Here is a 72,089-nt window from a genome sequence, read left to right as displayed (position 1 = left end):
CCTTGTAATCAAATTATTTTACAAATAACAAGACCAATTATCGATGGATTGTCTATCATTAACTAATAAAGAGTTAGAGTCTCTTAATACTTTTGTTGCTATTGGATAAACGTTGCTAGTTTGATCTTATATCGGATGGTATGTTAGAGTGGTTGATAGTTGATGGTGTTATCATGATACATTTTTTCTTTTTCTAGTAGTCAACATCCGTTTTTTGTTCTATATATTTTGATAAAATGGTATGTGAGAGTGGTTGATGGTTGATGGTGTCAGAATGATCTGTCGTGATAGATTAATATATTAGGTAGAATATATTAAATCAAAGCCTCACCTTATAAATACTTCTACATTTAAGTTATGAATATATTTGGTTTTCAAAGTTTGACATTTGCTATTACAAATATCTTGCGACAAAAATAATATGAAAAATGCATCTCAAAACTTATAATAGATAAGAAATAGTTATCCAAGTTACTGACTTCAATATATTACGATAAAATAGCTAAATGATTATATATATATATATATATATATATATATATATATATATATATATATATATATATATATATATATATATATATATATATATATATATATATATATATATATATATATATATATATGGGAAAAGTGAATATACCCTTAAGGGTATATAAGGTTAGGTACCCAAACTCACCATACTACGTCGTTTTATATCATATAATACATTCTAATTGTACAATGTTATTGTAATTTAACTTTTAAATTGATTTACGTCCATGATTTTTATAAATTACATATTTATCTTCCTCTACATAATTTTCATTTTCAACTACAATATATAAAGCGCAGTAGGTGTTCGACAAAAAGATGTGGTGTAGGAGAAAGATAATAATGAAATTTCGAAAATCTTGAAAGTAAATCAAGTTAGAGGTTGAAGTTTAAGAACATTATAATGAATATATCAAACAAAACGATGTATTATGGTGTGTTTGGGTACCTAAATTTATATACCCTTAAGGGTATATTCACTTTACCCTATATATATATATATATATATATATATATATATATATATATATATATATATATATATATATATATATATATATATATATATATGTATATATATATATATTACTATATTATTATACAAACCTTACTATTTCTAAGAATAGATTTAAGACCTCCAAATCTATCCAAAGCTTTAAGCTGAATATACAATAAACTAATGCACATCTTAACCTCTCGCATACCTTTTTTTTTTTTTTTACCAAATACCCTTTAAATTCCCTTGATTAGTCAATACTTTTAGCCAAAATATCGGACGTTTTTATCTTTTTCGGTATCTCCACGTTCCCCAATATCTCGGCTTCTGGGAGTTAGAAATTTGAATCGCCAATAAGGCCATCCGTTATACCCACTACATACCACATATGTGGTGGGTGCCACATCATCACCACATTCCACTACCACATACATGGGGTACTTACCACTAAACACACCACTCCACCTCATTTTTTAATTTAAATTTAATTCAAAAATACATTAAAACACCACTCCACCTTATTTTTTATTTAAATTTAATTCAAAAATACATTAAAAACATTTTTTTAATACTATTTTTCCATTAAATTAAAATACCAAATTACATTAAATAAAAACTAAATTAATTGAAATTAAAAAATAAAATAAAAATAACAATCAAAATAAAAATTACATTAGTTAATTTAAAAAAAATAAAAAAAAAACATTAAAAAACTAAAAATTCCAACCATACATAAAATAAACTACCCCCTACGCCTACGTCGGGCTCGAACCGACTCTTTCATTGCTAGAAAAAGTTCCAAGTCTTCGCCCTCAAGGTCGTCCGCTTTCATTTTCAAGATTTCCATATCGGTTTTTGTTTGGAGTGTCTCTTGTGCCTCTTGAAATGATGTTTGTGCTTCGATCATTTTTTGTTCCATCCGAGTCATCACCTCGGCCTTCGTTTCCTGAAGCTGCACATATCGATCAAATTTATCGCCGAACATATCCATAACACTAGAATTCGAAGATGTTGACGCCGCTTTTTTTGCTTTATTTCTTCCAACAGGCCGAGGAAGAGGTTGGTCGGTTTCAAGATCTATCGGATCGTCGTTGATGTCGATGTGTGTTCGGCCGTCCGATTGTTGAGAAGCTCCATCGGGGTTTCTCGAACGCTTTGAACCGGAAGATTGGGAACTTCCTTCCGTTTGCTCTTTCCATTTTGGGGAGTCTTTCAATTTTAGCCACGGCTTCATATACGGAAAAACTTTGCGTGTAGGCGTTGTTTTTTCATATTGGTCCATGGCCGCCTTGAAAACATCAAAATCGTTCGAGCCGCTTTTGCGTATGTTTAGGAGATTGTTGTAGATTCTTCCAAAATCGGTGCATTTTAATCGAATATCTCGCCATTTCGACGTAATTTGATCGGCATTTCGAGCTTCACTTTCCATTAACTCGTAAAAAATGGCTCGGACTTTTTCCCAAAAACTTCCGTACGTCTGGCTATCTCCTACAATTGGATCTTCGGAAGCCGCCACCCATGCCTCCGCTAACTTTTCTTCTTCTTCTTTTGTCCATGGGACCCTTTCTTGGTTGGTAGTGGGTCGGGCCGGTTTTTTTCCTTTTTTCTTTTTTGGTTGAGGTGGTGGTGAAGGTTGCATTTCCGGAACAAAATCCGGCGAAAGTGGTGGTTGTGAGCTTGGTGGTTGTTGTTGTGACGATTGTTGTTGTAGTTGTTGGAATTGTTGAAATTGTTGGTATTGTTGTTGCATTTGTTGTTGTTGGAAAGCCGGAAAAGGTTGATATTGTTATTGGAAAAGTGGTGTTTGTTGGATAGGAGAACCACTTTGAAGTAGATTGATAAAACCGCCTTGAGGTGACTCCATCGTCGGGAATTGTCGAGGTGTTGTGTCTAACGCAAAAGCGTTATCGGGTTTGCGATTTCGGTAGTTTGGAGGGGTATTTTGGTTGGGATCCATGATTTTTGGTTGTGAAGATGTAGTGTGTAGTTTGTGTATAGAGAAAGAAAAGAATGGTGTAAAAAATAAGGAGTAAAAGTATGGTATTTATAGGTAAATAAATTATTTATTTATTTATTTTTTATAAATTTAGCCGTTTAACAACGGCTACACAACGGATACAAATCAACGGCTACACAAGAAACGAATTCGATTGGTCGTTTGCATTCGTTGTCCGGGCCACGGAAGGCCACGACCACGAGCCACCACGAACCACCGGGGTGGTGTGCACGGCCGTGGGTCGTGGCCAAGTAGACCACGGACGCGTTCGTGCAATGTACACCGGATGCTCTAACCATTACCCCATTGTTTCATGCTTATTCCGCTCCCCAAAATGCTAATTCTTTTCTCTAGAATAACCCTAAAGATCATCAGCCTCCACCATACCTCATCTCCTTCAGCATAACCATCGAACTACACTAAACCACCGACACAAATGCTTTAAAACCCTAATACATTTTTCTCCTTGCCGAGAAGGGATTCTGAAGTGGAGATGAATACCTCCACTATAGCAAGTGATTCTGAAGTGGAGATGAGCACCTCTACCATAGCTGTTACATCGCATTCTCTCATCTTTCTCTATAGAAAATGCAGTGCATTCGTTTGGTATATGTCTTGCTTCCTTTCGGACAATATAATGACCCACTACCATCGTATTTAGCAACGACGAAGATTATCATCACCATCGTCTTTCTCACCAGCACTCGCGACCTTTTTTCCTTCCAGATGTCGTTTAGTGCACACACAGACGATAGAGGTATGTTCCTTTTGTTTTTTTTTTCCTAAAGTACTGCTTCGTTTATTTGTGTTAATATGTGATTGTATTCTACATATTTACGTGTATATTTGTGTATGTATTTGTGTGTTTTTCTGAATTATAGGTGGAGAGAGCAGACATGACCGATGGAGACGATGTCCACAGTTCACTGTTTTTCTTAATCGTAAGAATATTTCATCATCTTTTTCTCTTCTTAAGTTTTTTTTTTCTTGCTTTCCATTCAATACACGGCCGATAGTGGTCTTGGTCGGTCAAGAAGATGAATTAGCAACATTGATCTCATGTTTTCAAAAAAAAATTGGATTTTAATGACAAATATTACGATGATACGCTCCTTATTTTTATAAGTACAAACCTAATTTCACGTCAACGCCATCAATGCCCTACAATCACTTTCTCCGAGTTGGTATCATGTTAGAGATGCTACTCCTTTACTTCTTATTTCTCAGTCTGCTAAGAAATCCATGATCATTATTACTGTTACACTCCCTCTCTAGATCTTGACTGCTTTCCATTTTTGGTGTTCAGGTTAATCAACTATTGTAAATCGGGATACTTTCTGGTTGATTTAAAAATTGGGCTTGAGCCAATCGAATCCATCTACATTTATTAGATTTTGATTTGTATACTTTTTGGTAAAAGATTTGATCCATGTTCAATTTCAGGTTATCTTGTTTGATTTGAATGAGATGACAAATATAGAACTTGAGCTGACAGAAACATGCCACAGACCTGCTCTTCCCTCCCTCATCGATCTCCCCTTCTTCATCAAAACCCTCAACATTGATGGAACACTCACATAGAAATTGATCTACACCCTTGGATTTTGAATTAGGTTCAAAAAATCACACATGGAAAAATTTCCAAGGTAATGACCATTTAGTCAGAATTGTTGTGTTATTCTTTTCTTTATCAAGTTTTTATGTGCATGTTTTTGTGATTTTTTGGTATTTTCTGGATCTATGGTTTCACTTTTGGCAATATTGAGTTCCTAGGCATTATTCCAATGCATTATAGCGAATAGAGTGGATGAAAGTTTGAGAATGGTTTTTAATCTCATTATGACTTGGTCGTTCAGAAGAGATTTTTGGCCTGCATCTCAAATTATATAATGTATACAAGGGTGATATCTTCAGGTTCTCTACCTGAAGATAGTACCTTAAAGGTAATTTTCCCCAAAAATTCTATTTATAAAGGTAATGATGTGAAGTTTTTACAAAGTTACCGCTTATGATGTTAATATTCTTTGAATTGCAAGGGTGATATCTTCTTTGCTCCATGTTTCCCTCTGCTTCCATGGCTCCGAGCATGATAACATTCACCTCCCTAATTGGGTTTTTTAAAATTGGGGAATCTGAACCGGATATCTTCTTTACTGAGTATTTTTTTGGATTGTATGGAGAAGGAAGCTGCAGAAGATGGTAAAGTTGGTTGAAGAAGTGGAAGGTGAATATTAAAAATAAAATCCAATCTTCATGTTCAGTCTTACTTTCATTTTTGTAGTAGTTTCTAACTATTAATTTATATCTTTCAGTTAATCTAAAGTAAGCACTTGAGGACGTCTATTTACAAGCTGTAGAAAAAAAGTTGGTCTTCTTATTTTTATAGAGGTATTCTTTTATAGGTAAAATGGTGAAAATATGTTTTTGCATATTTTAGTTTTAATTCTTTCTTTGTGTTGTAGAAATGGAGGTTAAAGGGACAAAAGTGACTAAAAGATCCTTTACCTATTTGACCTTATGAAAGTGTTAGTATGTAAAAATTTATGCAGGGTGTATATGTATAATCATGTTTTGGGTTGTTTTAGTTGAGGATTGAGCTGCTATGAATGAAAAATGTAGGCTCAAATTCCTTACAAAACGAGCTAATATGATTGAAATCCTCTTAAATGGATTGTTGTAATGTGGCCTTTTAGCTTCATTTATGGAAATGTGTAATGAATTCTTGTGTTTTTAATGTTATATATCTTAAAACTTAAACTGTGCTTGTTTCTTTGAACCGGGTTATAACGAACTTCCATGCTGAAGATGGAACTGACTTTTATGCATTTTTATGCAAAATCAAGTCAACTGAAGCATGTATAAAAATCCTCTGGTGTATATCATTTGGTACTAAACAAAGATTAGACAAATGATTTGTAGTCTAACGCCTAGGTAATATGAGAACATATTGTGTATGTCTTACATTGAATCTGCTTATTTTTTTTCACACAATTGTTTTACCTTTATAGACAACTTAAGAAGAAAATTATAGATAAAGTTGTGATTTCGGATTATGAAGGGGAGGTCTTCTGATGCCTTGATATATACAACAAAACCCAAATAAATATTTGATTAACGTTGGGTGTAGTTTGGTAATTTTACTATATTAATTATCGTATACAGCAGCAGAATCATTGGTTTTGCAAACATTTAGATGTATGACTTTGTTACTAACATCTAGGTATCACCCATGGCTTGAGCAAGTTTGTTGAACTCTAACAAGGTGAGCCAACAATGGATCTGGATCTCTTCTTTCTCTTTTTGCTGAAGTTTATTCTTCTTGCATTACACCATAATAGCTTATGTGAAAAATAATGTAGAAGAAGACGACACCGATCTGGTCTTCCATTTCTTATGCCCTTTGACTAATTCAAAGTTGAGTGAATCTAAAAGATGATCAAGGACTAGTCTCTTTGTAGCTTCCATTTTCTTCCAGGCTCTCTCTCCCTCTGTCAAAACCATTGTACTATCAAGATCTATATGAAATTAAAATCTTTTAAAGATCATTTGTAGATATGTTTATGCTTACCGGGTGCTGCATAAATCCTTGGTATATGGTTTTAGCCAAATATATTTGTTATGTTAAATTGATTGTATGTAGTATATTTGCTTATATATTTTGACATTATACGATTTAAAATATTGTCAATATTGAATATTATTTATTGCATTTTTAACCTTATAACAATAAAACAAAAAAGTTGCTTGATTGAAATTTTTTTAATATAAAAGGAGTAGTAAGAAAAATGTTATATTATGTTGTCAATAATGTGAACTATTTAAAAAATTAGTATTTGTTAATCTACTAGGTGTGAGACCCGTGTATTACACGAGTTTATAAAAAAAAAATCTTTAATATAAAATTATAAGCATTACATATTTTTTAAAATAATAATTTTACATAAATACAAAGAATATAATAAATTAAATAAGTAATAAAGGTTGTAGAGCATATATTATGAAATTTAATAGAATAATCTACTTTACATATATAAATCTCATTAAAATGTGGATTTTAAATTTAAAAAAAATAAAAAATTTAAGAAAATGACAAGTGGAAAAGAAATAATCCAAAAACTCTTAGAAAATGACATGTGTCAAATTCAATGAGAACATGACATTTGGCAAAATTGATTTTCATTTATTAGGTTAGATTATTGTTAGATGTAAGCATTGTTATTTTGTAAGTGTTTCATTTTTAAGTCTTGTTATTTTTTATTTTCTAAAAAATGATAAGAGTTCATTTGTATTAACTAGAGTCAAATTAATAGAAATTTTTGGATAAGTGATACTTTATGCAAATCAACCCAACCCAAATTGTTTTTTATAGTTAAGTTTGAAATTATCAACAATTTAAGTTAAACACTTTGTCTGTGGTTGAACTAAAGTAATTGAGTAGAGATTAGTGATTTCCTTTGCAGATGAAATAATCAAAAGTTTTATGGTTTATCCATTATATCTAATTATACTGCTTAAACCCGATTAAACCGAACAATTGAAAATATGTTCTTTTTATAGAGTACGTTGCCATATGAACAAAATGAAAGTGGTCAAATGGTTCAAAAAATATCCAAATAAAATCAAATGTTTACAACCTCTTGAATTGTTACTTATCCAAAAATAGCAAATTACTTATATTTTTTTATTCAAAACCCAAAAATTAAACAACAGAATTATTTTAAACCGAAACAACAATATAGTTTTATTTTTAGTTCAAACTAATTTATTTCTACTTTTTAACCCTTATAATATACAAATATTTGTTTTCGGTTAATCGTTCGCAACAAAAAACATGAATAATAACTGAAAAAAGTCAAAATAATTGAAACGGCACTATTTTTTCGAATTTAACTATCCGTCAATGCTTCATGGCGTGTTTTTATCATTAGGATATACATAATTAATTGTAAAAAGGAAACCATTCATAAAAAGAAAATGATTCAACATCTACTAATTTGGAGGTTCCGTATATTGCTTTAACACTATTGGAGGTTTGATTTTCGGAGAGAATTAACAAGCCAAAGGTAAATGATATTTTCCAATATATTGTGTATTCCTTGGACGTAATATTTTCCAAAAAAACTAATCCACGAAATAAACTATTCGCCGCCGCCGCTTTGTGCGGCTATATATATATATATATATATATATATATATATATATATATATATATATATATATATATATATATATATATATATATATATATATATATATAAAGGTTCAAATGAGAACCAAAAAAGATTAAGAACCTAAGAACCAACTAATTAAGGGAAATTCTTGTCAAAACATGGAATGACATAAGCTGTAATTAAGAACCAACTCCTATTCCTCTGTCACAACCTCCGATCACCTGCGAAAACACCTACATTCTTCGTCGGAACTTCAGATCTCGAATCGCCTTTCCGTCGCCGCTGAAGACGCTAACAACCACCAACAACGTCGACCTCCTCTGATGTCGAACCACCACCTCAACGTCTCAGATTAGTGCATTTTTGTGCTTCGTGCTCATGATTCTAGGTCTGAGTTCTTCAGATCTGGTTTTCTCTTCTTCTTGTCTAGATCTGGAACTAATTTCTTCTGATTGGGTTTCGTCTTCTTCTTTTCTAGATCTAGATCTATGAAATTTGTTTGTTGTTTTCATCTCTAGATCTAGATCTATATGATTTCTGGTGAACAACCACATCTTTCTGTCGCGTATGGTGGCATGTTGACAGATTCGTGATTTTGATGCCTTTTTTGGCGCTTCTTGTTCAGATCTGGTTAAATATGATAGTCTGATGGTTTTTTCTTGTTTCTCATGGTGTTCATAGTTTAGATATGTCCAGATCTGGTTAAATCTAAGTGAATCTGAGTTTTAATAACTATAATCTCTTGTCACTAGTGTTAGTTTTGTGGTTTCGATCTGTCGATGGTGATTCCTTACGGGACTGACAAGCTTCATGTGTTTTTTGTTCCAGATCAGGCGGATATTATAGATAAAATCATTGTATTTCTTTTGTGTACATGCTTTTAGTATTTTCATTCATTTCTGTTCTTCCAAAGCTTGTCAAAATGATTTTTTTGTTGTTATTTTGAGCAAATTCTTCCCAGATCATGCTCTAATGTGTTGGGTTACTTCATATCTTCATTAATGTTGTTTTAGATCTCTATTAGATATGATAGTTTACTCTTAATTTGTCTAGTTTTTTGTGGAGGTCTTAAAGTTTTAAGTTGTTGTTAGGTGCATTTCATGTACCCATTTTGTAGCTTTATTTTATAAAAGTACATTGCATATAGGCTTAAACTCATGCATTTTGCATGTTTTCGGGATTTTTCATGAGGCAATTTCATTCAAATACTTTTGTGATATTTCAGGGACTTTTGGAGGAAGGATATTGTTGGAGGAGGTAAATAAAAGTTGCGGACAAAATTTCAGGACTTACGGAGCACCGAGGAGCAATATATCAAAGAAACGAAGATTTTGGCTTTACAGACGTTTACACGGCCGTGTAAATGGAAGCCTTGCGTTTACGCGGGCCGTGTAAACGTAGATTTCTGCGCAGTATATTTTTGCGTTTACGCGGGCCGTGTAAATGACAGTGTTAATTTACACGGGCCGTGTAAACGTAAATGCGGGTTTTAAAGTAGTTTTTCACCATTCTTAAAGGGGGGAACCGACTTTTTACTTTAGGGGGTCGACTTTTGGAGTAGAGAAGACGATTTCTTGAGGATTTTGGAGTTGATTAACACTTGGGAACATTTGATTTCATTTTGTAAGAACTTTAATTTCATTTTCTAGATTTGTGATCTTGTTCTAGTCATGAGTGGCTAGAACCCTAGTTTCTCCAACTTTATGTCTTGACTTTTTAGTTGTGATTTTAATCATGTGATTTGATGTTTACTTCCAATTCCTACCTAGTGAATTTGATTTTGTTTTAATTGAATGTTTGATGCTAATTGTAATTCTTATTGGCCATTTGAATTAGGGTTAGGTCATTCAAGTTATCTAATTGCAAAATCCGTAATTGTTTTGTGAATTGGACTAAGTAACAAACACTATATTGATTTCCATTGAATGAATTTAGTGTAAATCGTATTCACACATTCTTATGCTCTCGAGCTTATGAGGAGTATTGGGTGTTGTTGGGAACATTCACATAAATCTTATTGCAACCTTTTGATTTCTATCTAAGAGCTTGTTTAGACTTAAATTAGAAGGTTAGGTTATTTTCAAAGAGCTTATTTTGAATTTGACAACTTGGTGAATGGGAAGTGTTAAAACTTGTTAACACTTTCAAGTACCAACTTAGGTGGAATTGAGTAGATATTATTTCATCATTGGAATCACATTGTTAAATTGTCTTGCATAGAGTTGGAGTTATCACAAATCCTGAATTTGTTTCATTTAATTGATCATTTACTTATTTCTTTATCCACTTGTTTAAATCATTGCATACCAACCCCCCATTTATGTGAACATTATTGTACCTTCCGCAAAAAGGTATAAACACTTGTCCCGTGTCTCTGTGGATCGATCCTACTTATCTTGTACTACATTATTAGTTCATAGTAGTAGTGTTTAAGGAGTCATTTGTACCCTTTATTTGTTGGGTTTGACACGCCTAACAGTTGTGATCTGATGTGTTTCTCCATTTTCAGGTTAGCTCTGGTGTGTATGGTGTTTACAAAAGGAAGTTCTGAAAAAAAGATGTAGACAAGGTGTTTGATGAAATGCCTCAATGAAATTTGGTAAGTTATTAAGCTGTGAATTTAGTTGTGAATGCATATTTTTTGTATATTAGACTATGAAGTTTGTGTAATTAGCTGTGATATTTGTGTTTAAAATTGTGAATTAAATGCATTAAGCTGTGATTTTGTTGTTTAAACTGTAAATTGACTATATTAAGCTGTGAGCTTTGTATATTTAACTAGGAGTTAATTGTATTAAACTGTGAATTGATTGTACTAAATTTTTAAGTTGATAATATGCTTTTTAATACATACTTTTTTTTTTGTATAAAACAATGATTTTTCTATATTTAACTATGAATTAAAAGTTTTAAGTTGATAATATGCTTTTCTACTGGCATTTGTTGTGGATCTCTATGATATAGTTCTTTTTTTTTTCCCGTTAATGTGTGAATTTGATGTTTTAATCTCTCATTTGTCGTATAATTTTGGTAATCTTAGTTTTAACTGCTATTAAGTTGTGAATGTATAATTTTTTTTGAATTAAACATTAAATTTATTATACTAGTTTGTGAATTTTCTATATTAAATTGTGTATTAATTGTAATAAATATTTTAAGCTGATAATATGGATGTGAATACTACTTTTTGAGTATTAAAATGTGAATTTAGTGTACTAAGCTGTCATTTTTGTGTTTTAAACTGTGAATTGACTGCATTAAGCTTTGAATTTTCTTTTTAAACTACGAATTGACTGTATTAAGCTGTGAATTTCCTGTTTGAACTGTAAATTGACTAGATTAAGTTGTGAATTATGTGTATAAAACTATGAAGTTACTTGTATCAAGATATGAATTTTGTGTATAAATTTTGAATTGACTATATAAAGAGTGTGAAGTTGAAAATATGGTTATGGATGCATACTTTTTGTATATTAAACTTTGAATTTTGTGTATTAAACTATGATTTTTATGTTTTAAACTGTGAATTGACTGCATTAAACTGTGTATTTTCTTCTTAGACTATGAATTGACTATATTAAGCTGTGAACTTTGTGTATTAAATTATGAGTTGATTGTATTAAGCTGTGAATGAATTGACATTAAGTTGTGATTATTTTATAATTTTTTTTGTTTGCTTTTGAAATAATGTAAATTTTATTCACGGCTTAATATATTAAATTCATAATTTTAAAATATGAATGGTTTATGTATAAATTTTTTTGTTAATTTTTTTCTGAATATATTTATTTTTTGTGATGTATAACTATATAAGAATACATTAGTTTTAATTAATTTTGCATTTAATTCAAAATGAGTGAAATAAATGGTTTTATTAGACTGTGAATGTAGTAGATATGTTATTAATGCATTATTTTGTTTACAGATCTGATTTAGAAGAAAATAATGGTTGCGATGCTGGTACAGGTGGTTGGTGGCAGCGTGTGGTGGTGGTGGTAGTAGAGTTTGAATTTTTTTTATTTCTGTAAGTTTGTGAATTATTATAAAATGATTTGTATTAAGTTGTGAATTAAACTATCAATGTACTGTATAAACTTGTAATTTATATAAGCTTTGTATTCAAATATGAAAACATATAAGAATGAAAATATCATACTGCAAAAATTACAATTTTGCCATTTTTGTATCAAAAAGAGAAAAAAAAAGGATTTTCACATGTTCAATAAGAATATCATGTAAATATTTACTAACTAATGGGGGTTCTTAGGGTTCTTAATCTTTTATGGTTCTCATTTGAACCACTCCCTATATATATATATATATATATATATATATATATATATATATATATATATATATATATATATATATATATATATATATATAGTGAAGAGTTATATAGAAAATAAAAAACCTTAAAAAAAACCCTAAAAGTCATAAAAAAAATATTTAGAGATCACAAAACTTTTTTTGACTTTATGTATGAAAAAATCACAGATTCTTACTAAATTCGTTGAAAAAAAAAAAAGACGAATTTTTTTATGTTTTTTTTTTCAAAAAAAATTTCAGCAAAGTTTAGTAAAACCCTACGATTTTTTCGTTTATAAAGTCAAAAAAAAGTTTGTAATCTCTAAGTATTTTCTTATGCATTTTTATGATTTTTTTGGGTTTTTTTAGGTTTTTTGTTTTCCAAAGAACTTTTATATATATATATATATATATATATATATATATATATATATATATATATATATATATATATATATATATATATATATATATATATATATATATATATATATATATATATATCCCATAAGATACATGGACATTGGACAAGTTATATTTTTCTTTTAACTGCCATATCAATGTAAACTTTGTTACATATCAACTTTCTACAACTTACAAGAAATAAATTGAATTGGTATTTGCAATATATGCATTTCACCTGGAATATTCTCTTTCTTTTATGCATAACTACACATAGCATAAACGCAAGAATTCCCTTTCTTGCATGTATTGTTGCATCCTCCACAATTACGCTTGTCCGCCAGGGGGTTCACGCATTTTCCCTTGCAGCAGATTTCTTGGTTCTTGCATTTCTTCCCACAAAGTCCACAATTTTGTTTATCAGTCTTAACATTTACACATTTCTTCTTGCAACAATCTGGACCCGCGCTTCCTTTCACCCTGCAGAGTCTTGGATTCTTGTTGCATTTCAGCAGGCCCCTCGATTGTTGTGCAAGGAACCGATTAGCTCCTCTTAGCGACCCATAAGTAGGAAAAGCATCTTTTTCCTCATCTTCTACTAGTGTGGCATCTACTAGTGTGGCAGATAGATTGATGACTAAAGCCAAGAGAATTATCAGGATTATCAAGATTTTCATGGTGTTGCAAGCAGATCTAGAGAGAAATTAAGATAAAGATAAGTATGGATGTATATTTAGGGTGGTAGTGTAAATGATTTTATATATTCGGAAGTCTAGGGTTGAAAATATGTTAGGTTTTGAGGATGGTATTTTTGTAGCAAAGACTCCACTAAAAAGATTCGACTTTGAATTTTTATGGTATTTTCTTGTTTATAAATTCTCCAAACTACATAGTTATATTATGGTATCTGTTTCACTATTTGTATAATATTGTTCTAAACTCATACTGGTATTTGTTTGAAAACATGTAGTGTTTCTTTAGAGAAAATTTATGGTTACATAATTAAATATTAAATAACTTATTAAATGCCAATATTACAGAATTAATTAAAAAATAAAGTACGTATGAAATCAACATTACACGGTTTCATAATTAATTATCTTGCCGCAAGAATTCATGTTTGACTAGAAATATTGTTATTGGAGCACTTGCCACTTGGAATATATATATATTTATTTTGACTTCTAATGACTTTCGAAAACGTAGAACAAAAGGGTTCACAAATATATACACTCGGATCGTAGAATTTGGGACAAAATTCTACCAACAGGAAAATGTTAGAAATATGGTGTAGTGGCATTTGAAATCTGAGAATTGTGATAATCATTTTCTAATCGAAGTATTTGAGTGGTATTCTCAAATCCTGAATTGGATAAGACTCATATTAAATCAGAGAAAAAAAAAAAAGAGGATATGATTTCGTGAGTACCAGAAAAGAGACTAAAAAACTGAATTTAGATCTTTGTCTGAAAACTGTCACAAAACCACCAAAACGGTCATAAAAGGGGTCAACTGAATAAAAGTAAAAAATGGGTCAATTATTTAAAAAACCGGATTTCTAATGCATTTTTATATAGTAACATAACCTTCGATCCCAGCCAGGGGCTTTGCCCCTTGGACCCCACCAGCGGCTGCCGCCCCTTGGACCCCGCTCCCAGGGGCGCTGCCCCCGGACCCCCGTTTGTTCAGGGGCTTCGCCCCTAAATGACAGTGTATTTTGATACTTGATCAAACATAAACAAGTGTGTATTCCACACCTTCCTTACTTGTTTAATATTTATCAAGATCATTTTTGGTCAACAAAGTAATCTCATTATACTTAAATAACATTAATGATAACACATCACCAGCAAAAAATAAACAAATAAAAAATCCTTTGCAATAGCAACGGACTCGATGGAAGGTGAAGCCCAAATTTTATAACTACCGACGGTTTTGCTACAAGTATACAAATTTGGGTAATTCATTTGAAATTTAGAGTTAAATGTTTTTATAAAAAAATCAAATAATTTATCTGTGGATTAGCGTCGGGATTAAAACGTTAAAAAAACGTATAAAGATCAACGTATGTTAATTACAACTAGAAAATTAAGGACGTGCGGCTTTGCAGCTTTTGGACTATGTCATAGAAGTTAAAAATTGGTAAAATTTAAAAAGATGTGTTGAAAGTGTAAATCACCACAAATAAGGAAGAAAGCCGAAAACCCCTAAAATTAAATGTCAAAATGTATAACCAAAAGAAAAAACACTGATGGAGAAAAACCAAAAATATTGTGGCTATAGTGTGAAAATTGTCAAAGTTGGGAAAATATATTAACAAAAGTCTAAAGGAGGTTTTATGTGTTTTTTATGTCAAAATTTAAAAGTTTTGATTGGAATGTTGAAAAGTGTCAATGTCAGTAAAAATTTGTGGCAAAAACATCAAAATATAAAAGTTTTAATTGTAAGGACAAACAGTGTCAAAGTCACTAAAGATTTGTGGCAAAAACTTAAAGGCACAAAAACTTAATCAAAACTTAAAAATGTAAAAGTTTTCACTTCGAGGACGAAAATTGTAAATCATCATAAATAGGGGAGAGAGTCCATAACCCTTAAAATTAGATGTCAAAAGTGTACAACCAAAAGAACGAACATTGGTAGAGAAAATCCAAAAATGTTGTGACAATAATGTAAAAGTTGTCAAAGTTAGGTAAATATAGTGACAAAATTCTAAAAGAGGTTTTTTGTGTTTTTTAATCAAAATGTAAAAGTGACTACAAGGACGAAAAGTGTCCAATTCATTAAAGCTTTGTGGCAAAAACACAAAAATGTAAAAATTTTGACTGTAAAGATTAAAAGTGTCAAAGTCACTAAAGATTTGTGGCAAAAACCTAAAGTAGTAAAAACTTAATCAAAACATAAAAATGTAAAAGTTTTGATTTTAGGGACAAAAAATATCAAATGAACCAAACATTTGTGGCAAAAACCTAAATCAAAAAATTTAGTGTTCCTAAGGTCCTTTGGATTATATATATATATATATATATATATATATATATATATATATATATATATATATATATATATATATATATATATATATATATGCTTAGGTTATTTGTTTTTACTAAGTATTGTGTGCCAGAATACACAGATCTGGACCAACAGATGCAATTAATCAATGGAAATGATTTGAGAGTGTATGATATTACAATGGGGTAACATGTACCATATAATCACACAATATTTAGCAAAAGGGTATTTTGGACAATTAACTACATTTATAAAATGAAATTTTCGGATTTTTAGGGATGATTAATTCTCCTAATTTAAAAAAAAATCTAAATTTTTTAATTAATTCAATTTCAATTTTTACCGATTTTATTCTATCAGAATAGTTTTTGTTAGAATGATACTCTTTAAGAATTTTATTCTAATAGTATATTATTGAAGAAAAACAAGATTCTTGAATAAGATATTGAAAAATAACAAACATTCTAATATATTCTTATACATCTGAAGTTAAATACAAATTCATACATATTATTACAGACTAAAAGTCTTATACATTTTAATATAGTTATAAATATTCTAAAAGAATATCAACAAAAATGAATAACATTCTTAAAAAATAACAACATTCTGCTAGAATACTCTCGTTCTCCATGTTTTCTTCTTGAATTCTGAAAGAATATTGCTGTTTTTGGATGTTGAATCCCGAAATTCTGAAAGAATATTGGTTTTTTTTTTTATCATTCTTTGAGAATGAAGTATCACATATCTTTTTTTCAAAAGTTACTTCATCATTTCTGCATCATCCTAACATACATTAAATTACAACAGAATATCTGAATCATGAATATTTGAAAGAAACACATGTTCCTGCTTACATCACCACAAAAAATACACACCAACTTTTAGTTTTTGTTTTCTTCTTATTATCTACAAAACTCAAAAGTTTTTAGTTTTTTTAGATAATTTTACTCAATTCAAATGGTTTAGAAAAACAAAACAACTAAAGCCAGTATATGCAAAACAAGATTCTAACATAAAATGCAAAACAAGATTCTAACATAAATTGACTTTTATATTCAAAATCACTACAATAAAACATAGAAGAAAAAGTATAAAAACAATTCCAAACGAATTACTGAATTAGACTTTTATAATCAAAGTATCTATTCAAAAGTCAAAGAGAAGAATTGATATTTCTCACTATCTGATTTCTTTAAGAATGGGATAAACAATTAATGTATAAAAATTCCACTGATTTAGAAATGATCGTCTGTCTCTACGGATTTAGATTCGGGAATAATTTCTTGGATAGGAGGTTGATTATAAATAAGAGAAATCAAGATCAAGCTGCAAATAAAAAGAAAAACAAACCTGATGAACAACTCCCCCTCGAGGATCGTCCAACTTCTTAACCACATTGCTTCACTCTTCCTGCTATTGTAATTCATACAATTATCAATCATTAGTCTTGGTTGTCATTTTGTCTTCTCTTAGGCATAAACACAAACACATAGAGTGCACTTCAGTATGTGTTATTTATATCCATTATTTTAATAAAACCAAAACACAAATACAAATTAGAGTGGTATATGTCATCGTATATGCATTAAATAAGAACCAAAGACAGAAAATATAGATTAAAAAGAATCACATAAACATTAAATCAAACCTGTGGTCTTGTTGTTCAATAGTTGTCTTATGGTTCAGTATTGTCAGTTCAAAAACTCAAAATCAGATATGAAAAGAAAGACATAATCTTATTCTGACGACTTTAATCGAACATCTTTCAGGCATTCTATTTCAATCAATCTATTTTTTGCCACCATCTGTAAGCATTGAGGCATCAGGTGGATGGAAGACGATGAACATAAAGATGAGGAAGAAGAGTAGTCGAATAGAGGATCTAGAAGTTGCTGTCATGATGGTGGATAAAAGGCCGACGACGGTGCTCAGATGTATGAATCGATTTCTGGTGGAAATTAAGGTACAAAGGTATCAATGATTTGAGGAAGTCGTCGATGGTTAGGGATGTTGGCTTTGTAGGGTTAAACTAATTTAGGAGAGATTAATTGACTTAATTTTTACCATAATTAGATATAGTAAGTTTACAATTATACCCTTTTTTAATTTATTTAATGATTTATTATTTCTGAATTCTCATTGGTGCATTTAGGCACACACTATTTTCTAGAAACATTTGAACCTAGCTCTCTCTCTCTCTCTCTCTCTCTATATATATATATATATATATATATATATATATATACACACACACACACACACACGGACTTAAAGCCATGATGTAATTTGTAATTTCTATTCTACCACATATATATTTTTTAATCATAGTATGTTATGGTCATTAACAAATTACATTAATATTGTTTGAATTGGCATAACTTGTGTTCAAAATATTAAGTAATACTATCTCCGTCCCAAATTGATAGTCTACTTTTGACTTTTGAAGTCTGTTTCTTCAACTTTGACCTTAAATATTTTTATTTGTGGTATATATTACTTGATAAAACTTATAAAAATGAACAAAAGTTTAAAATACAATCAATTCATGTATTTTGCATCAAGTATTATATATCAAAAATAAAAATATTTAAGGTCAAAATTGAAGAAAAAATACTCGAAAAGTCAAAAGTAGACTAACAATTTGGGACGGAGGTAATAACATATAATTAAGTAGGTTGGTACTTGAATTTAGTTTAGCTTTTTTTTTTTTCGTCTTATACATATTTTTTTCTATTTTAAACGTACTTAAAATTAAGACAAAATTACATAAATGGTCTCTATTGTTTATCGAAAATTACAAACTCAATTTCTGCTATGTAAATGGTTTCTGTGGCTTACAAAACTTGTATTGAATATCATTTTTACTCACGCAGTCCATTTTAACCGTTAGGGTTTATCACATTTTAGGCATGTGATGGCATTTTTAGCTATAAAAGAGATTGAATTCATGAAATTCGGTAAAACAAAATTACTATTTTTGTAAATTGTCTTAAAATAAAGAAATACAAGAAAATGATGGGAGAATGGCTCAAACTAAAACAAAGAAAAGGGAGAAGGATTGGAACTTGGATCTCGTCTTCTTCTCCATCTTCGGTCAACATTCTAACAAATTAGTTAAAGCCAAACTTTGTTTATATTTTCAAAAACTATTTCATATTATGTAAAATCGTAAAATAAATAAATAAATAATAAATTACAAAAAAACATATTTTTATATAAAACTTTTTTTAATAAAAGAAATTATACTTTTACGTATAATACAAAAATATTTTTTACAAACAATTTATATGATTTTTTACATATTAATTTTGCGTAAAAAAAAAACTTTAATGGAATTCAAAAATACGTTTTCATATAATATATTATTACATTGTTGTGATCCTAAAACAAATATCCATACTTTTTATAAAAAAAATTAAGTTTGTTTTTGCTTTCACGTAATATTTTTAAGTATTTATTTTATGTAAAATATGTTTTTTATGTATTAAAAAATTATTTTTTCATATAATATATTATTATATTGTTATAACACGTTTTCATACACATTATACAAAAATGTAACTTTTTTTAAATACATAAAAAAATACATATTACATAAAATAAATAACTAAAGATTTATGTGAAAGCAAAAAACTTTTTTTTATGAAAGCAAAAAAACTTTTAAGATTTAAGGCAAAACGTAATAATATATTATACGAAAAAATATATTTTAATATTATAACAATGTACTAACATATTATATAAAAAAGTATTTTTTTTAAATACATTAAAAACGTGTTTTTTAGTTTATTTTACGTATATTTGTTGTTATACTTTAAATAAGCTAAAGATTATTCAAAAAGATCTATAAACTTAGGCATACATGCATTTTAGTTTAAATCAACTAAAGACGTCAACATAAAGTAAAAGTATATTTTAGGATTATGACAACATAATAACATATTATACGAAAATGTATTTTTTAAATACATTAAAACATATTTGCTTTATATTTTACAAATACTTCCTATTTTACTTTAAATCAATTCAAGACACGACTCGGAAAAGTCTATAATTTTACGTATACTTGTATTTTTAGTCTAAATCAACTAAAGATGTTAACAGAAACTAAAAATATGTTTTAGGATTATAACAACATATTAACATATTATATGAAACGGATTTATAATAAAAGAAAAAAAAAACAAAATTTTTTACATAAAATAAATACGTAAAAAACATATAAATTGTTCATTAAATTTTTTCACAATACGTAAAAGTATATTTTGTTTTATGAAAAAAAAAATTATGTAAAAATATGTTTTTTGTAAGTTATTTTTTATTTAAATTTTAGGATTTTACATAATATCAATTAGTTTTTAGAAATATAAACTAAGTTTGGTTCTAGACCTAGTTAGTTAATGTATTGGTTGATCTTGAATCCTCGTCCCTTCAAAGTCAGTCTGTCTTTGTTTATTTTTTTTTTGTGCAAATGGTCTTTGTGTTTTGTAAAACTTGCAAATATGACCATTTTTACTAATGTCGTTAGTATTCAGCTGCCGTTATGGATTGAATCTATAAGGCCATTTTCGTTTTTTCAATTATAAATAGACTGAATTCGTAAAATTTTATAAACCATAGAGACCATTTTTTAAGTTTGTTTGAACAAATGAATTAATTGGCTAAATAAGGAAGGGGGAGGGCTCAAACTCACAACCTCTACCCCATTATATTACAAAAGATTTAACCAATTGAGCTGAATGCTTACTTAGTTATACCTTTCTAAAACCTATTAATATAATAACGAAAACGTTAATACATAAACAATAAATAAATTACAAAACACATTTGTTTACATATTTTTTTAAAATAAAACAAAATGTATTTTAGTTGTATTATAAAAAAAAGGATAGGTTTTTACAAATAATTTGTATGTATTTTTTGTATCTATTTTACATTAAATATATTTTTTTTATGTCTTTAAAAAATACATTTTCGTATAAAAAATATGTTTTCATAAAATATATTTTTTTGTCTTTGTAATAATAATAAATAACACTACTTATGACATAAAAAAACAACTTAACAATGATTTTGTTATGTATCTAAACAATTTATATGAGTTTTTTTTTTTATATCAAGCGTAGTATTAATTATCATTATTCCAAAAATATATATTACTATTTTTTTTCATCTTCATTTTAACCATACGATTTAAAACTTTCGATTAAGATGAAATACGTATTTTAAATAAGATATATAATCGAATAGGCGGTGGAGGTTACGAGTTCGAGCCTTCCCCCTTCCTTTAGCCGATTAATTCACTTTTTCATACAAACTTCAAAAATGGTCTCGGTAATTTACCAAATTTCATGAATTCGATCCCTTTATACTTGAAAAGACGAAAATGCCCTTATAGATTCGATCTCTACCGGATGAATACTAACGGCGTTAGTAAAAAGTGTCATATGTGCAAGTTTTGCAAACCACAAGGACCATTTACATCAAAAAAAAAAATTTAATAGGAACTAACTTTGTAACTTTTGGCAAACCACAAGGATCATTTTTGTAATTTTTTCTTTTCTTGCATTTGTTTATCTTAAGACAAATTACAAAAATGATTCATGTGGTTTATCAAATGTCATGAATTTTGTATCTGTTATAGGTGAAAAGACCAGAATACCCTCACATGCCTAGCACATGATATGCCATAACCAATTTAGTCACCTCCTTTCCACACAAGTTTAGCAAACCATATGGATCATTTGGTTCAACAAATTTAGTAGGGATTTAGTTTGTGATTTTTGATAAACCATAGGGACCATTTATATAATTTTGTCTAAAAATAATAATTTGACAATGTCTTTTATTTCCATCAAGATGAAGGGGCAGCATGACAATGACAAATATGGAGCTTTTCCTCCACTTATAGTTTGGGAAGTGATTCGTACACAACAATTTTTATCTATACACAACAATTCATGTTTTATGGAGTTGTACAATACAATACTTTAATGTACAAATTGTTGTATATGAAAAAAAATTGTTGTGTACGAATCAGTTCAATTATAGTTTTTCTTGTCCGGCGGAGGTTCTTGCTAAATAACAACCACATAGAGCAGATTCAAGAGTTCACCCATTATAAAATGACAAAAAGAATAAAAAAAATGACATAAGTTTTTATTACAATACTAGGTGTAATACCCATATATAATACAGACTGATTAAAAAAATATTAAGCATTAAAGTGTAACAAATAAATATTTTTTTTGAAGTAGTTTTAAAAATAAAGAAGAAAGAAAAACATATTTAATTCAATTTAATATCATATTTATTATATTTAATACTTTACATAAATAAATATATGACTTTAAGTTTAAAATTGAAACAAACCAGAAATAGACAAATAGGATAATACTTATTTTAAAAATATAATAAAATGACAAATATCAAAACTAATAAAAAATTGACATGTCATAAAATAAATCTTTATTTATTAGATAAGATATCTTAAATTTATAGACCAATTTTTATATCGCGAGAAAGCTTGTTTGGCATTGAAGCAACTAATAAAACAGAGATGACTAAAAGATACACATATATCATCGTGAAAAATGTATGTTTTGACCTTCCATTTCAATTTTCCTCCAACTCTAATATTTTTCAATATTGTTTTGTTTTATTTTTATGCAATTATATGGTCTCCTAATTTTCAATTTTTCCATGTTTAACTAGTTGGATGTTTAGTTTTAAAGAATTTACTATTACTTTTATATATGTTTCCAAATTTGACATATGTACTCACAAATTTAACTTTCTATATATATATATATATATATATATATATATATATATATATATATATATATATATATATATATATATATATATATATATATATATATACTAGATTATGATCTACGTTAAACGCGGAGAGTATATAAAAAACATAGAATTGTAAACATACATTACAATTAAAAGTACACTACCATAGCTATTTAAAATTGATTAACATACATTATAATAGCTATTTTAACCTCATAACAATTAAAAGAATAAATAAAAAAACTAATGAATCATAGAGTAATATAAAATATTAAAATACTCCATTACAAAAAAAAAAACAACTATGTTCGAATGCAAATTAAAATATATATAATCACTAATATCTACTTGGCATAATTACTGTATCAAAATCAGAACGGATTGAAAAAACTTTTTGAGAAGGATGTGCCGGAAGTGCCCGGAACCACATACTCAATCATATTTCATTTAAAGAAATATACAGTATTGTTTCTATAATCCCACCATTCATGTGCACCTTCATTGTAAGTACTAACATCTACTTTACCCAACTGATTGTGAATGAAAACCCAAATAGCCCACAAATGTTCTCCACTTACAGAGAAATATCCCAATTTTCCGTGAAACTTGATCAGTCTTGATGCATACGGTTTGAAGTCATTAATAGTAAAAGGTGCAACTATGAGTATATGTTCTTCTGAATAAATATCAAATTGCAATATGGTATGATAAGATAATAAGAAGTATACGATACCGCCACTTGTAACTATCTCATCAGATACAGGATAAACATATGATGGTAACTGGATATTTTGAAACTCCCTCCATTGCCATGTAGTAGATGAAAACAATTCTATGTTGTAGTAATCGTAGTCAACTTTTTCCTTAGGCATATCACTACAAATAAAATAAGTTATAAGTAAATAATAAAGTAAATTAATAACATAAAATATACTACATATAAACTCTTACGATGGCTTTGTGTATGACAATCGAATGACCTTGAAATGTAACGGATTCGAACAGATAACTACCAAAGCAAACTTTTCCGTAGTGTATTCAGAGGTCGGAAAAGGTATCCATTTGGCATCTATAGTGATTGGTTTGATAACAAATAAAATCTTTGAAACGTATTCATTTGGATTCTTCACGTGAGAATTTCTTTGTATTGTCTGAGATGATGGTGTTTTCAAAGCATTCGATGAAGAGGGTGAATGAACTAAAGAGGAAAAGTATATATAAAACATTAAATTAAATAAGATATTAAAGGAAAAATATAGTTACCCAAATTAGATATTATAGACTTATATGTATTATAAAAGATAGTTATACAAATTAGATATTATGGACATATATGTATTAAAAATTAAATATTAAAAGTTTATATATTGGGAAGTTAAAATTAACGTTATATGATTTAAGAAGTGGATGTAAATATAATATAAAAGAAATTAAGAATACTTTACCTTGATTTGTTAGGTGTGAAAGTGGCGATCTTGGGGAAATAAATGTGGATTGAACATTTGGTTGTATGATATTATTAGACGGGGTAGCCTTAGGTAATTCGGAAAGGTTTCGAGCAACTCGACAATTAGGTGGTATGAATTTTTTTTTTGAAATGAAGATTCGTATCATAAACGGAGGAGAAATATTAAAAAATATTAATACTACAATAGATAAGCAAATATAAAAACGAAAGTGTAATATAAAAGATGCATAACATATAAGAAAATGTACCTTTGTGGGATATTGTTTGTAATGTTGAATGTGATGATGGTTTTAGAGCATTGGATGAAGATGATGCATTCACTATGGAAAAATGGTATGTATATCAAAAAATCAAATGAAATATAAAGAGAAATGAGTTATACAAATTGAACATTATAAACATTCAAGCACTTCAAATATAAACAAAATGCTTAAATATGAATCTTACCATTTGTGACGTCAGACAATGGTGTTGTTGGGGAAGTGTTGTTGGGTGACACATTAGTAACAAACCTTATAGGTTTTTTCTTTCCCGAAGCATTTGAAATGTCAGTCATTTCAATATGTTTGATAATTTTTACGTTCTTAGCCATATCTCTGTGTGTGTGTGTGTATATATATATATATATATATATATATATATATATATATAGGGTTATGTTATTTTGTTTTCACTATCTATTGTGTGCATGTATGACTGATCATTTTAGTTATTTTAAGAAAGTAATTAATGCATATTACATGTTGAAGATATAATGGATATTAATTACATCTTCAGCATTTAATATGTATTAATTACTTTCTTAAAATAACTAAAATGATTGGTCCAGAATCAATCATACATGCACACAATAGATAGTGAAAATATTTGAACCTAACTCTCTCTCTCTCTCTCTCTCTCTCTCTCTATATATATATATATATATATATATATATATATATATATATATATATATATATATATATATATATATATATATATATATATATATATATATATATAGTGATGATGATGATTTCTAACATTTTAAATAAGGGAACTGGATATTTGAAGGGTTTAAATTTGGTAAAAAAATAAATATTGCATATATTTAAATAAAGTAATGAAATATTAGTTGGGTTTAACTTAGGTAAAAAATAAAGTCTTCATATAATTATGAAGGGAATAAATGCAGTATAGAAAAATTGATTTTGATTACATATTCCATGATTTTATTTTGTTCCATATGAAAACGATGCATATTTACATAAATAAGTATATGACTTTAAGTTTAAAATTGAAACAAACCAGAAATAGACAAATAGGATAATACTTATTTTAAAAAATATAATAAAATGACAAATATCAAAACTAATAAAAAATTAACATGTCATAAAATAAATCTTTATTTATTAGATAAGATATCTTAAATTTATAGACCAGTTTTTATATCGCAAGAAAGCTTGTTTGGCATTGAAGCAACTAATAAAGCAGAGATGACTAAAAGATACCCACATATATCATCGTGAAAAATGTATGTTTTGACCTTCCATTTCAATTTTCCTCCAACTCTAATATTTTTCAATATTGTTTTGTTTTATTTTTATGACAAATTTTCATTTTTTCCATGTTTAACTAGTTGGATGTTTAGTTTTAAAGAATTTACTATTACTTTTATATATGTTTCCAAATTTGACATATGTACTTCATATATATATATATATATATATATATATATATATATATATATATATATATATATATATATATATATATATATATAAAAGAATGCTTGTAAGCTTTTAAGGCATCTTGGATGAAATAAAACCTACTCTTTGAACCTTAACACTTTTTGAGTGTTTAATTACATATTATGTCAACTTTGGATTTTTCTGTATGAACCGTTATGTTTAGTAGTATTCAATCTTTTTGGAATTTTGGAGAAATAGTCTCATATTAAGTATTCTAAACATTTGATTAACAACGAGATACTTACCCGTCACACAAAATGCTTGAAGTTGTTCGATGCGTTGATTGATCGAAGCTATCTGATTCGATCTTTTTCTAGGATTTTGGGATATATATTACGAAAAAATCTAAACAATTGATCAATATTAAAATAAATTTATTGTATTAATCAAAAATAATTTTACAAGAGAAATAAAATATCTTCCTACTTTTTGCTTATACAGATCATTCTATCCAATTAAATGATGACAATGACTCATATTAGTATATTTGAAACATCCTAAAAATACGGTCCAAAAAATTTGTTTTAAATCATTTTAAAATCATAGTAATTCAATCATCACATAAAAACATAAGTGGTAATATCTCAAAAGATCATGTCAAAACACTATATCCAAATCATATATCAAAACATCAGAGTAAATCCTCCCAGGCTAAAACATTGTGGTGTGCGTAATGCAGTCATCCCGAGCTCTTTCCATTGCTACCGGATGTACCTGAAACCAAAATTAACAATTGTAAGCACAAAGCTTAGTGAGTCTCCCCAAACTACCACATACCATACATGTAATATATAACATGCAACTAGGAGATACGGGCCTTGCCCACACTCAAGGAGATACGAGCCCCCCGCCCGCACTCGACTAACTATGAGATACGGGCCTCGCCCACACTCAACTATCTATGAGATACTGGGAGGTACGGGCCTCACCCACGCTCCTCTATCTGGAGGATACGGGTCCCCGCCCACACCCTGCTATCTAAGCATACATACAAGTATCATACAGATAACAAGTATACTGTAATCTACTAATACATAATCATACTCAGATAATACTAAGATACGAGCCCTGCCCACACTTAACTACTAATCATAAACTAGTCTAAGATATAGGCCCTGCCCATACTTAGCTACTAATCATGAACAAATCTAAGATACGGGCCCTGCCCACACTTAGCTACTAATCAGCATATATACTCTACACGGGTCGGCCTTGGTTCCTTCGACTCGTTCCTAGTGAAGGAAACTCACCTCACAAAGCTGATTGTGAAATCTCACGGTGAGGAATATCTGACGGCTGCTCCAACGACTGCCTAACTATCATTATCACAATAAGACTTTGTTAAATTTTGATAATCCTTCATAGGGTAAAATGACCATTTTACCCCTTATCAAAGTCAATATTTTGGTCAAAGTCAACGCTCTGGGTTGACTCAACTCATCGAGTTGACTCTTCAACTCTCTGAGTTCTATAAATCAAAACCCCTAAAAACGCGATCTAACTCGTCGAGTCATCCCCCTACCTCGCCGAGTTCTCTGACTACTCATAGTCACGATTTGGTGAATCAACCCGTCAAGTCCCTTAACAGACTCGTTGAGTTCTACCTTAAACTGAATCGGGACAAAACGACTCAACTCGTCGAGTGCCTCTCTGAACTCTCCGAATACACCAGTCTAATTGAGCCATCTTAACAGATTAAGCTCCTATCCTTCAAATCCAAACTCCCTACTTCATCTACATACTGGAAATGCCCTTTTAAGGCTAAAGTTTCCAACTTTACCCGTTATTAGTCCTTCTTAATGGTATTAGCTAAAACCCTAGTTTTCTAGGACATAGATCTTGGTCCAAAAACCATAATACTCCAAACTAATGTATATTAACATAGATATAGGCCTTAGACATCATTTTAACACGTAAAGCTCCTAACTTTCCTTCCATGCATGGCCTTTTGGGGCTTAAAAGGCCATGATAACACCTTAAAGCTTGTATAGGGCTTCCATGTTCATAAAGTTTGCACATTTATGCCATGAAACCCCTTCTAGACCGCAGATCTGAAAGTTAGATCACTTGGGACGTCCATATCCTAAGGACTGAGCTTCTTGGACAAAAAAACCCCATGAAATGATAAGAAGGAGATCTAACAAGCTACTAGGCAAGGTTAAGCCTTGCTTACCAGAAAATGAAGAAGATGAAATGTTGCTCCTAGATCTACAATCTTCTCCTGGAGTCCTCTAGCTTCTTCTTCTTCGAAAAGCTTCAAATCACACAAAGTTCACTAAAAAATGGCTCATAAGCTCACACAAGGCTCTAGGGTTTCGTGGATAAAGGTTTTGGACTTGGAGGCTGGAAATGAGGCCATAAAGTGGGGATTAAGATGCTTAAATAGGGTGCAAAACCCCGAAATTAGAGTTTCATCCTGACTGCCCTACTCGTCAAGTTGAGGCTCTCAACTCGTCGAGTAGGCGACTTAAATCTCGCGTCCGATCTTGTTTCTACTCAATGAGTCTGTGGCTCCCAACTCGTCGAGTAGCTCTTCAAAAATGAATAAATTATAATTAAATGTGTACCAAGAATTAGACGTTACAATATTAAAAGAGAATTAAATGAGCATTAAACGTTACACATTACATTATTTAATTGGGGATGACGATTTGTAGGAACAAAAAGTAGAAGGATATTTAATTTCTCATTTTACAATGATAGGAATAGATGATTTTTATAAGATTTTAAAACCAAAAACCTTTACTCTTATTTTCTTATACAACAATATATATATATATATATATATATATATATATATATATATATATATATATATATATATATATATATATATATATATATATATATATATATATTTGCATTAATTATAAAATATAATTGTTAGGATTTATTAAGTTCCCAAATAAAGTGAATACAAAGTGGGGTCATCACGAAACATAATTCCAATATATTCATATATTCAAGATATAACAAATAAATACAACATAAATGTAAATTAAAAAATTATAACAAGAACAATACTAATATCTAAGTGGCATAGCTACACATCCCATGCATGCACACATTCCCTTTGGTGCATTTGTTACCACAACTCCCGCAATGCTTTTTATCCGATCTTGGGTTCACACACTTCCCTTTGCAACAAATTTCTGAATATTTACATTTTTTCCCGCACAACCCGCAATTCATATTGTCAATCATCACATTAACACATTTCTTCTTGCAACAATCAGGGCCTGGACTTCCCTTTGCCCTACAAATTCTAGGGTTTTTGTCGCATGTTATTTTGGTGGCTTGTGGTTTTTGGGCAAGAAAACGACTAGTCCTTAGAAAGACTTGTTGCTCGGGTTCTAATGTTGGGGTTTCCATGTTTTTCGTATCCAGATTTTCATCATCAATGATCAACAATTCATCTTTGGTTGCTTGTATCACGAACACCAAAGTAAGAAGCAAGACCATCTTTATTATAAACTTTGCATGCTTCATCATGTCGTTGCAAGTTTAGGGATATTGGGGTTTGATAATAAGTTGGGATGAGGTTGATGGAGTACTAAGGAATGGTATTTATAGGCACTTATGAACATTGAAATAAACATACAGGCCAAATTTCTTCATAAATGTGTACATATATGTAGTGGGATGGTCATATTTCTAACGCTACAATGAAAGTTAGGTTCGTGTAGAAAATAATACTCATTTAGTCCCAAAACAATTTAACTCCTTAATCGTACAAATACAAAGTGCACGTAATAACAAAAAGGTTAACCATCAATTAAATCTTTAACATATAATTTTTCAACTGCAAGGCAAAAGTTTACGTCGTTCTTAAGACCATGCGGTGTACCACATACCGCATACCGTGGTATGCGATAAACACCACACCGATCCTGTATACAAAAGTGCGGTATGCTTGCCACACGTCGCACTTTTCTGCACTTTTTTTCTTTTTCTTTTGTTTTTTTTTGTTTTTTTCTTTTTTAATTATTATTAAATCATATATATATATATATATATATATATATATATATATATATATATATATATATATATATATATATATATTAAAAAATTATAAAAAATAAGATATTTAATATGAATTGTGATTAGGCTACCAAACTATGGTAGACACTTTTGTAGTTGTCAAATGGTATTTCAATTAAACAAGTTTAATGTCAATAACGAAAGGAAGGTGTATAAGAAATGGGGCGATTTGATTTAATCAACTGAAGTTTACAATATTATTGAGTCAAGTTTGAGTTGCACTCAGGTGTGTTCGGGTCAGATAAGTCCAAGTCCGTAGCAATCTGGTAAACAAGCACTATGAAGTTTGATACGCTGTTTCCGGATTGAGATTGGACAACACAGTTTTCAGTTGTCGTATTAATATCCTATTTGTTTTATATCATATAACATTAGAATTTATTCGATCTTTTCGCACTGCAGTCACTAAATTTTCATGTTTATTTTCTTTTTAAACCGAGTTTTTCAATGAGGCCTAAAAGTTTGGTTTACCTTCAACTCACCCGTTCAATGTTTTAGGTGCTCGAAGAATCAAACGTGACGTGCCAAGTTTATTTTCTTTTGATCATGATATACATTCAAATACGGACATCTTAAAAAATCTATGATGATAACCAAAATTTCGTTTGTATTTTTTAAGTGATGATCTTACATATTTCTTTCGTGGATTATGATTGATGGAATCAAATTGTATATGCTAAACTCAAACAAACAATACAATTAACAACCAAAAATCTAAGGTCATAAATATTTATTTTTTGCTCAACTTGAAACCAAAATTTGACCATCCCAAAAACCAAATTAATTAAAAATATCGTAATTTCATAAATATTTATTTTTCCTCCAACTTCTCTTGTATGTTGTCTTCGTCTTGGTTGCATTTCTTTATGTCTCGTACAGCTGCAAGATATTTAAGGGCCATACAGCTTCTAATACATATGTAAACAATCAACATTCAATTGATAGCTATGTAGTGGAATATATAATTTAAAAACCAAAAATTGATTTAAATTAAACATTAAGTTCAATATTAGCAATAGCAAAGATTATTATATTGATTCTCCGGTTAAAGTACCACTGTCATTCCTCTACAGAAGGTTAAGGATCAAAAAATGCATGAGAAGAATAGAAAAGTTCATGCACATATCTTATCATTGCTATCAGAAATTCTAACTATATGACCAATTTATAAAGACATTTCCTTTTGCAAATTAAGAATTTAAGACAATTGAGAAATTTAAGCTCTTCCACAAGTATGACACACATCATTTTATTGGAACAATTTATCATCCAGATGTTCGATTTCATATTGAAATACGGTAAGAGAAGCTTTAGTATGCAACCAACAAGTGAAGAAATGCAAACCTCAGGTGACTATAAACAAAATATGGAATACTGCACACAAGCATATCTAAGGGTAATAGTGAAACATTAACCAATCATATATTTGTAAAAATACCAAGAAAAATCATCAAAAAAACAACAATGTCCCTTACCATGTAGCTTCAGCATCATAGAGTCCTTGCTACTTAAACAAAGACGTTGACATTCTATAATCCTTGTTGATTTATCAGCAATTGACATCTCAGTTTATCTGATCTACAAAAAACAAGGGTACCGAGATTAGAATAAGAGAAAGATAAGGATAGCCAACATCATAAGGTGTCAAACCTGACAAATTTGTCTTGATAAGATCCAAATCCACCTCCTTACTCATATCAATGACTTCAGTCTAAGTAGTAAGAAATGAGATTTCACAACTAAAGTGTCCTTACTCATATCAATGACTTCAGTCTAAGTAGTAAGAAACGAGATTTCACAATTAAAGTGACACTCACGAACGAAAATCAACATCAAAATCATTTATGTGCCACACTTTTACATTACAATACATGGTTTAATGAAAACAACATCTGTATATATAATGCCCATTGATAAATACACACCAAAAAAACAAATACCCATGATAATTATTTACAGTTTAATAGAATCACTTTGAATGAAAATAAAACTAAATCTTTCTTTAAACATTTTGATCGTGATGAAATGCAATATGTTGATGTGGGTGTTTGTGATAACTTTTTAAAATAGTTTATTAGCTTTTTAACTTTTCAAAAAGCTAATATGCCAAAAAAAAGTATTTCTGTATTTAAAAAAGCTTTTTTTTTTAAATGTTTGTGTATTTAAAAAACGCTTTTTAAAACAACTTTTTGGATAGAAAAAAATGAAGCTTACAAAAAGCTGAAAAATCTTAGTTTTGTAGCTTTTTAAGCCATTTTACTCCTAAAAAACAGTTTTTCCTATCCAAACACTTTTTAAAATCAGTTTTTCATAAAACTCATAAGCTAATAAGCATTTTTCTTAAAAATCACTTTTTTCCTGGAAAGGTAACCCAAACATGCCCGATGTACTTGGGTTTCGTTGTCTCTGCACTCCAAGAGACTAGAGAGCTTGTAGCTTCAAAAGTTCAATAGCGTCATTGAAGTCGGGAGATTTGTAGACCTTAGGAAGATGGTGAGGAGATACGAATTGGGACGAATGAAGATCGTATGTGCTCCCAACACAGATGTTGGCTGAGTTATTGTCGAAGTTGGGATGAATCGATGTAGCGTAGTGACAAAAAAAAAGATAAGGATGAATATAAGTTGGAAGAATGCCCTAATTTCAAACCCTAACGAGAGTGGGAGATATGAAGATGAAAAGGTGGGAGGCAGGAGTCATGACTCCACCTGGGAACAAAATATTTGGGGGAAGCGGCTAAATGAAAAATTTTGGAATTTATTTAATATGTCGGTATTTCGTAGCAAATTTCTTACGGATTTCCTACAAAAAATTAAAAAAAAATAAAATTTGTTATTATTATCTTTAACAAAATTATATTTAATATTATTGATATTATTATGTTTATTAGTAATAATAATACTTTCTCTAATATGTATAATTTGGTCAAAATAAAGTATTTAATCTAATACAATCAAGTTGCAAATAAAATGAAGCGAAAAGGTAACGTATGTATATGAATGTATGTGAACCATCCCAAAAACACGATTATATATATATATATATATATATATATATATATATATATATATATATATATATATGTGTGTGTGTGTGTGTGTGTGTGTGTATGTGTTTTGAGCATAACATCAATCCTATGGTGTTCATGCAACCCTAATTGCTTGGATCTAGTTTTTCTATTTTGAACATGCAATAAACTTCCAAGACTTACAAACCCTAGATCTAGCATACAATTAATCATATTAACATAAAATATGGTTTAGATCTGACCTTTGATTGTTATATAGCAATAACAATCAATCATTGGCTTCAGAAAGATTAGTGCCTCAAGTGTTGCACCTCTAATGGAGTCACAAACACCACTAAGCAACAAGATGAAGAATAGAAGAGAGGGGAGGCACCAAAAACGGCTGTAAACCCTAATCCAAGTGTTAGCCACGTTTTTGGTGCCTAAGGACTCCTTATATACTTAGGCAATTAAGGTTATCAAGCTAGGAAACTCTAATTTGACTGCTTAAGCCCTAAGCAGCCAATGGACTCATTCTTTAGAAGACTTGGACGATTCTAATGGGTTTCCCCATAGAATTCGTCCACTCCACTTCTATGGAGTCCATAAGCCCATCTAGTAATTATCTTATAATTACACAATAAGTCCCTTAAGTTTAATTAATCTCTTTTAGCCACAAAATTAATACTTAATTAATTCTTGACTAATATTAATTAAACATTATGATTTCTCCTTTAATATATTATTCTTATAATATATTAATAAATCATAATTAAACATTTCTCTCCTTAATTCATCCTACATATTGCTATGGTGAAGGCAACCCAAAAGGATAATGCTCATAATCGGGTCAAGTACATACCAAAATAGTTATGGACTTAGACACTAATCCAACAGTCTCCCACTTGGATAAGTCTAATAACTATTTTCCGTATGACTTCAGGACCTGATCAGCAATCGTAGCTTTCAAAAGTCGCTGTCAACTCTGATTTTATCAGATAGCGTGTCCTTTAGATAATGGATTATATATTCCTCCATTCTCAAGATATCGTATAGACATAAAACATGAATTTTAATCATTCTCCCTATACTGTTTCCCGACTTCTGATTTATGACGACTGACAACAGACTACAATTGAACACATCAACTTAATACCGGCTTGGCCAAGTGCTTATGTTCATCACTAAATCATCAAGGGGCCCATAGATATCGATTTTATCCCACTTTGGGTAAAAGGAATGGATAAACTTCGACTCATATGCTTGCTTGCATTCACTGATTGAATCACACACAACAATAAGTTTTATAACACCAAGTTACTAGTGCGTTTACTTATTATCAATGTGCAACAAACCAACAAATAACAACTCACACGTCTCGGTTTCAAGAATTTACAATATTATCCTCTCACTAATCACCCGTGATAAAACCATGAAGTGATCTAAGTGAGCGTGGGTTTAATCCAATACTCTAATCTTATCAAAGCACTCATGAACCCTGCAGTAAACTTGTGCTATGTCTAAACTCTTCAGACAATCTACAGACTCTTCATGACAGTCTTCCTTCATACTTACTTCTAACGTATGACCGACTGTGGAGGTTCGAATAACCTAGTTATTCTGGAAGTCAAAACATGCATACTGAAACACAACAATAATACTTAATCCTATATGGCCCAAACTTGTGAGAGTAAATAAAACACTTCTATTTAACCACCATATTGATTACTCATTATTTATCATTTAATGTTTCGGATAATCAACTCATTACTTGAATTACAACAACAACTGTCTCATGCTCCAGGCATGCACACTTTGTTTCCTATGGTCCTTACTTTGTGAAATAGATCAATTGAAAAACTTTTCCAATGATGCTCATTTCACAATTCCCAATCCTTGTCATTAGTGTTAGAACACAAGGTTCTTGCCATTACTAGAATATGTTAGATTCTAACATTTTATGCAACGATCCTTTCGCAAAGTCATAGCACAAAAGTCACCAATACTTGGCTAATGAAATTACAAAGTACTCTATCGGAGATTGTTACAAGACAATTCCATAGACGTGAAGTCTCACATTCAAAGTACAATCCTTTGAACATCCTTCTTGTATAAAATTTTCTAATCTAGACATAGACTCTCAATATCTAACTCCCAATATGGAAACATTTCCATATTTTCCATATGACAACTCATTCTTAATAAAATCTTATCTATTCATAATAATGTCGATATGGTCCATCCAATACCATACTTCCAACTACTCACAAGCGAACAATCCTTAGCGAACATTGGATTGTCCTTTGATAGTTGTTTAATTATTTTAGTCAAAACCGATTCTAGTCCTTTTTCCCTCTTAATGCGCTAGACATTTGGAAAATTTTAGAATGGTTAAATATTATAGCATTTGCAATCGATCCTATACTCGAAGCGTATGGGACACGATGCATAATGTCTTACATGAAGATACGATTCTTTATCAATCTTCTGTCATAATATTTTATGTGTCACGTTCTCACAATTCGAACTACGAAGAGGGATGTCGTAATCATAATCAAATTTTGAGAATGCACTATGTATCCTTGACTAAATTTATTAACATTTCTTGATCTAAGCTTTAGATTTCGAAACGAAGTATAATATTCTCTCACTTAATTATAGCAAAACAACATTTCAACCCCTACAACTTTGCAAAGTTAATCTTTGTTTTTCTATAATTAATATTGCTAACTTGCAATACTTGCCATAATAATCATACAAGCAAGCATAACACTTATGCTCCCACTAGCTTTGACATGTATTCAGAAAACAATTGAACTTCAAGAAAACAATACTTATTGAATTCCTTAAGTTCATATTTCTAAATACCTAATGCTTTGATAAGCCTTTATCTAAGCTTCTTAAACTTATACACCTTTGCCTTAGAAAGCTCATATGTGTGTCTAGACAAATTCAGAACTTATGTTACTAAGTCCCAAATGTTCAGACTCATTGCCAAATCTCATAATTCGAACTATGGAAAGGGATGTCGTAACCATAATCGAATTTGAGAATACAATTTTTCACAATTGCTTTCTTCTTAAAATCTCTCTTAGTGAAAGCATTTCCTCACAGTCATTTTCATGAAGGGGGGAATCTTATGACACTTAGATTTTTATGGTGTATGTGTTCCTATCCATGTGAATTTGGTATAAGAACAATCCAAAACCAAAGTTTGCGACGAATCCATACTCATATGGACTGAACTTTCTTGATTTCTAGCCTTATGGTAACACGAGTGCCCACCATGTCTTCCAAGTAGTTTAGCAACTCATCCTTATATATCGATGTACTTTCCATCGATCAAGGTGCTTTATCTTTATGCATTCAAATGAGAACTCATAGAACTCACATGCATAATCAACTCAATTGGAATGGCACAGAAACAAAATAATGTCAACACAATAGGTTGTAAACCTCAAGTCATGTGCTAGTGATGATTAATAAGATTTATTCTTGATTTGTTCTTGAAACCTTTTTCAAGATCATTAAAACTCCTACTGACCTTTTGACATATATGATTCTCTTGTCATGAAACTTTCCTAGACAAAACAAATATTTAAGAGTTAGTGTAGTTCTTATCAAGACAAAACACTTCACATAATTGGTTCTAGTTGGTCTTTGTCTTATCCAAGACAACACAACTTACTAATTTCAAATGTGCAAGAATAAGAAAACGTTTGCAAATTCCACATTTGTTGAGTGTTATAAACCTACTAAATACGTGTCACTCAATTTGTAATCTTGGAGTATGACTCTAAGATTCGATATCGAAAAGAAGTGTGATTGACTTCTTGATTTAACCATTTCCACAATTCCTGATTCCTATTCTTAGACATACAAATGTACTAAGACTCACTTTGAGGACCAATTGAGATATGGTTTTTAATCATTAAGACTTTATCATAAAACACAATAAAAGGTACTCTCCCTTCTTCTTAGAACAGAGAAACTTTTATCTTTTTACCTTCTTGATTCTTCTTATTCGTTCTGCCATTCATTGAAACCTTTTCAATTAACTCAGAATTACACTTAATCTTATAAGTATAATCATATTTACTAAACTTTAGTAAATCATGACTAATATCTTTATCACTCTTGTGGTGGACTTGATCAACGCACAACCTAGTGTATTCAAGTTTCTGTCCAATTGAAACTTGGGCGATGAGAGACTCTCCCTATTTGGTAAATTCTAGACATTTCCACAAATAACATAATTAAGAATCAAATCCATTATTGCTAATAATAGAAACCTTCAAACATCAATTTTTTTCATACACGTCATTGCAAGGATAAATAATCAAAATTCATTTTATTGCGAAAAAAATTTGTCCTTACAATGCAATTCAATTGAAAAACTATGTTATTACATATTTCTTAGCAATCTATTCTAACTCCAAGAAATAGTTCAAGAATCTAATCTTCAAGCAATGCGATCGAAATCCATTTCTTCACGATTAGATTCAGCTCACTTCTTCCCTTAAGCTTCCTCTCTTTTCTTCGATCCTACAAGACATCAAAATGTAATCTTATCACATCATGTATTAAGAATCTAGAATAGGAACTTAAAAGAGTTAGATAATGGATTTTACATGAAGTAGAGCCATACGTATTGACTCTCCCATCTCTTAGATCTCTCAGGTAAATAGGGCAGCTTCGTCTCCAATGCCCCTTTTTTTGACAATAAAAGCAAATGGACTCTTTTGGAATGACACAAGGAACTATCTCAGAGTTTACCTTTTCTGGATCTCTAATGTCATCTTTTTCAATGTCCATTGAAGTTTTGGAGTTTGATTCACCAGACAAATTTGCTTGACCAGCACGCCAAATCATTGTTGATTCAGTAGCTATAAGAAAATAGGTGAGATCAATGAGGGTCACGTCGTGATCCATCATATAGTACTCTCTAACGAACTCACTATATGATTCAGGAAGTAACTGAAGAAACCAGTCAACAGCCAATATCTCTAAGATATCGACACCCAACATTCTTAACCAATCAATTTGTGACTTCATCTCTAAGATGTTTGCACATAGAGACTTTCCATCTTCATGCTTAATTGACAATAGGGATTAACTGAGCTTGAACTTTTCAAGCCTTCGAACTTGTGGGTTAGGGAGAACAATTGGAGGAGGTGGAGGAAGTGAAGCATGATCTCTTATTCCTCGATCATATCGTGGAACATCATCTTCATTTGGAAAGCTTGTTCCATGGGATTTGGGAAGACCATGATTGTCAGAACTAGATATCTACAAAATGGGAGAAAATTCAAGTTAAGTTGATTAGAATTCTTGATGTAACACCCAAATGAAACATCAAGGCTAGGATCCAACACAATACTCTACAACCTAGAAGAGGGATTCCGTAATCTAGTCACAGAATATTTGAAGGTAGGTAAATGACGATTTACCAATTTCCACCATGAAAAACAAAAAGGAAGTTTAATTTTTAAATGAATTGAAACTCCTAGATCTTTTAAGATTCATTGAACTTTTCAATGGCATGTTTAATCACGATTATGCCCTACTATTTGTGACTGGGATGTCGAGGATCACAAATAAGGTGTGAATAACCATACGAATCACGTGGTGCACCCAATACTACTATCACCTAATGAATGTGTCGGTAAGCCACACACGCTCCATTGATCTATGATAAGCATCGAGCCACCCTTCGCTACCAATGTCATCCCCAAATTATTGTGCCAATTAACCACACACGCTCCACTAACGTTTGACAAGGGTACGAAGTGTAATTCCATGGATTAGCATACAATTTCACATTTTTCCTAAAGTAACTATGATTTGGGAATTTTTAAAAGCATTTAGTTACTTTGTACTTCATTGTACTTATAATGGAAGGTTTCTATCATATCCTACCCGTTTGGCTAACAACCCTCCACTAGTCAAGAGTGCGGTGGCCTGTGGGTAAGAGTGGATGCACATTCAATCGCCATTTTATAGGCAATTTCCTTAAACACCCCTTATAGACTAGCTTCGTGAATGAGGCCTACTAACGGTAAGACTGACTGTTTACTCATACATATATATAATATTAGACTTTTAATGTTATATATAGGATAGTGTGTATTTTACACTTTTAAAATACTAGGGGGTTCAATTTAGTAAATTATACTTTTAATTTAATGTAAACCAAAACTTTATGGGTTCATTAAATCTCTTTTAATTATACACTTTCATTAATTAATAAAACCATAAGGGTGTGATTTGAACTTTTCAAATTACTAGGGTTTTAGAATTTAAAATTTAAAATTAAAACTTTTAATTAATTTTAAAATCCAAAACTTAAGGGCAAGTTTTGAAACTTTTTCAAACATAGGGTTTAGAATTTAAATATTTCAAAATTAAACTTTTAATCAAAATTTAAATTCCAAAACTTGAGGACAAGTTTTGAAACTTTTCAAAACATTTGGGTTTAACTATTTAAATTTCAAAAACAAAAACTTTTAAGTTCAAATTTAAACTATAAAACCTAAAGGGTACAAATTGAAACTTTTCAAACTTACTAGGTCAAATATTTATCTAATAATAATCCTATAATGTCCATATTTAACCAAATCCATTAATTTTGATAAGGATAAACATTCCAAACATAAAAAATCGATTTTAGGCAATAAAAATGAGTTTTGGTAATTATCCCCATCAAAATCTGGCCAGAAATTCGAAAATCCCGTCAACAGAACAGCCAACTCGTCGAGTCCTCTTTGGAAATCGTCGATTTCTTAGAGAAACTCGGCGAGTTCATCAGGCAGTGAGCAAAAATTTTCGATTTTCAAATCTTTAGCAGTCTAATTATGCATATATTCAATAGAAAAACGACATAGGCTTTGATACCACTGATAGGTTTTGAGCATAACATCAATCCTATGGTGTTCATGCAATCCTAATTGCTTGGATCTATTTTTTCTACTTTGAACATGAAATAAACTTCCAAGACTTACAAACCCTAGATCTAGCATACAATTAATCATATTAACATAAAATATGGTTTAGATCTGACCTTTGATTGTTATATAGCAATAACAATCAATCATTGGCTTCAGAAAGATTAGTGCCTCAAGTGTTGCACCTCTAATGGAGTCACAAACACCACTAAGCAACAAGATGAAAAATAGAAGAGAGGGGAGGCACCAAAAACGGCTGGAAACTCTAATCCAAGTGTTAGACACGTTTTTGGTGCCTAAGGACTCCTTATATACATAGGCAATTAGGGTTATCAAGCTAGGAAACCCGAACTTGACTGCTTAAGCCCTAAACAGCCCATGGACTCCTTCTTTAGAAGCCTTGGACGATTTCTAATGGGTTTCCCCATAGAATTCATCTACTCCACTTCTATGGAGTCCATAAGCCTATCTAGGTAATTATCTTATAATTACACAATAAGTTCTTTATGTTTAATTAATCTCTTTTAGCCACAAAATTAATACTTAATTAATTCTTGGCTAATATTAATTAAAAATTATGATTTCTCCTTTAATATATTATTCTTATAATATATTATTCTTATAATATATTAATAAATCATAATTAAACCTTTATCTCCTTAATTCATCCTACATATTGCTATGGTGAAGGCAACTCATAAGAATCATGCTCATAATCGGGTCAAGTACTTACCAAAATAGTTATGGACTTACATACTAATCCAACAATATATTCATTCTCAAGCAATCAAATCCATACATCAAATGTTCCAACATCAATCATGATAAAAATGTATCTCAAACGTTAGGGTGAAATGATAATAATCAATACGGAAAATCATTAGGAGATGTTGTGCAGTCAAACCAGATACTTCCCATTATGACTGAAAGTAATTGAAAATGTTCAAAAAAGGTCCAACCTTAGTTTATACTCTATAACTTGTAGTTTTTGACCAAAAGTCAACTCACGTCCACAAGTTAACAGTCAGGGTCAAAGTTAACGATTAACATTACCATCAGCTGACCCTCACGTCATGACCAACCCATGGTCACGTCGTGAGAATGCATTCGGCCTGATCCCAAACTCGACCATGATCCGACTTAGCCAACTTAATCTTGATCCAAACTAGCGTCACGTCGTGATGATCAGACCATCATGAAAAAATCTGTCCAAAACAACCGAGAAATCCCCAGTCGTCAAGTCCTAAAGCTAGCCAAGATGCTGAAAACACTACCAAAACCTTCTTCTTCCTTCAAAAGCAAGATCGGAACACGAACGTTAAAGGTAGGGGCAGAACATATTTTCGTATCCTTTTTCTAGTTAACGATAATGAAATTTTTTGATATTTTGAATCTTTTCAAAAATATAATTTAAAAAATTAAAATTGATTGCATGTTTTATACACTAAACAAATCATACAAATATACTAAGCAAACCATATAAATATATAGTATATTATTATCGATATAAATATAATATTAAAATATAGAGAGATAAGACTTGGAATACTTTCACCTTCAGAAAGAAATCATCCGACTTAGCTTGGAAATAGTGGAAACTTAACATTGCAAATGTATTGAAAGCTAGCGATGTGGGTGGTCTTAAGACCTTTAGTAGAACCTCAATGTATTGAAAGCTAGCGATGCAGGTGCTCTTAAGACCTTTACTGGAACCTCGGTTAACAACAAAAAAATTCTAAAGATTCCAATAATGGAATAGCAAAGTGGAAGCAGCCCCACATAGATTTCACTTCATTTCTAATTAATAATAAAATTTATCTTCAAACATTTATCTTCATCGATATTGTCATCGATGCTCCCACCTAAATGTCGTCAAGGTATGTAAATTTTAGCCGATGGGTATACCTCCAAATCTATTCACTCTAAGAATGCTACTTTTTGACGAATTCACCTACATTATGTCTTGATGTTAAGTAAGACTATTAAAATGAGTTTATAACAACATTCTTTTGATCAATAAATGTTAGTGGAAATTTATATGATAGAATATATATATATATATATATATATATATATATATATATATATATATATATATATATATATATATATATATATATATATATATATATATATATATTCTAATAAATGAATAAGTTTATTCTTCTATTGACAAGTATCATAATATTAAAAAATCCTCACTAATATTATATGTCACCTATCATACCACATGTCAACCTATTAATTCTCCATTTCAAATTTTAAATTTTAAATTTCACAATCTATTTACATTAAATCAATAGCATTAGAATAAAAAAATAAAATAAAATAAATATAAATTATAAGGTGATAGAATTTCATGTATTAATTTAAATCAACAATTATAATTTTATATAACTAAAAAATATATCTTAATTAATAATTTATTTAAAATAACTGATTAATAATTTTAACTTTTTACTATGAAAGTTTAATTAATTTTATAACCGTGATTATCACTGGTTATAATAATTTATTTAAAATAATTGATTAATAATTCCATTTATTAATTAGTTTTAAATTATATATATATATATATATATATATATATATATATGTGTGTGTGTGTGTGTGTGTGTGTGTGTGTGAGAGAGAGAGAGAGAGAGAAAGAGAGTTGCCTATCTCGTTTTTTTAAACGGCAAATACAAATACATATTAAACTACTTCTAAATTATTCCACTTATCTCCGTAGTGAGACTTTAACCCTCGACCTTAAAGAGAGAGAGCAACACCGGATACTACTGGGTTAGAAGCTCTTTGGTAGTTGTCACTCTCTAAATCATTAACTTTTAGATTTTTCTTTGTTGTCTCTTGTATGTACTTTTTTATGATTTGGTATAAAATACTAAAAACATTTTCATTTAAAACACCATTTTCCTTGCATTTGATATTCCGAAGAAATAAATCTTCACCAAATGTTGTTATTTTTGTTGAAACATTTTGTACTTTTCGTTTTTTGGTTATAAACTTTCCGCCGTTCAAAAAAAAAACATAAACATTATTGCTCCGAGCGATGCATCATATTTTATTTAATTAAAATGACATTTTTTTATATATCTAATACATAGCACGCCACCATTAGGCTTTCTAAATACATGTCAATGAAACATTATATGATGTTGATATAGAAATCAGTAACAGATTAGAGATAGAGTGTAACACCCTGAATCCTGGATGTGAAACTTGGGAGTTTTAATGCACAATATAGGGCCTACTCGACACGTTGGCCAGCCCCAACTTGACGAGTAGGAATTAAGGTGGCTGCGTGAGTTTTGTGACCAACTCGACGAGTTGGAGGGACCAACTGGACGAGTTGGAGTTGTTTAAGGAAACCGTAATATTTGAGGTTTGTGTCCTATTTAAAGGGACTTAAGCCCTCATTTCTTCCACCCTTGTCACCGTAGAGCTATGTGAGAAACCCTAGACCAGTTCCACTTGTTGTGTGTGTGAGAGAGAGAGAGATAGAGAGAGAGAGGCTAAATTGAGTGTATTTGTGTATCTTTGGAAGGGGATTTGGAGAGAATTGCGGATTTGATCGAGGAGGGGCTGTGGATCTAGTGTTCTTCAGTGATTAGCTTCTGTGTGGATGTAAAAAGCTACTACCTTAACCTTTCCTTTTTGAGATCTTAGTTTAGGGAGTTTTTAGGGTTTTCTCACATTCATCCTATGTTATTGAGTCACTTGAGCATATCATGAGGTTGAAACCTCAGATCTGGGCTGTAGGAGGTCCCTTAAGCATAAAGATCCAAGCTTTATCAAGCTATTGGCCAAGTTCCAAACATTAAACCCTCCATAGAGCTTTGTTTTGGCACTTCAAGCCCTAGGTGCTATACATGGTCGTAAAGCTTGTAGCTTTACATGGTATTTCATCCTTGGGAGGCTAGATCTAGAGTTTGGGGTTTTAGTTATACCTTAATTCGTCTAAATGAGAAAATAGACTTAAGGGACTCGACAAGTTGATGAGACAACTCGACGAGTCAGTTAGGGTTTTCCCCGATGGTTGGACGTGTTACAGACTCGGGGAGTTGGTGAGACAACTCGACGAGTTGAGAGGGTTTTACCCATCTTTGGATTCAGAGTGGACTCGACAAGTTGATGAGACAAATAGATGAGTAGGTGAGGTTTCCTGGTCTTTTGGACGCTGCATGGACTCGATGAGTTGGCTAGCAACTCAACGAGTAGAACCGGGTTTTCACGATTTACTGAGTTCTGAGGGACTCGACGAGTTCATGAGTTGTACTCGACGAGTTGAGTCAACACGTACTGTTGTGGTATCTTTATGTGACCGGAGGGTCTTGTGTGCTTATATTGAGTATTGTGGTATCCTGCATTATGTCTTTCTGATTTATGTTGTGTATTATTCTCAGCTTTACTAAGTTAGGACCGGAGGGTCCGCCCGAGTTGTGGGTCCGCAGGGTTCCACTAAGACACATTGACTGGAGGGTCTTATTCAAGATACAGCACATGAGAGGCTAATGAGATGTGTATGGTATTTTGGGGAACTCACTAAGCTTCGTGCTTACCGTGTTGTGTGATATGTGTTTCAAGTGCTCCTCAGGATCGTGGGAAGGCGCAAGCTTGATTGTACACAACTGTTTGAGATTATGTTTGAGGATTTTGGGATATTATCAATTGTTTTGTTGGCTTGTGTTTTTGACAATTGATACATTTTGGTTTTGAGAAAAAGTGATATTGAGTTTTATGTGATTTAAAAATGAAAAACTTATTTGAAAATTTAGAGCATAACAAGTTGGTATTAGAGCGTTGGTTTGAGGGATTCGGATGTACTCCCGGGTATGTCTGGACTCAAACTGAGGATTGAGAGGATTTTCTAAAATGAGTAAGAGTTTTTAAAGAGAAAACGAGATAGAGTAGTGTGTACAATCAGCCAGAGCCCAAACGGTGATTTCCAAAAATACCATTACTTGTTTACATTTTGAGATACTTATGAGATATTAGAGATGGATGCTAGAGGATAGGCTAGGTATTTCAGGAATTTAGAGCTAAAGTTGCATGATTCGGGATGCCTTACCCTATGGGATGCCGTTGATTTATATTATATGTTATCTACTCTATGTATGTGCTGAGTAGGAGTGCCTAGCAGGAATCTTTTAGAGAGACCTTTGAGTAAAGGAGTGATCTAGGAGAGATACCTAGATGTGAATTTGAGGAATATACTGAGAGAGTAGTTAGATACCCACGAGAGGTGGAGTTGCTTGAGTCAGTGATGCCTATTGAGTCGAGGATAGAGCAAGTGGAGTTGTATGTTAGAGTGGTTTGGTATGCTAATAGAGGTTATTCGATGCCCAAATGTTGTTTGATTTGTGCTTTGTGAAACCCTTGAATGATAGGAGTCAGCTACTAAGTGAATATGACAATATCCAGGAGGTAGATGGTTGGCATCATGAGGAGTTCTTCAGCAGCTAATGGCAGAGAAGTGTGAGAATCTAAGAGAGCCTAGGGAGTAATTTCAGCTCAATGAGTGCACTGTTTGGAGGTCAGTATTCACTGGAGAGCGAACGACGGTAAAGGTATTGGAAATCGAGAAGGTTGAGCAGCTACTTAGGAAATATGGGATGATTCGTGTGGAAAGTATGGGTAGATGTGGCAGGTAGTATGGGCCCGTACTACTAAAAGTAGAGGACCCATACTCCAAACAAGGAAAATTCCAGAGGTTCTGAGTAACAGATTGAGGAGAGTAACATGGTTGGAGTACCATGATTCATGACATAGTGTGTTTCCGCCTTTACCGGTTGTCCGACTGTGGTTGTTCATACCGAGAGTGAGTATGGTGAATTGTGAGGCCCGAGGTCCATGTCGGTCAAGCTTAATTGGAGTACACCTTGCAAGGAGAACTAAGTATAGATTCGGAGGGATTTAACTGATGAGATGCCAGTTGGAGTCTCAGGACTCTTGGAAAAGTGGAGATGATGCTTTGTCGAGGATTATGGTTTGGGTTGAGTGATTGGCTGATGGTTGAGATGTCACTTTCTGTGATGAGAACTTCACTATTTCCGCTTCCCGTGTGGAACGAAAGAGATAACGAGCTTCCGGTTTCAAAGTTTGGAGGTAAACCCTGTAAAGTAGTATACAATTGAGATGTTTTCACCAGAGTATGTATGGTATGTCTGATGCGAGGTATTCTTATATCGTAAGAGAGAAATCCAAGGGGAATGAGATGGATGAGGATAAGGATATGCTTTAGTTGAGTATAGTAAGGCATATTTTAGCAGCAGTTCCAGGTAATTAAGAGGAGTATATCGGGGCGACAGCCCTTGTTGTTTCCGTTGTATATCGACTGTAAGAGTGAGGTCTCTTGCTTCTATGATAATTCACACAATAGCATGGTGGGTGAGGAATCAGAGATGAGGTGTGCGTGTGTGTGTGTGTGATAGTTCATTACTCCCAGGTTGAGAGTCGTAACTAATTCGAGACAGTCGAGATGTTCGGTGATGTGTCGGTATGAGATTTTGAGTGACTAGAGGCAGTCATATTAGGAGGATTTTGAGGTTTTCATCTGAGATATGGGGTACTTGGAGTTATTTGGTCATTACCTGGAAGATCATCGAGTGTTGCGTGGTATGTTCCATGAGTCGGGAATGGTACATCTGGTGAGCCAGTCTGTAGTGTGATTTGTTTAGTATGTCAAAGGACGATGGTTCGAACCCTAAGTGGGGAAGAACTGGGTATTCTGCAGGGAGGATCCTCAATCTGATGTGGTACAGAAGTTTGGGTTATGGGGATCTATAGTCCGAGTATATGAGACAGGAGTCATGTGATAGTCAAGGCAAACACAGAGAAAGAGGAGGCATGTTGCATATGCTCAGCAGAGAATGAGTGCCTTCACGACAAGTGACCATTGGACAGGAACTTGATTATGGTTCATGTTCTTCTGGTTTACCAATGTTGGAGTTTCGAGACAGTTAGGTTGCCGAGTCAAGTTTCGATTGCTGAGAGATTGATAGTTCGACGTATAGATTGTTACCTGTACTCCGGGAAGGGCAGTCACTGATTTTTTTCAATCAACTTCAGGGTCGGTATGAGTAGTTTCGCATGGGCTTGATTGGAAGAGGATGGGGTTTTATATTGTCGTCAACGCGTTCTCGGTCATTGACAATTCCTCCGTGCTTCAAGTGGTGAGTTTGAGTACCTCAAGGCTTTGAGTTGTGTGAGTGGAAGATCAGTGGTCATGGCAAGGCATTGTGAGATTTTGTGATGGTGTATCGAGGTATCTGAGTATGATGCCATATTTTTTTGGATTACTATGAGACTTGGGTCTATCAAACGTCAAGTGGAACATTAAGAGACTATATCTCCAGATGTGAGACCATCGGTTAATTGTCGCTAGACGAGAATTTGTCCAAGGGTGTGATTGTACTGAGGAAAGTGCCTTCTCATCGAGAACTTTTGTCAAGAGTAGTGATGCATAATTTGAGTAGGTGTGTGCACCTAACTATGTTGGACCACGGGCCATAAGTTAGTGAACTCAGTGTCGTGATGAATTGATGAGGAGTTTATGGGGTGATAAGAGAGAGTGAGTGAATCCGGGTGGGAGTAATCACTTGGGCCAGTCAGGGAAAAACCGTGGGATGAGCCCATGGCGAGTGAGAGAGTATCGTATGACTGCGGAGAGCCGTAGCATACATGAGTCAGTGAGAGAGTAACGTATGATTGTAGATAGCCGTAACATACATGAGTCAGAGAGAGTATCATATGACTGGGGAGAGTCGTAGCATATATGAGTCAGAGAGAGAGAGAGAGAGTATCATATGACTGCGGGGAGTCGTAGCATACATGAGTTGGTCAGAGAGTTTCGCATGACTGCGGGGAGCCGTAGCATACATGATTCAGTAACAGATTGTCGTAATCCTGCAAGGGGTCATAGCGTTCACAAGTTAGTGAGGGAGTGTCGTAAGCCTACGGGGAGTCGTAGCGTTTACTGGTTAGCGAGGGAGTGTTGTGGAACTATGGGGATCCGTAGTATACGCTAGTTAGTGAGAGAGTGTTGCGGGACTGTGGGGATCCATAGCATCCACTAGGCAGTGTATGACACGGAGGTGTTCTTAAGCATGGGTAGCCTTGACGATTGAGTCTTCGAAAACCTAGTGGTCGGACCAGGGACGGGACTGGGGTCTTCGTGATGGCCAAGAACCGTTATATCTCGAATTAGGGATGGGCTATCACAAATCGGAAGGGGTTGGAGAACTAATGAGCGCATAGATTCGCAGGTCACAGATCATGAGTTGAGTATCAGATTGGAGATGAGTGGTTCCTATTATGTGGTTGAACCAGACTCTCGAGCTTGAGTTTGGCTCTATTTGAGTATTAGGTAGGCAGGATGAGATTCCGTATTTCCAGATTGATTTCATTTTGAGTGGTAATGGTTTCTATCTGATGTTTTAGACCTGAGTGGGTTGGTTCGTTGGTTTGGGAAGGACCACGAGACACATGGATCTAGTAAGTGGTAGACGACATAGGTCGAAGGTGAGGCAACTTCAGATAAGGTTGTAGTTTTCGCTTGAGGTGAAGCGAACTTCATGACTTTGTGTGTCATATGATGGTCCAAGATAACTATTGTGAGAAGGAAGAATGTAGAGTCGTTTTATTTGGTGTGCAAGGAGTAAGCATTGGAGGTTCAACTGTTGGGTCGGGAGCTGACCAAATGTTCAGTGTTGGAAGGATCATTTGAGAGAAAGCTGGGGGCTTATAATTATGGATGTCAGAAAATAGGCTTTACCGTGCATAATCGTTCTTCTTATGCCTGAGGACAGAGTATTGAGATACATTTTTCAGATGGGTTCTGATAGCAGAACAAGTGGTGGGTCCTCGATGAGATGTGACCCCTCCTTTCCTTTTGGGTTACGATCTGGATTGACTAGTATGTCTGACATGAGTGGTCAACAGCCAATTATTGGTCAACAACTTCTTTCCATCAGTCGCAACAAGATAATCAGAGTTGGAAGTGTCTTATTGGATCTATTATTCGATGAGCGATTACATGGTGATATTATGCATGGGTGGTCTGTCGAAGAGACAGACCACTATAATTTATAGGTTCTGGAGAGTCAGAACTGGTACTGCATCGACAGAGGGGTCTGTATTTCTTCAGGTTGGGAGTTCCTGTTTGGTTTCGGGTGTCTTGGGAGGGACAATGTTGTATGATATGATATTTTTTTCGGTGGTGCTTCTCGGGTTATTGGTTTCAAACTATGAGTTGTTAAGGAGCGATTTCGAGGGCAAAATCTAATTCAAGTGGGGAAGAATTGTAACACCTCGAATCCTGGATGTGAAACTTGGGAGTTTTAATACACAATATAGGGCATACTCGACGAGTTGGTCGGCCCCAACTCGACGAGTAGGAGCTGAGGTGGCCGCGTGAGTTTTGTGACCAACTCAACGAGTTGCAGCTGTTTGAGGAAACCCAAATTTTTGGGGTTTGTGTCCTATTTTAAGGACCTTAAGCCCTCATTTCCGCCACCCTTGTCACCTTAGAGCTATGTGAGAAACCCTAGACCAGTTCCACTCATTCTGAGAGAGAGAGAGAGAGAGAGAGAGAGAGGGAGCACAAATTGAGTGTTTTTGTGCATCTTTAGAAGGAGATTTGGAGAGCATTGTGGATTTCATCGAGGAGGGGCTATGGATCCAGTGTTCTTCAGTGATTAGCTTCTCAGTGGAGGTAAAAAGCTACAATCTTGACCTTTCCTTTGTGAGATCTTAGTTTAGGGAGTTTTTAGGGTTTTCTCCCATTCATCTTTTGTTATTGAGTCACTTGAGCATACCATGAGGTTGAAACCTCATATCTGGGCTGTAGGAGGTCCCTTGAGCATAAAGATCCAAGCTTTATCAAGCTATTGGCCAAGTTCTAAACATTAAACCCTCCATAGAGCTTTGTTTTGGCACTTCAAGCCCTAAGTGCCACTCATGGACGTAAAGCTTGTAGCTTTATATCTTATTTCATCCTTGGGAGGATAGATCTAGAGTTTGGGGTTTTAGTTATGCCTTAAATCATCTAAATGAGAAAATAGACTTAAGGGACTCGACGAGTTTATGAGACAACTCAACGAGTCGGTTAGGGTTTTCTCTGATGGTTGGACGCATTACAGACTCAGCGAGTTGGTGAGACAACTCGACGAGTTGAGAGGGTTTTACCCGTCTTTGGATTTAAAGTGGAATCGACGAGTTGATGAGACAACTCGACGAGTAGGTGGGGTTTCCTGGTCTTCTGGACGTTGCATGGACTCGATGAGTTGGCTAGCAACTCGGCGAGTAGAACCGGGTTTTTGCGATTTACTGAGTTATGAAGGACTCGACAAGTTCATGAGTTGTACTCGGCGAGTTGAGACAACATGGACTGTTGACTTCCATTGACTTTAGAAATTGGATCAATTTTGACTATTGACTTTCGTTGACCTTAGGGTTTTGGTCAACTGTGGAATTTGGAGGCCATGGAGGGGCGGAGATTAGACCAGCAGCTCGAGTGTGGGATATATTGCTTTACTCTGTGAGGTGAGTCTTCTCATTATACTTACCTTGAGTGGTAATTTTGTGTGACCGGAGTGTCTTGTGTGCTTATATTGAGTATTGTGATATCCTGCATTATGTCTTTGTGATTTATGTTGTGTATTATTCTGAGTTTTATTGTGTTAGGACCGGAGAGTCCGCCCGAGTTGTGGGACTAGAGGGTTCCACTAAGACACATTGCTGGAGGGTCTTATTTGAGATATAGCCATGAGAGGCTAATGAGATGCGTGTGGTATTTTGGGGAACTCACAAAGCTTCGTGCTTACCGTGTTATGTGATATGTGTTTCAGGTACTCCTCAGGATCGCGGGAAAGCATCGAATTGATTGTACACACGTATTCAAGATTATGTTTGAGGATTCTGAGATATTATCAATTGTTTTGTTGGCTTATGTTCTTGACAATTGATACATTGTGGTTTTGAGAAAACGTGATATTGAGTTTTATGTTATTTTAATATGAAAATTTTATTTGAAAATTTAGAGCGTTACACAGAGCGTTAGCAAAGGATTTCCGTGCCAAATCAACGAAGGGGTGACGACAAATAAATGACGGAAAGCTTTTCCAAATTTAGCGACGAATTTGTCTATATTTAGTGGTAAATCCTCGTAATCAAATTATTTTACAAACCACAAGACCAATTATCGATGGAATGTCTATCGTTAACTAATAAAGATTCTCTTAATACTTTTGTCGCTATTGGATAAATGATGCTGGTTTGATCTTTTATCGGATGCAAGTATGTGATAGTGGTTGATGGTTGATGGTGTTAGAATGGTCTGTCGTGATACACTTTTTCTTTTTCTAGTAGTCCACAACCGTTTTTTGTTCTATGTATTATGATAAAATGGTATGCGAGAGTGGTTGATGGTTGATGATGTTAGAATAGTCTGTCGTGATACATTAATATATTAGGTAGAATATATTAGATCAAGCCCTCAACTTATAAATACTTCTACTTTTAAGTTATGAATATATTTCGTTTTCAAAGTTTGACATTTGCTATTACAAATATCTTGCAACAAAAATAATATAAAAAATGCATCCTTAAACTTATATTAGATAAGAAAAAGTTATCCAAGTTACTGACTTCAATATATTACGCTAAAATAGGTAAATTATTTCATATAGATATATCCCATAAGAAACATTAACATTGGACATGTTATATTTTTTTTTTTTTTTGAGAACCGCAAATATAATCTATTCTTATTTCAACCCATATCAATTTAAACTTTGTTACATATCAACTTGTTACAACTTACAAGAAATAAAATGAATTGGTATTTGCAATATATGCATTTCACCTGGAATATTCTCTTTCTTTTAAGCATAACTACACATACCATATATGCAAGAATTCCCTTTCTTGCATCTATTGTTGCATCCTCCACAATTACGCTTGTCCGCCAGAGGGTTCACGCATTTTCCCTTGCAGCAGATTTCTTGGTTCTTGCATTTCTTCCCACAAAGTCCACAATTTTGTTTATCAGTCTTAACATTTACACATTTCTTCTTGCAACAATCTGGACCCGCGCTTCCTTTCACCCTACAGAGTCTTGGATTCTTGTTGCATTTCAGCAGGCCCCTCGATTGTTGTGCAAGGAACCGATTAACTCCTCTTAGCGACCCATAAGTAGGAAAAACATCTTTTTCCTCATCTTCTACTAGTGTGGCATCTACTAGTGTGGCATCTACTAGTGTGGCAGATAGATTGATGACTAAAGCCAAGAGAATTATCAGGATTATCAAGATTTTCATGGTGTTGCATGCAGATCTAGTGAGAAATTAAGATAAAGATAAGTATGGACGTATACAGTATATAGTGAATGAAGATTTTGGTGGAGGGATGGATGAGACTAATATTAAACGGGGAATGTATATATAGGGTGGTAGTGTGAATGATTTTATATATTCGGAAGTCCAGGGTTGAAAATATGTTAGGTTTATGGATGGTATTTTTGTAGCAAAGACTCCACTAAAAAGATTCGACTTTAAATTTCTATGGTATTTTCTTGTTTATGAATTCTCCAAACTACATAGTAATATTATGGTATCTGTTTGTATAATGTTGTTCTAAACTCTTATTATGGTATCTATTTGAAAACATGTAGTGTTTCTTTAGAGAAAATTAATGCTTATATAATTAAATAACTTATTAAATGCCAATATTACAGAATTAACTAAAAAATAAAGTACGTATGAAATCAACATTACACGGTTTCATAATTAATTATCTTGCCGCAAGAATTCATGTTTGACCAGAAATATTGTTATTGGAGCACTTGCCACTTGGAATATATATATTTATTTTGACTTCTAATGACTTTCGAAAACGTAGAACAAAAGGGTTCACAAATATATTCCTGGTTAGGCCAGTTATTTTAGTTAAACTGCATGCATGTGGTTTACACTCGGATCGTAGAATTTGGGACAAAATTCTACCAACAGAAAAAATAAAAAATAAAATAATAATAATAATAAATCCTTTGCAATAGCGACGGATTCGATGGAAGGTGAAGCCCAAATTTTATAACTACCGACGGTTTTGCGACAAGTATACAAATTTGGGTAATTCATTTGAAATTTTAGAGTTAAATGTTTTTATAAAAAAATCAATTAATTTATCTATGGATTAGCGTCAGGATTAAAACGTTAAAAAGACGTATAAAGATCAATGTTAATTACAATAAATAAATTGAAACATGGACTCAAGCCATGATATAATCTGTAATTTCTGTTCATATTTATTATTGAATCATAAAAGTATGTTATGGTCATTAAAAAAGTACATTAATATTGTTTGAATCGGTAAAACTTGTGTTCAAATATTAAGTAATCAAATATAATTAAGTAGGTTGGTACTTGAATTTAGTTAAAACTTTTTTTCGTCTTACACAAAATTTTTCTATCTTAATTCTACTTAATTAAAATTATGACAAAATTTCATAAATTGTGGTTTATCAGAACTCACAAACTCAATTTTTGTTACGTAAATAGTCTATGTGTCTTGCAAAATTCGCATTGAATATCATTTTTACTCACGAGAGTCCATTTTAACCATTAGGGTTATCTCATGTTAGGCATGTGATGGTATTTTGGGCTTTTTAGCTATAAAAAAGACTAAATTCATGAAATTCGGTAAAACACAGTGACTATTTTTGTAAATTATCTTAAAATAAAGAAATACAAGAAAATGAAGGGAGAATGGTTCGAACTAAAACAACGGAAAGGGAGAAGGATTCGAACTTGGGATCTCGTCTTCTTCTCCATCTTCGGTCAATATCCTAACAAATTAGTTAAAGCCAAACTTGGTTTATATTTTCAAAAATTAATTCGTATTATGTAAAATCATCTAATAAATAAATAAATATTAAATTACAAAAAAATTACTTTTTATATAAAACTTTTTTTAATAAAACAAGTTATACTTTTACGTATTTTACAAAAATAATTTTTTACAAACAATTTATATAATTTTTTACGTATTTATTTTACATAAAAGAGTTTTTTTATGTATTTCAAAAATACGTTTTCATATAACATGTTATTATATTGTTATGATCCTAAAACAATTTTCCATACTTTTTATAAAAATTAAGTTTGTTTTTGCTTTCACGTAATATTTTTTACGTATTTATTTTATGTAAAATATGTTTTTTAAGTATTAAAAAAATATATTTATGTATAATATATTATTACGTTGTTATAATATGCTTTCACACACATTATACAAAAAATTCTTATTTTTAAATACATAAAAAATATATATTACATAAAACAAATACGTAAAAATAAATTTACGTGAAAGCAAAAAACTTATTTTTTTTATTAAAGCAAAAAAACTTTTAGGATTTAAGACTAAACGTAATAACATACTATACAAAATAAATATATTTTAATATTATAAGAATATACTAACATATTATATGAAAATATAGTTTTTTTAAATACATTAAAAGCGTATTTTTTTAGTTTATTTTAGGTATATTTGTTGTTTTGTTTTATATTAGTTAAAGATGTCTCGAAAAGATATGTAAGTTTAAGCATACTTGCTTTTTTTGTTTAAACATTTATCCGCGATCTAGGCGTAGGTAGCAATCCATTCTATCACTGTTCTCATTACTTCTCAATTAAAGACATCAAAATAAAATAAAAGTATATTTTAGGATTATAACAACATAATAACATATTATACGAAAACGTATTTATTACATACATTAAAAACATATTTGCTTAGTATATTTTACAAATACTTACCATTTTGCTTTAAATCAGTTTAAGACATGTCTCGAAAAATTATGTAATTTTACGTATACTTGTATTTTTAGTTTAAATAAGTAAAGATGTTAACAGAAAATAAAAATATATATTAGGATTATAACAACATAATAACATATTATATATGAAAAAATATTTATAATATTCAGGAGAAAAAACAAAATATTTTACATAAAATAAATACGTAAAAAAACATATAAATTGTTTGTAAATTTTATTCACAATACGTAAAAGTATATGTTGTTTTATTAAAAGAAAGTTTTATGTAAAAATATGTTTTTTGTAATTTATTTTTTATTTACAATTTTACATAATATTAATTAGTTTTTAGAATATAAACCAAGTGTGGTTCTAGCCTAGTTGGTTAATGCATTGGTCTCGAATGATGTAACATCCCGACTCCCAAGTATAATATTTAATTTTATTATATTCATTTTGTTAGGGAAACTCGACAAGTTGGAGTCCCCAACTCGCTGAGTAGAGATGGAGATGTCCGCATGATTTTTAGAGTCTACTCGACGAGTTGGAGGACCCCAACTCGATGAGTAAGTGCTGAGTAAGAAAACCCTAATTTTCAGGTTTTGTATCGTATTTAAAGGATCATCTGTGAGAGATAGAGGCTAAAAGTGTGTGATTTGGTGCATTCTTGGGAGGGGAATAGAAGAGCATAAGACTTAGAACGAGAAGAAGGCTTTGGATCCGATGTTCCTTCTGTACTAGCTGCTAATTGGAGGTAAAAAGCTATCACCTTGACTATTGTTTGGTTAGATCTCTTCTTTAGGAAGTTTATGGCCATTTCCATCTTCCTTTTTGAGTCTTTGAGTCATTTAAGCATGACATGAAGTTGAAACTTCAGATCTGGACTGTCTGAGGTCCCTTCAGCATAAAGATCCAAGCCTTATCAAGCTATTGGCCAGGTTTCAAACATTAAACCTTCTATAGAGCTTTGTTTTGGCATTTTGAGCCCTAGGGTCATGCATGGACGTAAATCTTGCAGCTTTACGTGGTATTTCACCATTGGGAGCCTAGATCTAGAGTTTGGGACTTTATTTTTGCTTAGAATCGTCTAAATGAGAATTAGACTAGAGGGACTCGACAAGTGCATGAGCCGACTAGACAAGTCGGTTAGGTTTTTCCCTGATAGTCTGGACGCGCTACAACTCGGCGAGTTAATGAGACAACTCGACGAGTTGAGTTGAAGTTAACCTGATTCTTCTGAGAACAGAAGGAACTCGACGAGCCGCATAGGTGCACTCGACGAGTTGGGTCAACAGGGACTATTGACTCGAGTGTTGACTTCCATTGACTTTTAGGGTTTAGTCAAGTGATGGATATGGAGACCATGGAGGGGTAAAATGGTCTTTCACCCTTTCTCGGAGTTATAAAGGGGATTAGCCTAACATCTTTAGTGTGATTATTATAAAGTGTCAATTAGATATGATTGTTGAGTGCGAGACATATTTTATTTGCTTACGAGGTGCGTCTTCTCACTATACTTACCTGAGTGGTAATACTATGTGACCGCAGGGTCTTATCTGAGTTATGACCGGAGGGTACTATGCACTTATATTGAGTTATGTGATATCATGCATCTTGTCTTTGTGATATATGCTATATTATTATGTGCCTTACTAAGTTAGGACCGGTGGGTCCAAACCGATTTGTGAGACCGGAGGGTCTTCACTGAGATACAAGACTGAAGGGTCTGACCAAAGCTATGAGACTCGAGGGTCTTCATTGAGACACATGACCGCAGGGTTCACACTGAGCTGTGAGACCAGAGGGTCCTCACCGAGACGCGTGACCGGAGGGTCCATGCCAAGCTATAGCCATGAGAGGCTTATTATTTGTGTATGTGGTATTTTGGGGAACTCACTAAGCTTAGTGCTTACCGTGTTGTGTGATATGTGTTTTAGGTACTTCTCATGATCGCGGGAAGGTGCCGTCTTGATTGTACATACGAGTTGGAGTTCACGTTTTTGAGGATTATGGGATATTATCTAACGATTGTTGACCTGAGTTTTGACAACTTATACATTTGAGGTTTTTAAGAAATGTGATATTGGGATTTATGTGATTTTAAAAATGAAAATTTTGTTTGAAAATTTAGAGTGTTACAACTAGCCTTTAATTTGGCCCATCAAGAGGTTCATCGTTGAACGATGGTTCAGAAGGTTGAACGTCCGAAGATAGAAGGTAGAAAAAAGAAGTTTGGCAAAGAGTCCAAAGAGAAGGCTATGCTACCAACAGACAAGAAGCGGAAAGTTAGTCAAGCGTTTGCGGTTTCAGCACCCTTGACAGGGACTACCTATGGAAGTAGTCCTAGATGCAATGAGTGTGGGTTTCATCACAATGGAGCATGTTGGGTCTATAGAAACTGCAGCAAGAAAGGTCATCTTGCTAACGGATGCAAAACCCTATCAAATCGAAGAACCACAACAACAGATAGTCGAGCATGCTATGAGTGTAAGGAAGGTAAATATATCAGGAGGGATTGTCCACTGTTGAAAGGTTAGGGAAGTAATGCTAGAAACAGAGCATTTGTTATAGGAGCTAGAGAGGCCGTCCAAGATCCGACGGCAGTTACGGGTACATTCCTAATCAATAATTCATATGTAAATATACTTTTGATACTGACGCCGATAAAATCAATATTACTCCCAAATTTAGGAAGTTGTTAGACCACCCATCTATTAAATTTTGGGAAGCCTATAGGGTAGAAATTGTTAACGGCCAAGTTGGTAGTGTTAAAGAAATACTTAGGAATTGTGTCTTAACGTTAGATAATCATACTTTCCTCATCAATCTTATGCCTATGGTCATTGGAAGTTTCAACATCATCATCTGTATGGATTGGTTATCCTTAACCACTTCGAGGTGTTGTGGTTTGAGAAAGTCGTACGTCTACCATTAACAAACGGAGAACCCTTAACCGTCTACAGTGATAAACCCGGTAGAAATCTTAGGATCTTCTCCTGCATGAAGGCTAAAAAATACTTGAAGAAAAAGTATTTCACCTTCATAGCTCATATTGTTGATAGGAAAGACAAGAAGAAGAAAAAAGATAAAGGAAGTACCTCAGGTGTGTGATTTCCTTGATGTATTCCCAAAGGATCTACCAGGTCTGCCACCAGCTCAACAAGTAGGGTTTTGAATCGATCTAGTTCTAGGAGCTTAGCAAATAGCAAAGTCTCCTTATAGATTGGAACCCTCGGAGATGCAAGAGCTTTCCAGCCAACTACAAGAACTACTTGACAATGGTTTCATTAGATAAAGCTTTTCGCCTGGGGGAGCACTCACCCTATTTATCAAGAAGAAGGGCCGATCTTTTCGAATGTGCATTGACTATAAAGAGATAAATAACTTGATCATTAAGAATAACTTTCGTCTAGCCCGAATAGACAATCTCTTCGATCAATTGCAAGGATCTAGTTAATTCTCTAAGATCAACTTGAGATCGGGATATCATTAACTTTGATTCATGGAAGAGGACATTCCAAAGATTGATTTCAAGACATGTTATGGTAATTATGAGTTCTTGGTCGTGCCCTTCGGATTGACCAATGCCCCAGCTATCTTTATGGAGCTTATGAATCGAGTTTGCAAGCCCTACTTGGATAAATTTGTGATTGTATTCATTGACGATATTCTGGTATACTCATGAACCAAGGAAGAGCATGAGAAACACTTTCTAGTGATCCTAGAGCTTTTAAGGAAAGAAAAGTTGTATGTAAAATTCTTTAAGTGTGAATTTTGGAAAAGAGAAGTACACTTTCTTGGGCATGTGGTAAGCAACATAGGAATTCTTGTCGACCCTTCCAAGATAGAAGCGGTAAAGAATTAGGAAGCACCTAAGACAGCAGCAGAGGTGCATCAATTTTTAGGATTAGCTGGCTATTATTGGAGATTTATAGAAAATTCCTCTTGTATAACCAAACCCCTCATAACATTAACCCAAAAAGAAGTAAAATTCGTCTGGCAAGACCAACGGGAAACAGTTTTCCAAAGGCTGAAGGAAATGTTATGTAGTGCACCGATACTATCCCTTCCAAAAGGTACTGATAACTTCATGGTATAGTTTGATGCTTCACATCAGGGGTGGGATGTGTATTGATGCAAAGGGAGAAGGTCATAGCCTACGCCTCAAGAAAGCTTAAGGTGCATGAGAACAGCTACACCACCCACGACCTAGAGTTGGAAGCGGTAGTTTTTTCCCTGAAGATTTGGTGTCATTACCTTTACAGAACAAAGTGTGTGGTATACACGGATCACAAGAGTTTGCAACACATCTTCAATCAGAAAGATATCAACATGAGAAAAAGAAGATGGTTAGAGTTACTAAACGACTATGATAGTGAGATTCGTTATCACCTAAGAAAGGCTAACACCGTAGCTGACACCTTGGGCCATAAATAGCAAGTTAAACATCATAGAGTCAAAGCACTTATGACGACTAACTAGTCAAATCTAATATCGCAGACTAGGAGTGCTTAACTCGAGGCTTTAACAGAAGGAAAGGTTAAAGAATAAGGCCTCTGAGGAATGGAAAGACAACTCGAAATTAAGGATAATGGAATGATATATTTCATGAACCGAGTATGGGTTCTAAAATATGGAGAGGTCACGGAACAAGTTCTAAATAAGGCTCATAGGACTAGATATTCCATTTATCTGGAGCAGAAAATATGTATCTGGATCTAAAGTCTCTCTATTGGTGGTCAAACATGAAGGTTAAGATTTCAACCTATGTAGGTAAATGCCTAACATGTTCCAAGGTCAACGCAGAACATCAACAACCCTCGGGATTGTTGTAGCAACTGGAGATTCCTGAGTGGAAGTAGGAGAAAATTAGAATGAACTTTGTTACCAAATTACCAAAGAATACTATTGGTTATGACACTATATGAGTAGTTGTCAATAGATTAACCAATTCTACTCACTTTATACCAATAAAAGAGATGAATAAGATGGAGAAGTTGACTAGGGCATACCTTAGAGAGATCGTTAGATTGCATGGGGTACCCTTATTTATTATCTCTAACAAAGATAGTAGGTTTACCTCTCGATTCTAGCAGAGTTTGCAAAAATCCCTTGGTATGCATCTGGATATGAGTACAGCTTATTATCCACAAACCAATGGCAAAAGTGAAAGGACCATCCAAACATTGGAGACATGCTCAGAGCATGTGTGATATATTTAGGAAGTGCATGGTATACTCACCTTCCTCTGGTTGAGTTCTCATACAACAATAGATATCATACGAACATCAAAGCAGCACCGTTTGAAGCAATATATGGCCAAAAATGTCGATCTCCCATTTGCGAGACAGAAGTTGGCCATATCCAACTGGCCAAGAAATTTGCGGGCTATACCTTACAAACTGTCCCAAATATTATCCACGAGACGACTGAAAAGATAATGCAGATAAGAGAACGCATGAAGGAATCATGTGACCGTCATAAGAGCTACGACGACGTAAGGCATAAACCCCTAGAGTTCCAAGTCGAAGACACGGTGATGCTCAAGGTATCTCCTTGGAAAGGAGTTATAAGGTTAGAAAAACAGGGTAAGCTGAATCTAAGGTACATAATACCATTCCAAATCCTTGACATAATAAGTCCAGTTGCCTATCGAATTAGGTTACTCTAAGAGCTTAATAACGTGTATGACGTCTTCCACATGTCTAATCTTAAAAACAACCTTTTCTACAATACGCTTGTCATTCCACTTGATGAAATTCAGATTAACCCTAAACTGAACTTCATTGAACACCCAGTCGAAAAAATGAACATGGAGGTCAAAAGAATTGAGAAGATTCAGATTCCCATTGTCAAGGAGCGATGGAACTCTAAGCGAGGACCAAAGTACACATAGGAACGAGAGGATCAAATGAAGGACAAGTACCCTCACTTGTTCGAAGAAAACCCAGCGATAAGATAAAATTTCGAGACGAAATTTCCTAAACAGGGGGAGACTGTAACAACCGAGAGGTTTCCGTCACTGGTCATCATTAGGTTAGAGTAGGAAAATAGATGTAATAGCTTAATGTTGTAATATTTGATTTTTAAGATAATAAGAATCAAATGTGTCATTACATTTATTTGTTAAAATGTCCATTAGACACAAAAATTAGCGTCCGAAAAAGTTGTAATGTTTTCTAAGTTGGTTAACATACTTGGATAATACTTGTTAACATGATGTCAAAGATATAAAATTCATAAAAATCTGACTCCAAAGGAAACAGTTATAGATTTTATAAAAATAGAAATCAACCACGTAATTAAAATTTATTACGTCAATACTATATTTAGATATTAGTTGAGTTTTGACCAAAAGTGCAAAAAGGAGTTTTGTAGTACTCCTCAAGATATAAACTTTAGGAAAAAGTTTGCCAAAAATGGGAATCGTATGAGAGAGATGATTTTTGTAAAACCATTTATTTTTACCCCCGTTAGGCACAAAAATGAAGGTCAAAACTAGTCAAAACAACCTAAAGGATACTTATAGTACCCCTTGATGTCACACCCCCAAACCGAGAACAACGGAAACGTTTGGCGGCGGAGGACGTCATATTCAGTATCATAACAATGCACAATAGTAAAACAAGCAACAACATCATCCATTGCATTAATAGTATAATTTATACATATGTGTTCTGAATGTACTTGCAAGACACCAAAAATATATATATATATCAAAATAAAAGACGAGTCTTGAAAGTGATCCGTCTTCTCAAAACCTGCCCATCTATACGTACTGGTGACCTGAGAATACTAGTTATTTTGAAAGAGTAGACCAACATTTAAGCTGGTGAGTTCATAAGTATTTTAGTGTCAAAAGTTTGCATTAGTTTGAATGAAAATGTTTGTAAGTGTTTTATGTAAATATTTGTAAGTGTTTGATGTAACTGTTTGTATACTTCCTAGAAAATCCTATATTTTCTACTAAAATGGAAAGTAGTCTTCTACCAAGACCCGAATGTTATGTATGTTTGTTCTTTTGTAAAAGTGAGTGTTTTTCCCAAGTATATGACTATCATTACCAGAAAATAGTTTACATTACCTTCTATGTGAGAAGATCACTATATGAATGTAACGGGAAAATAAATATGTGTAGAAGTATTGTATATAGTAACTAATGAAGTGCTAACTACCTTAAAACCAATTTGTTTAATTAAGGTAAAATGTGATGAGGTTATAACCATGCTTGACTGACTAGTATAAAACTCGACGTTCCAAAGACATCAAAATGGTATGACATTTGTCACCTGTAGACCTGCAGGTTCCACTTTAGCTAGCAGCAAGGTGTAGGATAGTCAATCCCATAAAGATCTATACACAAACTCACGCTCTCCCTCCAGGAGACTCTAGTTACAAAACGTGACACCGCAGTATATTGTCAAGCCATGAAGTAGTGGCTCACATTAATGTTATGTTGTTCTTGTATTAGTATGTATGTTCCTCCCCGTTCTAGTATATAGTATGTTCCTTCTGTTCTTGTTATAGTATGTTCCTTCTTGTTCTAGTATTAGTATGTTCCTTCTTGTTCTAGTACTAGTATGTTCCTTCTTGTGCTAGTATTAGTATGTTTGAACTGACTCATGTATGAACTAACTTTTGTATGAACTAACTCTTGTAAGTTTCACTGTTCTAGAAAAATTAAGTAGTAAACTTCTAAACTATACATATTATAGTTTACTAGTATGATTGTTTGACTGTTACTGATGTCTAGAAAAGACTCAATTACTTACCAAGCAACTAAGTTAAGTATAATCCTTAAAATGGGTTTAATATTCACATATATATTCAATAAGTATAACTATGATTTAACTGACATTTGGACTAGTGATCCTACCCCAAGCCCACAACCTAACAAGGAACAACATTCAAGGCATCTAGCAATAGTCCTCAGTCTGTTAAAGCATACCTATACCTAAATAGATAGACGAATATGATTTGGTATAAAGAATTTTATAAAAGCTTTAAAAGAGTTTTCAACAAGTTTGAGTATAAGAAATCCTTTTGAATGTTGTTTTCACATGTAAATGATTAACACAATAACATTGTGTTATACTTGTATTCCCCCACCCCCCCTAAAATCATTTAAAAGTATTTAAAAACGTAGTTGTAGGGGTATGAACTCACCTGTAGTGAGTGATTCGAATGAAAGATCGATATAGGATGCTAAGTATGCCAAGTGAAGTCTCGAGCACAAACGGATCCAATTAAGCATATAATGACACATATATGTATATAATTAGTGTATATAACAACTAATCATGTAAGGGAACAACCTTAGGGACAAGGAAACACTTGGAATGAAGTGTTACAATCACATGTGATTGTTTGAAAGTAGTTCAAGGCCACACAAGAAGTGTTCATGGCCATGCAAGGGTTTACGGTCAAGGATACTTGAAGTGTTTATGGCCCAAGCTTGGTCAAAGAAGAGGTTACGGCCAAGGACGAAGGATTCACGGCCATATCAAGATTTTATGAAGGGTTCACGGCCGTAAACTCTTGAAGATCTTGCATTTTTGGTGCTTGATTCATGCTTAAAGGGTTTTTGTTTCATGGGGTTTCAAGAGCTTCTAATCGATAACAAGTATATGGAAAAGATACTTACTTAATGGAAGTCTTGAAGGTGTTTATGACCCAAGAACAAGTGTGTGTTCTTGGAGAAAAGATGAAGACTTGAAGATCTTCAAGGAAAAGTGATGAATTCAAGGATGTGATTCAAAGGATTCACATGATCAAGAAGATTAACTAGAAAAAGGGATGAATCGCTAACATTTTTGAAGACAAGATTTCCTTTGATGATACTTGAGAGAGTTTGAGTGTTCTTGGATGGAAGATGTGAGAAATGAAGAAAAGTGAAGGAAATCTATACATGTAGTGAGGGGATTATGGCCACACATGGTTTCACGGCCGTGAACCTAGTTTGGGCCGTAAACATCCCTTGATGAATGTTCTTGGCTCAATTTGAAATTCCTAGATTCAATACTCACACTTCATAGCATTAAGTCCTAAGTGTACAAGGCTTAAAAACTCCTATAATAACCCTTAGCAAGGATAAAAGGTAACAGATACAAGTCTGCCTTTGGATTGCATTGATTGACTTTACAAGATAGAAATTTCGGGTTGTCACAGTTGAGATCATCACATAAATATAGAGAGGTCTTAGATTGGAGATCGCACGAAAAAGTTATGATTTTTTTCAACATCTTTTCATGCACGTCTCTACACACCGCACACCTAACACCGGGTTCGAGTAGATTACAAGAGACGTGGTCGAGTGGAGGAGTGACATGTGGCAACTTCCTGTGGAGCTACGATGATCACGCACGGTGCGCATAGATATTTGTTTGGAGCACACCTCCAAAACTTGACTATAAATATAAGGTAGTGCTATTACATTTCTACACACCCTCAATCCCTCTCTCACTCTCTATCTCAAAGTTTCTACCTTTAGGAGCGGTCCCTAGAGTCTTAAGCCCGATTCAAACCTACATTAAAGGTTTCGTGTAACTACGGTGAGTTTATGGCCCCTATTTTACTACTTTAAATGTTTTACTGGGGGGAATACATGCTCATCAAATGGTTTTATCAAAATATATTTATATCTATAAATATCAAATCATTTTATAAAGCTTAAAGCTTTAGGATAATATTGCTATAGATATTATGCCTAGTTGTAAGCTATGATATTATGCTTAAGAGTCATGATGTCCGATAGTCTAGGAAGAGATAATAACTAGATATTATAATGTCCATATCCCTAGGATAACGTAGTACCTAAAAATTATGCTAGTCAAATATAGGGATATGCACCGTACCTAGTTGTTATGCTATCCAAATCTCATGTTTTCAAATAACCATAATTAGGGTATATATATATATATATATATATATATATATATATATATATATATATATATATATATATATATATATATATATATATATATATATATATATGCATACTTATATATACAAAATAATTATGAGATCAAAAGTTATAATCATCAAATATAAGATAAAAGATTTATATTGTGATAGTTATAGTGAGTTGTTAATATTCATCAAAAGGCCTTGATTAAATTCGGCATTTCCCATTATCTATAATAGTTAATCTTGCAAGAGCTAGGAAGATATGTATAGATCTATATGGGGTCTAACAACCCCACATGCAATTTTTAACTACAATCCTGACATGATAACTTTCTTATTATTCACTATTCGACGTCCGATGAAGCGTCATGGCGGGGAAAAATATTAGTCAAACAACGTCGATTATGGGGGCTCATGGTAGTATATTAGATTACCTTAGAGATCAGACTACCATTAGGGACGCCTTATAGTGGTAGATAAAATACGTTAAAGTTGTTAGATATCCTACAAAGATAATAAATTAGGATTAATAAATATATCCTAAAAAGATAATAAGATAGGATCATTAGATATCCTACAAAGATAGTAAATTATGATTAATAAATATATCCTAAAAAGATAATAAGATAGGATCGTTAAAAATCCTAAAAGATAGTAAGCTAGGGTTGATAAAATACTTTAGGAAATGTTTTCTAAAAGAAAAAGGATTCTTAAATTAATACAACACAATAAAGGCCAAAAACATATGCACTCACCAACATTATGTTGACGTTTTCCAAAAATACATGTATTCTCAGGGAGATGAGTGTGGAGGATACTCATGTCAAGGAGGAGGAGGTCTTCAAGGAAGATGTTGGAGTTTAGTTTCATCTATTTATCGTTTCTAGTGATGTTAAGGTTGCATGTTTGTCTTTTAAAACAATGTAATCCCATAAACTCAGAATGTTCGCACCGCCCGGCATTTCCACCGCCGACCGGGGGTGTGACAAACATGAAGATTATGAGAAACTCAAAATGTTCAGGTGCACAACCTATTATCATGTTAGTGAGGGAAAGCTTGATGCAAGAGCCAAGAAGGCAATTTTCTTGGGATATGCATCAGGTGTAAAAGGCTATCGTCTTTGTTGTTTGGAAGATTATAAGTTTATAATCTGTAGAGAAGTTAATTTTAATGAAAACTCTAATGTAGCTTCTTTGAAAGATACGGTGCCAATTGAGACGGTCAAGTATCAGGTGGTTGTTATAGAACCTAAAAGCCAACAACGTTCTATTCGTGTTCACGAGGAAGATCATGGTGGTATTCACGATGATATTAAACATGAGACGGTTCAACAAGAAGATGTACACGAACCAGAGGAACAAGAGCTCGACGACAGTTTGATCTCTACTAGGCCGAGGCGAGCATATAAGAAAGTTCAAAAGTTGGGGTATGATCAACCCTTAAAGCACAAAGAACAAGAAATTTTGGTTAAGTATGCACTCTCGATAGAGGAAGACAATCTAGTATCCTTCAAGGAAGTTATTCAAAATGGAAATAATAAGAGTTTGTTGGCTGCGATAGAAGAAGAGATGGAGTCTCTTTGAAGGAACCAAACTTGGGAGGTGGTCCGATTTCCTGTATGGAAGAAAGCTATTGGTTGTAAATGGGTGTACAAAAAAAAGGATGATCCTTCGAAACTCGGTGGTACAAGGTACAAGGCAAGACTAGTAGCAAAGGGGTTTACACAAAGAGAAGGAGTATACTACAATGAATTTTTTTCTCCGGTAATGAAACACACTTTCATTAGGGTGTTGCTGAGTATTGTTGCTCATGGTGATTAGAAGCTGGAAGAACTTGATGTAAAAGCTGTTGTCTTGCATAGAGAATTGGATGAGGTAATCTATATGCATCAACCTGAGGGATTTAAGGCTGTTGATAAGGAAAGTCAAGTATATCGCTTGAGGAAATCACTATATGGATTGCAACAATGTCCTCGATAGTGGTACAAGCGATTTGAATCTATAATGTTGAAGCATGGGTTCTCCAGAAGTTTGTATGGTTATTGTGTTTAAATGCAGAAGCTTCATGGAGGTGATTATATTTATCTTCTTTTGTATGTGGATAACATGGTTACTGCTTCGAAGAGCAACGTGGAGATAGATAGGCTGAAATCTCAACTTGATAAGGAGTTTAAGATGAAGAACATGGGAATTGCCAACAAAATATTGGGTGTGGATATTAAAAGAGAGAGGTCGAACCATTAATTGTTCTTGAGCTAGAAAGACTGCATTGAGCGAGTTATTGTGAGGTTCGAGATGTAAGATGCCAAGTCAGTGGTGACTCTAGTGGCTCCACATTTTAAGCTCTCTAGTAGATAATCTCCCACTACAGCAGAAAATAAGACATACATGGAGCGTGTGCCTTATACCAATGCAATCGGCAGTTTGATGTATGTCATGGTGTGTACACGCACTACAAACAAATTGACATTTAGTGACATACATTTTCAGTGGCATAAATTTTTTGTGCCGCTATATTATGTTTTTAGTGGTTATTTTATATGCCACTATAAATATTGATAGATTTAATGGCACTTACCATTTTATACCACTAATATTTATATTTAATATTGGCAGATTAATTTAATATGCCATTAAAGCTTATAGATTATATGTCATACAAGTCATTATATGCCACTAAAGTTTTATCAAGATTTTATCCGGTCCTTTTTATGCCACTATATAAGTTTTGTTTCCCTTTTTTCGTCTTTCAAAAAGAGGAAAAACCTCATTTCCTTTTCTCTGAAAAATATAAACGTGAATAAAAGCAAGGAAATACAAATGGCGTGCACCGGTTTTCTGAAGTGACGCCGAACGGAAACTAGAAACACACCGGATTCAATACATCCACTGTGGTTGCTCGTTGATATCATCTTCCGCCATTCACAATTACAATCACAGATGTCAAATATCGATTGTTTCTCCTTCTCCATCACTCTTTCTTGAATAGATTTTTCAGAGATTTCAATCATGTTGAGGCGTAAGGAAGCGAAGCAAGTCGTCCGTAAATCCGTTGAGCTCTGTCGCATCTCCGATCTTCAATTCAATTCATCAAATGCTGGAATCGTAAGTAGACCACTAGAAAAGACGTATTATGTCGTAAAAATCCTCCATGCTTCTTATTTGTCTCCATCGTCTCGTGAGTCCTGAGAGTGTCGTTTTAATTTCATGTTTCCACCTCCTAGCCAAAGTTCAAAATACATAGATGATAAGGGTTCAAAACACATAGACAATTAGGGTTCTCGTTTTCTTTTGATTTCTAGGGATTGAATAAACCTTCTTCATGTTACTGTGTCGTACTCGATGCTTCACGCAATTTTTCATCATTCTAGGGCTTGGATGAACCTTCCCCCATAGCTTTGTTAAAGATACGCCACCCTATCTACAAATTCCTGGAAATAATCAAAGTTGCAGTTAGTTATTTCTCCCCTGATTTCGTGATTGAGCCACCATGTCGACTTTTTTTGCTATGAAATTGGTATGCTTTTGACTTTAATTGGCTGATGAATTTAGCTTAATTTTGAACTTTGATGGCTAATTTTGAGATTGCCCCCATGTCCACATATTCAGCTCTAAATCTCAAGAAAAACTTTTCAATTTTTTGTCTGGAAAAGGTGTGTGTACAATTCTGTTTGGTGATGGTTTTTATGCAAACATTATATAAGATTAGTATTTGTTGTTGTATTAACAGGTTGATCTCGCAAAGCTGCCATTGGAGATAGGTCATCTATAGGGGTACTTGTTTGAGGATTGGCCAGGTGTTGATGATGATAGAGAAAATAAGATTTAACTGTTCAGGTATTTGAGTTGTAGTTGATGTGTGGTCTTAAGAATGGTTCTAAGATTTCCTAAAAATTGGTTTGAAATCTTTATTTCTTGAAAAGTTCATGAAGAATTGGAATCAATCCACTCTTAATGATAATCAATTAGTATAATGTACATAAATATCTACTTATTTCTAACTACAATTATCTCATAGTAAAGTAAGCTTGAGTTTTTATTTTCTAAATGGTTTGAAATCTTTATTTCTTAAAACATTCTTAATTTCTATCAGAAGTGTTTGTATATTGTAATTTAACTCTGTATGTTGTATTTGTTGGTGGGTGTTATGTCACATTAGTGCTTAATGATTCTATCTTACTCATGTAAGACTTCATTTTAGGTTAGATTTGTTCTTTGTATTGGGGATCTCATGAATTATGAGCATTCTTGCCTTATCATAGGATTTTTTTTGTTGGAATATGATGTCAATGCCTTATTCTAGTTTAATTTTCATTATATTTGAAGATTTCACATACTTATCAAACCAAAACCCAAAATCAATTGTACATTGATCTTCATTATTCATCAAACTCACAGTTCTTTCAAATTATCGAAAATGAGGATGAGCTTGTAAGTTACTTGGTTTTGATGATTATATGTTATTACATATTAATATATATTGATGAATACTTTTGTTTTTCTATATCTGGATAATAACAATATACGGGGAGTTTTTATTTCCTTATAGGAAAAAACTAAAAATAGGATGCTATAAAAAATTAATTAATTGAAGTACATTATTTAATTGTTACAACAAATAAAAGAGTGATTATTTAAATAATTACAATTACATGATATATTTAATTTTCTTTTAGGTAAGATCATATGGCATATCTAGTCTCTCCCAAGATTTAAATGGAGTGCATATTTCAGCTTCATGCATGGACAACAGGTACACTTTTAAAATCTTTTGACCATTTTACCCTTTACCCTTTGAAAAAATCTGATTCCTCTTTTTAGTTTTATTATAAATATTTGGGTTAATCTTTTGTGTTATTTCTAGATTAAACCTCATCTTTATTTTATTCTTGAAAAAGACCATGCATTTTTTTTCATTTTTTCCAATTTTACCCTTCTAGTCAATTTTCCGAAAAAAAAAATGTGAGGTTTCTTTCTATAAAAACTAAAAAAATCAAGGATTTTTTTGTGAACGGCTAGAAGGTTGAAGGTTATTTTCAGGAAAAAACAAAGTTGAGTTTTTTTTTTAGGAAAAACACAAAATCTAAGGTTTTTTTTATAAAATTAACCCTAAAGATTTTTCGTAGGTTTCAACAGGATATATCTCTTGAATGTACTTTGACTAGAGAAGGGGCCTATTAAAACCTTCAAAGGGTGTGATATTAGTACATTTTTTGTTAAGGTAAAGCTCTATTTCCCATATTATTAATTTTTTTATTTAAATAATGGAATAATTAATGGTTTTTAAATGTGAAATATGCAGTCAAAATTGAGTCCAGATGCAGGGCATATCCTTAGTGGATCTAGTGATGGAAATGCATATGTATGGTAGGTCAATAATCATACAACAGATCCTGTTATGCTTCAAGGCCATAATGGAGAAGTTACTGCAGTAGATTGGTATGTAAATATTTAAGTTACAATTACCAAAAAAAATAACAATTTTTTAAATATATAAACTTTTTAAATTTTTTATTCATTTGTAGGTGCTCATCTGAGATAGGTAAAATAGCAACCTTTGCTGATGTTCCATATATTGCTTCGGTTAGTTTTCATGCTTTTATCCTCTTTAATATTCATTACATTGGTTGAATTAATTAGCCGAGGCAACTTTTAGGTGCCAAATCCTCTGTTTGACCTTGCTGGAAATATGTTCGGCCAATTTGGGATTCCATTTTGGAAATTTTTTCTTGCAACCCTATTCGGAAAGGCAATTTTTAAAATTCACATGCAGGTCATCTTCTCTTTTTTCTTCAAAGTAACATTTGAGATTATTTCTTATCACATATAACATGTGATGGACTAATCACTTACTAACTCCTTATTTGGTAATTGGTATGATGGAATCACAGAATGAAAAGAAAATAATAATAATAATAATAATAATAATAATAATAATAATAATAATAATAATAATTGATTTTGAATTTTGAATTGCAGACAGTATTCATCATCTCAGTGTGCAACAATCAACTTCTTGATTGGATAGAAAATGAATTGATAAACTATTAAAACATTGGGCCTCGAGCTGTTGATCTTCTTGTTATAAAGGAGGTATATTCTTTTTAGTTATATAGCTTTGTTGTTATTTCAAATATATTACTATTATTTAAATACTTTATTTAAATATAACTATATTCATTGATGATTACATTTGTGTACAGGGTATAAGAAGTCTTGATAATGATTCAACTGCATATGTATTTCCAGTTGATTGTTTTTGCCTTATAGGTTTGGGTTTAATAACTAAGTGATGATACTCATGTGCAACTTTAAACTTATTTAAGTTTACTTAGATGTTTGTTTAAAAGAATTAAAAATATTGATAAACAACAAAGAAATTATTATTATTTTCTACGAAGTACAGTTAAATTAGTTATTTATTTATTATTATAGCGAAAAAATGTGTTGCTATAAGTAGCATGAGTTCTAGAATCACATGTAATTAGCGGTCAAAAATATATGCCAAAAAGCATTTTATTAATTAGCGGTCAAAATTATGTGTCAAAAAACATTTTATTGTATTGTGGCAAACAAAAAAGTGCCACTAAAATTACGATCAATTTTAGAATTGAATTAGTTTTTAGCGGCACAAATTATGTGTCACAAAATAGTTTTTGTCTATTGTGGCAAATAAAAAAGTGTCACTAAAACACTAAAAACTGCAGCGTCAAAACTGAAAAGTGTCACCAAAGGGTTTTAGTGGGAGCGTTTCTAGTGACATTTTTTATTTGTGCCGCTGATTCTCTTTGAAACATTTAGTGGCACTTTTTAGGTATTTAGTGGCACTTTTTGTATGCCACTAAATGACATTCTTTTTGTAGTGACGTCTAGATATTTAACAGGCAGTCAATGTAGTTTGTAAGTTCATGGAGAACCCGAGGAAGGGACAATGGAGAACCCGGGGAAGACACATTGGGAAGTTGTGAAATCGGTCTTGAGGTATTTGAAGGAAACACTGATGTTGGTTTATGCTTTGGTGGAAATACATGTCGAATTACTAGATTCGTGGATTCTGATCATGCTGGTGATCTAGATAGATGTCGATCTACAAGTAGTTATTTGTTCAAAATACATGGTGCTCCAGTTAGTTGGCCATCAATGCTACAAGCAACAGTGGCACTTTCTACTATAGAGGTTGGGTACATGTCTATAACAGAGGGTGTAAAGGAAGCATTGTGGTTGTTGGGTCTTTTACATGAATTGGGGTTTGAGCAAGAATGTGTAAAATTATAGTATGATAGTCAAAGTGCAATTTACCTAGCTAAGAATCAAGTTTATCATGCTCGTACCAAACATACAAATAGCAGATATCATTCTGTGCGGGATGTCATAGCAAATGGTGATATTTCACTTATTAAGGTGCATGCAGACGAGAACCCAACAGACATGTTAACCAAGGT

At 32.5% G+C, this 72,089-nt stretch overlaps 3 protein-coding genes across 3 annotated transcripts; all 3 read right to left on the bottom strand.

Moving 5' to 3' along the window:
- Positions 1-1,772: 1,772 nt before the first annotated feature.
- LOC111891047 (glutathione S-transferase T3-like) lies at positions 1,773-2,669 on the bottom strand. Its single transcript, XM_023887135.2, has one exon. It carries the CDS (start codon positions 2,667-2,669, stop codon positions 1,773-1,775), a length of 897 nt encoding a protein of 298 aa, XP_023742903.2.
- Positions 2,670-13,164: 10,495 nt separating this feature from the next.
- On the bottom strand, positions 13,165-13,584 carry LOC111891046 (stigma-specific STIG1-like protein 1). Its single transcript, XM_023887134.1, has one exon. The coding sequence runs from the start codon at positions 13,582-13,584 to the stop codon at positions 13,165-13,167; it is 420 nt and encodes a 139-aa protein (XP_023742902.1).
- Positions 13,585-51,577: 37,993 nt separating this feature from the next.
- Positions 51,578-52,337, bottom strand: LOC111890987 (stigma-specific STIG1-like protein 1). The gene has a single exon (XM_023887073.3). The coding sequence runs from the start codon at positions 52,237-52,239 to the stop codon at positions 51,805-51,807; it is 435 nt and encodes a 144-aa protein (XP_023742841.1). The 5' UTR covers positions 52,240-52,337; the 3' UTR covers positions 51,578-51,804.
- Between the last annotated feature and the right edge of the window lie 19,752 nt (positions 52,338-72,089).

The sequence above is a fragment of the Lactuca sativa genome, chromosome 7 (assembly GCF_002870075.4).
Source record: "Lactuca sativa cultivar Salinas chromosome 7, Lsat_Salinas_v11, whole genome shotgun sequence".
Lineage (NCBI taxonomy): Eukaryota > Viridiplantae > Streptophyta > Magnoliopsida > Asterales > Asteraceae > Lactuca > Lactuca sativa.
Note: the sequence above shows the minus strand (reverse complement) of the source record. Positions and strands in the feature narration are given on the sequence as shown.

Coding starts and splice junctions, on each gene's coding strand:
- LOC111891047 (XM_023887135.2), bottom strand. CDS start 2,669: ATGCAACCTTCACCACCACCTCAACCAAAAAAGAAAAAAGGAAAAAAA.
- LOC111891046 (XM_023887134.1), bottom strand. CDS start 13,584: ATGAAAATCTTGATAATCCTGATAATTCTCTTGGCTTTAGTCATCAAT.
- LOC111890987 (XM_023887073.3), bottom strand. CDS start 52,239: ATGAAAATCTTGATAATCCTGATAATTCTCTTGGCTTTAGTCATCAAT.